Below are 72,089 nucleotides of genomic sequence, written 5' to 3'. Positions count from 1 at the left end.
AGCATGCTGTGTTCATGGCTTCAGCCCAGAGATTATAGGGAAGTTCTTTGGCATGAAGCATGACCCTAGCAGCCTCTTGCAAAGTCCTGTTTTTCCTCTCAACTATGCCATTCTGTTGTGGTGTAATGGCTGCAGAGAACTCATGAGTGATGCCTTCAGATGTGCAGAATTCAGTGAACCTGCTGTTTTCAAACTCTCTGCCATGGTCACTCCTGATTCTCTTGATGACACAGTCTTTTTCTCTTTGAAGTCTTAGACTCAACTCCTTGAATACTTCAAAGGTGTCTGATTTTTCTCTGATAAAGTTGACCCAGGTAAATCTGGAGAAATCATCCACAACAACATAGCCATACCTTTTTCCTCCAAGGCTTTCAACTTGCATAGGCCCCATCAAGTCCATGTGAAGTAGTTCCAGCACCCTGGAAGTGGTCTGATGTTGAAGCTTCTGGTGGGACATCTTGACTTGCTTTCCAATCTGACATTCACCACAGATTCTGCCTTCTTCTATTTTCAGATTGGGAATGCCTCTAACAGCACCTTTGTCAATGATTTTCTTCATGCCTCTTAAGTGCAGATGTCCAAATCTTTGATGCCATATTCTGACTTCATCTTCTTTGGAGGATAGACATGTGGAGGAGTAACTGGTTTCTTGAGGTGTCCATAGGTAGCAGTTGTCCTTTGATCTGCTGCCCTTCATTAGAACTTCACTCTTCTCATTTGTCACCAAGCATTCTGACTTTGTGAAGTTTACATTGAATCCTTCATCACACAGCTGACTGATGCTGATCAAGTTTGCAGTCAGTCCCTTCACCAGCAGTACTTTGTCCAGACTAGGAAGTCCATCATGGACTAGCTTTCCCATTCCAGTGATCTTTCCTTTAGAGCCATCTCCAAATGTCACATAGCTAGTGGAGCAAGGTTCAATGTTCACCAGGAATTCTTTGACTCCTGTCATGTGTCTGGAACAGCCGCTGTCTAGGTACCAATCTTCCTTAGCTGATGCTCTAAGTGAAGTATGAACAACAAGACTAACAGTCTTGTGTTTTGGAACCCACATCATCTTCCTTCTGCTGCTGCTACTTTGAGTTCCATGATGTGAATGATCATGTAAATGATAGCAAAAGGGCTTTATGTGACCATACTTGCCACAGTAGTGACACCTCCAATTCTTTCTTTTGCTCCTTTTCTGCTGCGTTCCATGATGTCGAGACCGATGTTGTGACATCGTGGCTCCAGTGCTGTTTTTGGCAGGAACAAATTCTGTCATGATTGTTCTGCCAGCAGACTTAGGATTAAATCCAAGTCCTCTCTGGTTTCCAACATTCTTTCCAAGCTGTAGCACCTCATCAAGCGTATCTGAGCCTTTATTCAGCATCTTTATTGATTTTGTCATGTTTTCCAGTTTAGAGTTCAGAAAACCAACTTCTCCTTTAAGCTCAGAGATCTCCTCTTCATGTGCCTCCTTTTCAGCCTCCAGATTTGCAATGACCTTCTTCAGTTGTGCTTCCTGCTGAAGAATCTTCTCACTTTTGATGCATAGTTCTCTATAGGATATAGCAAGCTCATCAAAAGTGATTTCACTATCTGTATCACTTGAATCTTCAGCAGAGTCAAATCTCCCAGTGAGTGCATTCACATCTCTGTCAGAATCACTTTCTTGTTCACTCTCTGTATCATCAGACCGACTTACAGAAAGTCCTTTCCTCTGCTTCTTGAGATGAGTGGGACATTCAGCTTTGATGTGTCCAAAGCCTTCACACCCACGGCATTGAATTCCTTTGCTGTGACTGGGCTTTTCATCTGACCTTTTCTGGTATTCACTACCTTTCCTGATGTCGAAAGGGATGTTCCGGACATGTGGTTTCTGCCTCCTGTCCATTCTGTTCATCACTTTGTTGAACTGTTTTCCAAGGAGCACAACTGCGTTAGTCAGACCTTCATCAGTATCCAGGTCATACTCATCTTCTTCTCCTTCATCATTGGACACGAAAGCCAGATTCTTGCTCTTCTTTTCAGCCCTATCCGAGAGTCCTAGCTCAAAGGTTTGAAGAGAACCAATGAGTTCATCTACTCTCATGTTGCAAATGTCTTGGGCCTCCTCTATTGCAGTGACTTTCATGTCAAATCTCTTAGGCAAGGATCTGAGGATCTTTCTCACCAGCTTTTCATCTGTCATCCTCTCTCCCAAGGCAGTGCAAGCATTGGCAATTTCAAGAATGTTCATGTGGAAGTCATGAATACACTCTTCCTCCTTCATCTTCAGATTTTCGAATTTTGTGGCCAATAGTTGCAATCTGGACATCTTCACTTTGGAGGTTCCTTCATGAGTGGTTTTCAGGATCTCCCATGCATCTTTGGCCACTGTGCATGTGTTGATCAGTCTGAAGATATTCTTGTCAACTCCATTGAATAGAGCATTCAAAGCTTTGGAGTTTCCAAGTGCCAATTCGTCTTCTTCTTTAGTCCAGTCTTCTTCTGGCTTCAATTCATTAGAGGGCTTTCCTTCTGTGTCCAGCATCTTGGGATGTTCCCAGCCTTTGATGACAGCTTTCCAGGTTCTGCTATCCAGTGATTTGAGGAAGGCCACCATTCTTGCTTTCCAGTATTCATAGTTGGTTCCATCAAGAATTGGTGGTCTGTTCACTGGTCCTCCTTCTTTCTCCATGTTCATCAGAATTTATCTCCCTAGATCTCACTCAGTGGTTTCGAGTGCCTGCTCTGATACCAAATGAAATTCTGATACTGGGGACAGATGTCGTACAGGATGTCACGACATCACGCTTCAGAACATGCAGATTGTCTTTGACTGTATGAACAGATTAAGCAAGTAAATAACACAAGAGAATTGTTAACCCAGTTCGGTGCAACCTCACCTACATCTGGGGGCTACCAAGCCAGGGAGGAAATCCACTAAAATAGTGTTAGTTCAAGGTCTAACAGCCACTGTTTACAACCTTCTCACCTAACCACTACCCGTGCAATCTCTACCTAAGAGCCACTCTTAGATATGAGAACCCCGCTCACTCACTCTCAATCACACTCCCGTGTTTACAAATAAATCAAAGACACACCAGAGATTAGTCTCTGAACAAAAGGGATCAACCCTACACACTAGAGATCAACTCTACACACTCAGGTCCAACACTTGATGTTAGTATAACATCAAGGTGGCTCACAAAACACTCAAGTCCCAAAACTCACAAAATAACTCTTCAATCCCGGACTTGGTACAGAACTCGTGCAGCCTTCGTGTTTATATAGCAGTGTGCGTGTCTGGGCTGCAACTCCTTGTGCTGGATGAGATCTATCATTCTTCCTGAAAATCTGCACTTAATGATCTAAAAGATACAGTTTGATCTTTTAGTTTTTATCTTTAATCTTTAATCCCTGAACGAACTCTTCTACTTTGAAATTCGAACTTTAATTATCTTTTAATTCGTTCCTAAAGATAGATCATCTTATCTCTTGCTAACTGCACAATAATCTGTTAAAGATATAACAGATTTATATGTCCAGTATTTTCGGGCCAGATGTCCTGGACATCGTATCCGACATCGTGGATCCTGCAGCTTCAATGCTTTTTAGCAACTCCAGTATTTTCGGGCAGGATGTCCTGGACATTGTATCCGACATCGTGAATCCTGCAGCTTCAATTCTTCATTTGACATTTCATCTTGCCTTGTGCATTGTGCAGCCCGATCTTATTCTTTGACATAACGTTGGACATCATGTGCAGCAACTCCAGCTTTCCTTCATTGTCTAAGTGCTTATGTTTTAACAAAACTTTAGCCAATCTTTTAAAAACTCAGTAGAGCTAAGCACTAACAACAATGATTTGGTAATCGATTACCAGTGATAAGTTTTGAATTAAAATCAAAAGATGTAACTCTTCCAATGGTTTTCAAGTTTTTCTAAAGGTTGTAACTCTTCTAATGGTTTTCTTGACCAGACATGAAGAGTCTATAAAAGCAAGACCTTAACTTGCATTTCAAGAACAATTATTACAATCCTATACATCCTTTGAATCTCTTTGAGCATCTTCCTGAATTTCTTCTTCTTCTTCCTTTGCCAAAAGCTTTCTAAAGTTTTCTGGTTTTCTAAACCTTGAAAACAAAAGTCTGCTATTCATCTTTTTCATTCCCTTCTCTCTTTGCCAAAAAGAATTCGCTAAGGACTAACCGCCTGAATTCTTTTTGTGTCTCTCTTCTCCCTTTTCCAAAAGAACGAATGACTAACCGCCTGAATTCTTTTGTGTCTCCCTTCTCCCTTGTCAAAGAATTCAAAACGACACAGTCTGAGAATTCTTTTGATTCTTCTCTTTGCCTAAAACAAAAGATTTCAAAAGACTAACCGCCTGAGAATTCTTTCGTTTCCCCCTTCACAAAGTTTTGAAGGACTAACCGCCTGAGAACTTTGTCTTAACACATTGGAGGGTACATCCTTTGTGGTACAAGTAGAGGGTACATCTACTTGGGTTGTTGTGACTGAGAACAAGAGAGGGTACATCTCTTGTGGATCAGTTCTAGTGGAGGGTACATCCACTAAGTTGTTCAAAGAGAATAAGGGAGGGTACATCCCTTGTGGATCTTTGCTTGTAAAGGATTTTACAAGATTGAAAAGAAATCTCAAGGACCGCAGATCACTTGGGGACTGGATGTAGGCACGGATTGTTGCCGAACCAGTATAAAACTCTTGTGTTTATTTTCTTCTTCCCTACACTTTTAATTCCCGCTGTGCACTTTTAATTATCGCTTTTACTCTTGGTTAAGTTTCAATTATTGTTCTTTACTTTCTTAACAACATAGTAAAAGCCTAAGAAGGATTAGTTTTTTAATTAGTAAAGGTTCATTAATAATTAATTCAACCCCCCCTTCTTAATTATTCTAAGGCCACTTGATCCAACACTACTCATTATGACACCTGAAACTTAATTTTCTATATTTGGTAACCATGGAGGTTCACTTATTTAGTATTATTTATTACTTGAGCATGTATGGTTTATTTATGTCACGAATGTTTCTATTTTACTCATCAACTTATAGTTTTAACACAATAAGCAATTACTATGATTTATTATGCACGCTTAACAAGAAAAATAAGTTTTAAGAAATTGGAATAGAAAGTTTGTATTTTCGTAAAAAAGTTCCTCTATCTTTTCTAATCTTTTAAGTTAATAATAAGGAGAACTTGATATTATCTTTTCATTAAGGAAATCAATGGATTATTTTGGAAGTCTATATTTAAAGGTGTTACATTAGTCTGAACACCATGACATGTTTTTGCTATATCAAGAATTTTGGTTGCCTTTTGAGTTTATTCCACTTTTAAATGAATATAGACTTAAGATCCTTCAAAATGGACATCGGAAACATCCAAAAAGACTTAGAAACAAGGCAGATACATCTTCCATAAGTTCACTCATACTTTTTGGAAAATGTTGACAAATAATATGAACCTATTTGCAATTTTATAACTATATATGAAGAGTCAATTTTTTTTTGGTTTAAACCACCTAAAAGTATTCTTCTCGAGCTTTAAAAGTATGCATCACATATTAAATTCCAATGAGTTTTTTATTTTGTATGATTTTTAAGAGTTGTAACTCTTACATTGAATTTTGATAGAAAAGTGATTTTTGACATGTTTAGTACAAAAACCATAACAAATAATCTACACATTGGATTTTGATCAAAATCGATGTTGTAGGGTACATAATAACATCGGTTTTGTCAAAACTGAGGTTGATTTTGCATTTTTTGTATATTACTTATTATACGATATCAATTTTCTTAAAAATCGATGTTGCGTAGTATATGTTAACTTGGTTTTGCATAACCGATATTAACATTGATACTTTTAATATTGGTGGTTTCAGCATCAGTTTATGGTCGATGTTAAAAGTTTAAAAGAACCAATGTTAAAAGCTTATTTTCTAGTAGTGTTTACCCTATTTAATAATCGTACATGACTTGAAGTAGATTAATTGATATCAAATACTTTAGATCAAATGTAAGAAAACAAACTATTAAGAATCTAGAACAGTTTTTTATGTTTAAAACATTTACTTACTTGCCTAAAAAACATTTACTTAAACGTTTTTAAGACATTTATTGAATATAAAATTGTCAAACGAAATATGTATGTAATAATGGTTGAGAACATAATTAAAATTAAGAATAAATGGCATATTTATCAAAATATGTTTAAATTATATTATGGCTTAAATATATATTTAAGCCTTTGTAATTGTCATTTTGATTTTAGTTCTTAAAAAAATTGCTACTACTTTTAGATCCCTGACATTCTTTTAGTATTTTTTTAATCCTTATTCTAACTCTAGTTTTTTTAATTAGCTCTTTTTTATTACTTATTAACTCTAGTAAATTTAGTTCTATAATAGCTAACAAAATATAGAATATTAGATAAGATAATAAAGAATAATTCAAAGTAAGATAATTAGATTATTTTAAGTACGTAATTCAATAATGTATTTACATTTTATATAAATGAGATCATTATATATAATTTATTTTTATTTTTAATATATTATGAATAGTGGTATTTATATAAATTTTATAAATGATGATTACTTATTAACAAAATATTATTTAAAGAAGGTAATTACATATAATTTTTTATTTTACATTAGACAATAAACTATATGTATTCATCATTTTATATGTAAAACAGGATTAGTAATAAATATATTTAATATATTATGAACAAAAATATTTTTTATATTAATTTTGAATCATGTAAGTATAGAAAAAGAAAATAGTAATGATTATTATTTGTATATTACATATAATTTTTAATTTATTATGACCAACGATTTTAAAATATAAAACACATTTAATAATTTTAAAATATAAAATATTGCTAGTTTCTTGTCCAAATGGCTCATTCCCCTCCTCTTGGGCTCTGTCCTTTGTACACTATGGGCATAGCCCTTCCCATGACAAAAAGCAAAGTGAGGCCTTGTGAGCTAATTATGCTGAGTGTGGTCAATTGTTAACAAATCTAGAGATGCACCTTCTGTTATTAAAATTGGAGAAATGCTTTAACTCTAGCAAGTTTTGGTGCATTAGGCAAATATTTTTTAAATTTAAATAAAGATAAATTTAAAATATAATGGATATTTTTATTTTTATGATTAATAGTCACTACTAGAAAATACACTTTCAACATCGGTTATTTAGAACATTCTACATCGGTTCTAAAACCGATGTTGAAAGTGACGATGTTGAATGTATGAATGTTAACATCGGTTTTGGAGAACCGATATTAACATACATATGACAGCATCGGCTCTCCAAATACCCGATGTTAAACACAATGAACAACAGCAAAAAAAGTGTAGGCATGATGAACGTTGACATCGGTTTTCCAGTAAAACCGATGTAAATATGTTAGTTTAACATCGATTTTCTAGAAAAACCGATGTTAATAGATGCCCTTAACATCGGTTTTGCTAGAAAACCGATGTCAACGTTGATGATGCATACACTTATTTGGTGTAGTTCTTTGTGTATAACATCGGTTAATTATAAATAACCGATGTTAATATTCAAATATTCACATCAGTTATTGATAATTAACCGATGTTAATGTACACTAGTTAACATCGGTTTTCTACAGATAACCGATGTTAAATTACAAACACTGACATCGGTTATACACAAAAAAACCGATGTTAATATACAAACGTTAACATCAGTTTTCTATTATAACCGATGTTGGTTATGATATTAACATCGGTTTTTGTTAATAACCGATGTTGTTTTCAAATATTTTTTTATATATACTTTCTGTTTTTACAGTAAACCCAAAATTGTACCTGTCAAATGCAATTTCAGAAGGCCCAATTCACAGCAAATAAACATTTTATTCTGCTTTCAAGCAGTTTTAATTATAATAAACATCAAATAATTGATTTATATATTATAAAGAACTATAAACAAATGAATTGAAATGTTCATGTTACATAGAAAATGTAAAAAATGTCAAAAATGTTAAAAAATGTCCCTAAATCCTAGGCCTGATCTCTAATTCGGAGATAAAACTGTGCCCACTGGATCCGCAATGCTTTTAATCTCTTAGGCTCCAATGGTCTAGGGTCGTTAAAATACTGCATGATTAAATAAATCATATTAAGTTAATAATGTAATACAAATTATAAATAAATCGATTTTCTTTGAAATAAACTTACCGCTTCCCAATTATTTGTAAAAGTTCCTAAAATGATGGTGGACATCCAGTGCATGACATAGTAGCCGCACTCAGTAGTTCCTTTTTGTCTATTACACTAAATACATAATGAAATTTGGATATTAATTAAACAACTAGTGTACAGACACATAAAGAAATATATATAAGTAGAAGTTTTATGTAAATGACGTACCTTGACGACAATCCACCTGGCAGGAGCCTTTGATTTAGGCTGTGGAGCATCATCAAGACCCTTGATAGCACTGTTCCATATGAGTAACAGTTAAAAACTGGTGTTGTACGTTGAGGTATTACAATGCAAATATATTGAAAACAAAACTAACCTATTAATAATCCCCTTAAGGTAGTTGTCTGGCCTGTTATGCAATGAACAAAACCAGACAACTAAGTGTTCCTTGGGCAGGATGACCACCATCTGCCAGTGTCCGCTGCAGTGGAACCTAAAATGGGTTAGTACATTAGTAAACATTAATTAAATTTTGTTATTTTGTGACTTACCCATTTAGGTAGGCTCCAAGATACACATCGCGTTGTGAACTCTGCGTCCAACTCTTTATGTAACTTTCAGATTCAAACTGCGATTGCCCAGACCTCTGAATGGACTGAGGCTCGAGGAATCCATAGATATCAGAATTCCCCGCTCGCAAACATGTTTCAGTGAGATGCCTGTTTATGTTAAGTCAAAGTTAAATATTTATGAATTGAAAGCCATAACTTAGGTAAATAAAAGCCTTTTATATAAAGACTTACAGAATCCACAACTGTAACACTGATATGCTGAGACATTGACCACCGTGTGCGATTTCGGAGAGGTCTTCGTGCTTTATGTGTTAGTGCTTAGCTTTACTGAGTTTTAAAAGATTGGCTAAAATTTTGTTAAAACATAAGCACTTAGACAATGAAGGAAAGCTGGAGTTGCTGCACATGATGTCCAACGTTATGACAAGGAATCAGATTGGGCTGCACAATGCACAAGGCAAGATAAAATGTCAAATGAAGAATTGAAGCTGCAGGATCCACGATGTCGGATACGATGTCCAGGACATCCTGCCCGAAAATACTGGACACATAAATCTGTTATATCTTTAACAGATTATTGTGCAGTTAGCAACAGATTTGGCGATCTATCTTTAGGAACGAATTAAAAGATAATTAAAGTTCGAATTACAAACTTGAATAGTTCGTTCAGGGATTAAAGATTAAAGATAAAAACTAAAAGATCAAACTTTATCTTTTAGATCTTTAAGTGCAGATTTTCAGGAGAATGATAGATCTTATCCAGCGCAAGTTGTTGCAGCCCAGATACGCACACTGCTATATAAACATGAAGGCTGCACGAGTTTTCAACCAAGTCCGAGATTGAAGAGTTATTTTGTGAGTTTTGGGACTTGAGTGTTTTGTGAGCCACCTTGATGTTACCCTAACATCAAGTGTTGGACCTGTGTGTGTAGAGTTGATCTCTAATGTTCAGAGAGCAATCTCTGGTGTGTCTTTGATTTAATTGTAAACACGGGAGAGTGATTGAGAGGGAGTGAGAGGGGTTCTCATATCTAAGAGTGGCTCTTAGGTAGAGGTTGCACGGGTAGTGGTTAGGTGAGAAGGTTGTAAACAGTGGCTGTTAGATCTTCGAACTAACACTATTTTAGTGGATTTCCTCCCTGGCTTGGTAGCCCCCAGATGTAGGTGACGTTGCACCAAACTGGGTTAACAATTCTCTTGTGTTATTTACTTGTTTAATCTGTTCATACAGTCAAATATAATCTGCATGTTCTGAAGCGTGATGTCGTGACATCCGGTACGACATCTGTCATTGGTATCAGAATTTCAATTGGTATCAGAGCGGGCACTCGAAATCACTGAGTGAGATCTAGGGAGATAAATTCTGATGAACATGGAGAAAGAAGGAGGACCAGTGAACAGACCACCAATTCTGGATGGAACCAACTATGAATACTGGAAAGCAAGGATGGTGGCCTTCCTCAAATCACTGGATAGCAGAACCTGGAAAGCTGTCATCAAAGGCTGGGAACATCCCAAGATGCTGGACACAGAAGGAAAGCCCACTGATGGATTGAAGCCAGAAGAAGACTGGACAAAAGAAGAAGACGAATTGGCACTTGGAAACTCCAAAGCCTTGAATGCTCTATTCAATGGAGTTGACAAGAATATCTTCAGACTGATCAACACATGCACTGTGGCCAAGGATGCATGGGAGATCCTGAAAACCACTCATGAAGGAACCTCCAAAGTGAAGATGTCCAGATTGCAACTATTGGCTACAAAATTCGAAAATCTGAAGATGAAGGAGGAAGAGTGCATTCATGACTTCCACATGAACATTCTTGAAATTGCCAATGCTTGCACTGCCTTGGGAGAAAGGATGACAGATGAAAAGCTGGTGAGAAAGATCCTCAGATCTTTGCCTAAGAGATTTGACATGAAAGTCACTGCAATAGATGAGGCCCAAGACATTTGCAACATGAGAGTAGATGAACTCATTGGTTCCCTTCAAACCTTTGAGCTAGGACTCTCGAATAGGACTGAAAAGAAGAGCAAGAACCTGGCGTTCGTGTCCAATGATGAAGGAGAAGAAGATGAGTATGACCTGGATACTGATGAAGGTCTGACTAATGCAGTTGTGCTCCTTGGAAAACAGTTCAACAAAGTGCTGAACAGAATGGACAGGAGGCAGAAACCACATGTCCGGAACATCCCTTTCGACATCAGGAAAGGTAGTGAATACCAGAGAAGGTCAGATGAAAAGCCCAGTCACAGCAAAGGAATTCAATGCCATGGGTGTGAAGGCTATGGACACATCAAAACTGAATGTCCCACTCATCTCAAGAAGCAGAGGAAAGGACTTTCTGTATGTCGGTCTGATGATACAGAGAGTGAACAAGAAAGTGATTCTGACAGAGATGTGAATGCACTCACTGGGAGATTTGAATCTGCTGAAGATTCAAGTGATACCGATAGTGAAATCACTTTTGATGAGCTTGCTATATCCTATAGAGAACTATGCATCAAAAGTGAGAAGATTCTTCAGCAAGAAGCACAACTAAAGAAGGTCATTGCAAATCTGGAGGCTGAGAAGGAGGCACATGAAGAGGAAATCTCTGAACTTAAAGGAGAAATTGGTTTTCCGAACTCTAAACTGGAAAACATGACAAAATCAATAAAGATGCTGAATAAAGGCTCAGATTTGCTTGATGAGGTGCTACAGCTTGGGAAGAATGTTGGAAACCAGAGAGGACTTGGATTTAATCATAAATCTGCTGGCAGAACGACCATGACAGAATTTGTTCCTGCCAAAAACAGCACTGGAGCCACGATGTCACAACATCGGTCTCGACATCATGGAACGCAGCAGAAAAAGAGCAAAAGAAAGAAGTGGAGGTGTCACTGCTGTGGCAAGTATGGTCACATAAAGCCCTTTTGCTATCATTTACATGGCCATCCACATCATGGAACTCAAGGTAGCAGCAGCGGAAGGAAGATGATGTGGGTTCCAAAACACAAGACTGTTAGTCTTGTTGTTCATACTTCACTTAGAGCATCAGCTAAGGAAGATTGGTACCTAGATAGCGGCTGTTCCAGACACGTGACAGGAGTTAAAGAATTCCTGGTGAACAATGAACCTTGCTCCACTAGCTATGTGACATTTAGAGATGGCTCTAAAGGAAAGATCACTGGAATGGGAAAGCTAGTCCATGATGGACTTCCTAGTCTGAACAAAGTACTGCTGGTGAAGGGACTGACTGCGAACTTGATTAGCATCAGTCAGTTGTGTGATGAAGGATTCAATGTAAACTTCACAAAGTCAGAATGCTTGGTGACAAATGAGAAGAGTGAAGTCCTAATGAAGGGCAGCAGATCAAAGGACAACTGTTACCTATGGACACCTCAAGAAACCAGTTACTCCTCCACATGTCTATTCTCCAAACAAGATGAAGTCAAAATATGGCATCAAAGATTTGGACATCTGCACTTAAGAGGCATGAAGAAAATCATTGACAAAGGTGCTGTTAGAGGCATTCCCAATCTGAAAATAGAAGAAGGCAGAATCTGTGGTGAATGTCAGATTGGAAAGCAAGTCAAGATGTCCCACCAGAAGCTTCAACATCAGACCACTTCCAGGGTGCTGGAACTACTTCACATGGACTTGATGGGGCCTATGCAAGTTGAAAGCCTTGGAGGAAAGAGGTATGCCTATGTTGTTGTGGATGATTTCTCCAGATTTACCTGGGTCAACTTTATCAGAGAGAAATCAGACACCTTTGAAGTATTCAAAGAGTTGAGTCTAAGACTTCAAAGAGAAAAAGACTGTGTCATCAAGAGAATTAGGAGTGACCATGGCAGAGAGTTTGAAAACAGCAAGTTTACTGAATTCTGCACATCTGAAGGCATCACTCATGAGTTCTCTGCAGCCATTACACCACAACAAAATGGCATAGTTGAAAGGAAAAACAGGACTTTGCAGGAAGCTGCTAGGGTCATGCTTCATGCCAAAGAACTTCCCTATAATCTCTGGGCTGAAGCCATGAACACAGCATGCTATATCCACAACAGAGTCACACTTAGAAGAGGGACTCCGACCACACTGTATGAAATCTGGAAAGGGAGGAAGCCAACTGTCAAGCACTTCCACATCTTTGGAAGTCCATGTTACATTTTGGCAGATAGAGAGCAAAGGAGAAAGATGGATCCCAAGAGTGATGCAGGAATATTCTTGGGATACTCCACAAACAGCAGAGCATATAGAGTACTCAATTCCAGAACCAGAACTGTGATGGAATCCATCAATGTGGTTGTTGATGATCTAACTCCAGTAAGAAAGAAGGATGTCGAAGAAGATGTCAGAACATCGGGAGACAATGTAGCAGATACAGCTAAAAGTGCAGAAAATGCAGAAAACTCTGATTCTGCTACAGATGAACCAAACATCAATCAACCTGACAAGAGTCCCTCCATTAGAATCCAGAAGATGCACCCCAAGGAGCTGATTATAGGAGATCCAAACAGAGGAGTCACTACAAGATCAAGGGAGATTGAGATTGTCTCCAATTCATGTTTTGTCTCCAAAATTGAGCCCAAGAATGTGAAAGAGGCACTGACTGATGAGTTCTGGATCAATGCTATGCAAGAAGAATTGGAGCAATTCAAAAGGAATGAAGTTTGGGAGCTAGTTCCTAGACCCGAGGGAACTAATGTGATTGGCACCAAGTGGATCTTCAAGAACAAAACCAATGAAGAAGGTGTTATAACCAGAAACAAGGCCAGACTTATTGCTCAAGGCTACACTCAGATTGAAGGTGTAGACTTTGATGAAACTTTCGCCCCTGTTGCTAGACTTGAGTCCATCAGATTGTTACTTGGTGTAGCTTGCATCCTCAAATTCAAGCTGTACCAGATGGATGTGAAGAGCGCGTTTCTGAATGGATACCTGAATGAAGAAGCCTATGTGGAGCAGCCAAAGGGATTTGTAGATCCAACTCATCCAGATCATGTATACAGGCTCAAGAAGGCTCTCTATGGATTGAAGCAAGCTCCAAGAGCTTGGTATGAAAGGCTAACAGAGTTCCTTACTCAGCAAGGGTATAGGAAGGGAGGAATTGACAAGACTCTCTTTGTCAAACAAGATGTTGAAAACTTGATGATAGCACAGATATATGTTGATGACATTGTGTTTGGAGGGATGTCGAATGAGATGCTTCGACATTTTGTCCAACAGATGCAATCTGAATTTGAGATGAGTCTTGTTGGAGAGCTGACTTATTTTCTGGGACTCCAAGTGAAGCAGATGGAAGACTCCATATTCCTCTCACAAAGCAAGTATGCAAAGAACATTGTCAAGAAGTTTGGGATGGGAAATGCCAGCCATAAAAGAACACCTGCACCTACTCACTTGAAGCTGTCAAAAGATGAAGCTGGCACCAGTGTTGATCAAAGTCTGTACAGAAGCATGATTGGGAGCTTACTATATTTAACAGCAAGCAGACCTGACATCACCTTTGCAGTAGGTGTGTGTGCAAGATATCAAGCCAATCCCAAGATAAGTCACTTGAATCAAGTAAAGAGAATTCTGAAATATGTAAATGGCACCAGTGACTATGGGATTATGTATTGTCATTGTTCAGATTCAATGCTGGTTGGGTATTGTGATGCTGATTGGGCTGGAAGTGCAGATGACAGAAAAAGCACTTCTGGTGGATGCTTCTATTTGGGAACCAATCTTATTTCATGGTTCAGCAAGAAGCAGAACTGTGTGTCCCTATCTACTGCAGAAGCAGAGTATATTGCAGCAGGAAGCAGCTGTTCACAACTAGTTTGGATGAAGCAGATGCTCAAGGAGTACAATGTCGAACAAGATGTCATGACATTGTACTGTGACAACTTGAGTGCTATTAATATTTCTAAAAATCCTGTTCAACACAGCAGAACCAAGCACATTGACATTAGACATCACTATATTAGAGATCTTGTTGATGATAAAGTTATCACACTGGAGCATGTTGACACTGAGGAACAAATAGCAGATATTTTCACAAAGGCATTGGATGCAAATCAGTTTGAAAAACTGAGGGGCAAGCTGGGCATTTGTCTGCTAGAGGATTTATAGCAATTACTTTTATCTGAACGTGCTCAAACGTTAATAGCGCGTTCTCTACTGGGCCAAAACAAATTCGACCGTTGCTTCACACGTCCCTCTACATTCCTCATTCAAACTCATATTTTAGTGGTAATCTCGTTTTCAGCTTTCCCCAACAGCTCTCAGAGATTTACGAAACCACTCCAAAGGCTCTGCTTCTCCATGGCTACCTCACCAAAAGATACTTCATCTCCTGGTTCACCCTCTGTACCATCATCTCCATCATCCACCAAAGCACCATCAAACCAGGAACAACCTGAATTTCATATCCAACCCATACAAATGATTCCTGGTCAAGCCCCTGTTCCTGAGAAATTGGTCCCCAAAAGACAACAGGGAGTGAAGATTTCTGAAAACCCTAGCCTTGCAACAAGTCCTAGGGAAGTAGACACGGAGATGGATAAGAAGATCCGCAGTATTGTGAGTAGCATTCTGAAAAATGCTTCTGTCCCTGATGCTGATAAAGATGTTCCAACATCTTCCACCCCAAATGCTGAAGTCCTCTCTTCATCCAGCAAAGAGAGATCAACAGAGGAAGAGGATCAAGCCACAGAGGAGACCCCTGCACCACGGGCACCAGAACCTGCTCCAGGTGACCTCATTGACCTAGAAGAAGTAGAATCTGATGAGGAACCCATTGCCAACAAGTTGGCACCCGGCATTGCAGAAAGATTACAAAGCAGAAAGGGAAAAACCCCCATTACTAGGTCTGGACGAATCAAAACTATGGCACAGAAGAAGAGCACACCAATCACTCTTACCACATCCAGATGGAGCAAAGTTGCAATCCCTTCCAAGAAGAGGAAAGAAATTTCCTCATCTGATTCTGATGATGATGTCGAACTAGATGTTCCCGACATCAAGAGAGTGAAGAAATCAGGGAAAAAGGTGCCTGGAAATGTCCCTGATGCCCCATTGGACAACATTTCATTCCACTCCATTGGCAATGTTGAAAGGTGGAAATTTGTATATCAACGCAGACTAGCTTTAGAAAGAGAGCTGGGAAGAGATGCCTTGGATTGCAAGGAGATCATGGACCTCATCAAGGCTGCTGGACTGCTGAAAACAGTCACCAAGTTGGGAGACTGTTATGAAAGCCTAGTCAGGGAATTCATTGTCAACATTCCCTCTGACATAACAAACAGAAAGAGTGATGAGTATCAGAAAGTGTTTGTCAGAGGAAAATGTATTAGATTCTCCCCTGCTGTAATCAACAAATACCTGGGCAGACCAACTGAAGGAGTGGTGGATATTGCTATTTCTGAGCATCAAATTGCCAAGGAAATCACTGCCAAGCAAGTCCAGCATTGGCCAAAGAAAGGGAAGCTTTCTGCAGGGAAGCTAAGTGTGAAGTATGCAATCCTGCATAGGATTGGCACTGCAAACTGGGTACCCACCAATCATACTTCCACTGTTGCCACAGGTTTGGGTAAATTTCTGTATGCTGTTGGAACCAAGTCCAAATTTAATTTTGGAAACTATATTTTTGATCAAACTGTTAAGCATTCAGAATCCTTTGCTGTCAAATTACCCATTGCCTTCCCAACTGTATTGTGTGGCATTATGTTGAGTCAACATCCCAATATTTTAAACAACATTGACTCTGTGATGAAGAGAGAATCGGCTCTGTCCCTGCATTACAAACTGTTTGAGGGGACACATGTCCCAGACATTGTCTCGACATCAGGGAAAGCTGCTGCTTCAGGTGCTGTGTCCAAGGATGCTTTGATTGCTGAACTCAAGGACACATGCAAGGTGCTGGAAGCAACCATCAAAGCCACCACAGAGAAGAAAATGGAGCTGGAACGCCTGATCAACAGACTCTCAGACAGTGGCATTGATGATGGTGAAGCAGCTAAGGAAGAAGAAGAAGCAGCTGAGGAAGAAGAAGAAGCCGCTGAGGAAGAAGAAGATGCAGCAGAGGATACAGAATCCGATGATGATGATTCTGATGCCACCCCATGACCATCAGACCTTTATTTTTGCTTTTTACTCTTACTAGCTATAGGGGCATGTCCCTTTGAACAATTGATTGCTATTGGTCTGTAATATTTGCATGCATTCTACTTTTGCCAAATTCTGTCTAAAAAGGGGGAGTAATGGTATTATGCATGATTTATGATTGTGAGTAGTAGGATATTATGTATGCATGAGTTATGATTTTGAGGGGGAGTAGTATTTATATGATCTTGAGGGGGAGACTGCTGCTGCTGATGATGATTGATGTAAGCTACTGAAACTAGTAGCTGATAGAAGATGCAGTAAGAGCATGGAGACAGGCGGAGCAGAAAGCTGATGTCACGCGAGATGTCTTGACATCCTGGAAACGACTTGCAACTTGCAGAATTTTGCTGTCGCCACTACAGATACCGCTGTGCTTGATTACTCTGATAAAGAAAGTTGCTGATCCCACTTGCATAACTGCTCGTACCTGCTCAGGAAGTGTCTAAGTATGTTTTAGACAAAATTTGCCAAAGGGGGAGATTGTTAGTGCTTAGCTTTACTGAGTTTTAAAAGATTGGCTAAAATTTTGTTAAAACATAAGCACTTAGACAATGAAGGAAAGCTGGAGTTGCTGCACATGATGTCCAACGTTATGACAAGGAATCAGATTGGGCTGCACAATGCACAAGGCAAGATAAAATGTCAAATGAAGAATTGAAGCTGCAGGATCCACGATGTCGGATACGATGTCCAGGACATCCTGCCCGAAAATACTGGACACATAAATCTGTTATATCTTTAACAGATTAATGTGCAGTTAGCAACAGATTTGGCGATCTATCTTTAGGAACGAATTAAAAGATAATTAAAGTTCGAATTACAAACTTGAATAGTTCGTTCAGGGATTAAAGATTAAAGATAAAAACTAAAAGATCAAACTTTATCTTTTAGATCTTTAAGTGCAGATTTTCAGGAGAATGATAGATCTTATCCAGCGCAAGTTGTTGCAGCCCAGATACGCACACTGCTATATAAACATGAAGGCTGCACGAGTTTTCAACCAAGTCCGAGATTGAAGAGTTATTTTGTGAGTTTTGGGACTTGAGTGTTTTGTGAGCCACCTTGATGTTACCCTAACATCAAGTGTTGGACCTGTGTGTGTAGAGTTGATCTCTAATGTTCAGAGAGCAATCTCTGGTGTGTCTTTGATTTAATTGTAAACACGGGAGAGTGATTGAGAGGGAGTGAGAGGGGTTCTCATATCTAAGAGTGGCTCTTAGGTAGAGGTTGCACGGGTAGTGGTTAGGTGAGAAGGTTGTAAACAGTGGCTGTTAGATCTTCGAACTAACACTATTTTAGTGGATTTCCTCCCTGGCTTGGTAGCCCCCAGATGTAGGTGACGTTGCACCGAACTGGGTTAACAATTCTCTTGTGTTATTTACTTGTTTAATCTGTTCATACAGTCAAATATAATCTGCATGTTCTGAAGTGTGATGTCGTGACATCCGGTACGACATCTGTCATTGGTATCAGAATTTCATTATGTACAGGGGGAAATCTGGATTAACGACCCCGAACACGGTGGCATCCCATCTAACCTGATAAGGCCTCAAGAAAAGCTCTGGGATGGTCAATGTCATCAGATAAAGCGGATCATCGACCTCCGGATCGGGCTTCGGAGGTGGTTTTGGCGGAGACACAACTACCTGTTCATGAAACAAAGTTAAATAGCCTAATTTGAAAAGAAGAAACATATAGTAAGGACAATAAGTACCTGCTGTGATAAAGACTTGACCAGATGTGTCGGCCAAGCAAGGAAGGTGTGAAGTGCCTGCCCCACTAAGGAAACCTCATCAGTGGGTACAGGAATTGGAGCATCTGCATCTCTAACCTCCTCCACACTCACCTTTACTTGGCCAAGCAACAAATGAGTGTTATGAACAACAGTGGATCCCTCATAAACTCTCCTGATGGCAACCAGGCGGGCAGGATCTGCTTCTATGTACAAGCCGCACCTGTCAGAGTCACCGATCTCAGGATCGTTTCCTGAGGGATCAACACAACTCCCCTTTGTGCTCACTCGAGGACCGGAGGGACCAGGACCAACCAGAGGCTCAGAAGGCACTGCAAGTCCCTGAGATTGCATCTGCGACTGAAGGTGGCTGAAGGATGCCATGACCTGCCTCGTCACTTTCTCTGTGATGGACTCCTCTAGCTGGTCCCTGATCTGCTGAGTCAGCTGGTGTAATTCGTCAGGAGGCAGGGAGGACGCGCTGCGGGACGTCCGTGAAGCCGATCCAAAGTATTGCTTGATGGTGACACCGGCTCCAATACCACGGACACGTCCAGGGTGCTCTGGACGTCCAATAGCAGCGGCCAGAACATCCTGATGTCCATGGGGGACGAACGATCCCTGTGTGGCCTGCTCCTCAAACGAATCCTGCACAGAAAACACACAGTGGTACATGGCATTCTCAAAATATTCAAACATAATTGTAATGGTTAGTTGAACATGACTTACAATCTTCTCAGCAATTTCCTTTGCAGCCTCAGTCGTCATCTCCCATGCCTTCTTCGTGCGGGCCATCTTCCACTTCACGTGGCGTCTGACCGGGGATAGAGGGTCGATGACGCCATCAACGCTTCCTGACTGTGCAGTTTCCTACATCTTCTTCTTGGTCTTCTCAGCCTGGAGCTTCTGCTCCAAATAATCATAACCCCCACGAGACAAAACGTGGGGGGCAGTATTCTGCTTCTGGATGGCCTGTGCCTTCATGCGCACATCCTGAAAAAATTAAACAATAATGTTTGAAATGGGTAGAATGAAGTATAACAACATCATGTTTAATATGAAAAAACACTTAAATGGCAAAGGAACATACCTCCCAAGAAGGGTCTCTGCGAGTCTGGCAAAACTGGGCCCACTTTTCCTTGCTGATGTCGTATTTGTCACCGATAGTGTCCTCGACACCGTCCTGATCAGCTGCAAGGGCCCATTTCCTCGTGAGGTCTGATTTAAATTGCCTCCATCTCTCCCCCACGGTCTGTAGTAACTTCCTTTTCGTCCTACTGTCAGAAGCCTCTGGGATATCAAATTTCGCCTGACAACATGAAACAAAGTTTATTTGTTACAATAATGAAATTTTTTGGCTATTAATTACACACAATCAAATAAGAAAAGAGAAATACCTGAATATCCTCCCAAATCAGGTCCTTCTGAGCAGTAGGGACCTCCTTCCAGTTCTCGTAGGTGATGTCCACCTTATCACGTGCCACAATCCCCAAATATGTTCTTAATTTCTTCTTGTGGGGACTGTCGGCCTTCCTTGTAGCAGGATCAACATGCGCCACTGGTCTCTCAACACCAGGTGGTCTAGTGGACAACGATCGTAGGCGTGAGGCTTTGCGTGTCCGCTTCACGGCAGACGTCGAAGCCGATGCGTCCGAAGTAGGAGGAGGAGGAGGAGGAGGAGTAGTGGAGGCAGGTGGAGAACCCATGATCTTTTATACAATAACATAAAAAATTGGATTAATGAAAAGAGGATTAGTGATAAGTTTTTTGTTGGAAGGCAAAAGTATAAGATTATTAAACAAAACCCCACCACATAAGGAGACAAGACAAATTAACCAAAGGACTCTGAAAGATAGGTAGTTGTGCTTTTTAATTGTGATTTCATCCATGTTTTCTTTGATATTGATTTTCTTAGGACTTCATCCATGTTTTGACAGCATTTGATTTTCTTTTTTGCAGAAAAGAAAGAGGGGAACGAGCAACAATTTGAAGGTTGTACATTCAGGAACTAAAGAATTCAAAATAGCTAGTAATAAGAGGGATTTGTTTTTGGGATTTTCTGAGCACCAAGAGCGGCTACGCAAGAAGCTTGCACTTGAGGAGGGAAGGATATTTGCAGCTAATGAACAACTTTCTTAACTATTTTTCCTTCAGATTTTACTGATTTTTTTTCTTATATGTAAATATAAATAATATAAGGTTATGCCATAGGGACATGGTCATTTTTACCCCTAACAATCTTAGAAGTAAATATAGACCATGTTTTTACGCCATACCCTTATACCATTTATATTTACATATTAGCAAAAAGAAACAGTAAAATCTTAAGGACAAATAGTTAAGAAACTTGTTCATTAGCTGCAAATATCCTTCCCTCCTCAAGTGCAAACTTCTTGCGTAGCCGCTCTTGGTGCTCAGAAAATCCCAAAAACAAATCCCTCTTATTACTAGCTATTTTGAATTCTTTAGTTCCTGAATATACAACCTTCAAATTGTTGCTTGTTCCCCTCTTTGAGAATGAGGAGGATCTTCATAGGACTTCATCCAGCTGATGTTTGTCGGCAGTTTCATCATCCACCACCCTTTTCTTCTGTGCCTTCTCACGTTCATTGTTGTTAAACCCATATTTATGCCTTCTTCCCTTCATGTCTTGTTTGATCACAACTTTAGCTGAATCTCCCATCTTCAGCATAGTTGAATCTCCTGTCTTATTGTCCAATGCCAAATTTTGATGGCCTGTATCTCTTTTGTTCGTATGTTCTACTGCTCCAGCTTCACAATGCATAGAGCAATCATAATTTTCGAGTCATCACCAAAGGCTTCTGTATCAGCGTTGACACTCTCCACCCTCTTTGGTTTATGCTTCTGTGTTTTCTTCCATGCTTCCTCCTTATAATTCTCAGATTTATTGGAGGTCCCACTAGAAGGATCAGCACCAATCCGTGCCTGTTCCTCCTCTACCAGCTCAATATCTTTCCTTTCACCTTTGCTTTTGTGTAAAATGAATACCTGTTTATGTCGTATCCTTGCCAGGTTATAACATTTCTTTTAGGCCCATCTACTAGTTTTCTTAATGTTTCTGAAGCATTCTCATCTGCAAAGATTGTATCTTTAAACCAATCACTGAAAGTTTTGTTATGCTTTTTCAACGCCCAATTCTTTGACATTTTCGGATTATTCTGTTTGACTAAAGCTTCGTGCTTAACTATGTATGGCAAAACTTCATTACTGTTGTTCAAGACATACAAGTGAGCTTGTAACAAATCTTCTACACTTGGAGTGATCACCTGCAGTCCTCTTGAACCCTTACCACCCACTTTGTCATCATGCCGACACTCAGGAAGCCCAACAGCTTTAGCCTTTTCTAAGTATTCTGAACAAAATTCAATGGCTTCTTCTGCAATGTACCTCTTAACAATAGATGCTTCCGGACGATATAGATTCTTTGTATACCCTTTTAAGATCTTCATGTATCGCTCAACTGGGTACATCCACCGTAGATAAACAGGACCACAACATTTGATTTCTCTGACCAGATGCACAATCAAGTGAATCATGATGTCAAAGAAAGCAGGGGGAAAATACATCTCCAACTGGCAGAGTATAATTGCAGCCTCATTTTCCAACTCATCAAACATTACTGGATCAATCACTTTACTACATATAGCATGGAAGAAAAAGCACAGGCGAGTTATCGTGAACCTGACTTTGTTTGGCAAGATGTCTCGTATAGCCACGGCTAACAATTGTTGCATGAGCACGTGACAATCGTGAGACTTTAACCCTACAAGCTTAAGCTCCTTCAACTGCACAAGACTCTTAATATTTGAAGAGTATCCTTGTGGAACCTTCACCCGACGAAGACACTGACAAAAACTTATCTTCTCCTTCTTGGACAAAGTATGGCAGGCTGGGGGCAAGTAAATTTTCTTCCCATCAGACCTTGGATGCAACTGTGCTTTTATACCCATATCAGCTAGATCTTGACGGGTATTCAAGCCATCCTTCGTCTTGCCTTGAATGTTAAGGAGCATCCCAATCACACTGTCACAAACATTTTTCTCCACATGCATAACATCAATACAATGTCTAAGATCACACCAGTACGGAAGATCAAAGAAAATGGACCTCTTCTTCCATATGCAACTCTGACTTTTATCCTTCTTTTGGGTCTTCCCAAATACAGTGTTCAGGTGTTGAACCCGCTGATATACCTGCTCACCAGTGAACGGTATCGGCGCAATATCATGCTCTTGACTTCCATTAAAAGCTTTTCTCAGTCGTCTGTAAGGATGATTGGGTGTTAGAAAGCAGCGATGCCTACTGTAGACTGTTTTTCTCCCATGTTTCAGTTGTGTGTAACTTGTATTTTCTTCACATATGGGGCATGCATGATGACCCTTAACACTGTAACCGCTGAGATTCCCATATGCTGGGAAGTCATTAATGGTACAAAAAAGCATTGCACGCATTTCAAACGTCTCCTTGCGAAACGCATCAAACACTACAACCCCCTCGTCCCACAACTTTCTCAGATCTTCAACCAACGGACTTAGATAAACATCAATGTCATTTTCGGGCTGTCTTGGGCCCGATATCATCATAGACAACATCATGTATTTTCGCTTCATGCACAACCAAGGAGGCAAATTGTATATTACTAGCAGAACTGGCCATGAACTGTGTTGAGTGCTTAAGGTGCCATATGGATTCATTCCATCACTGGCTAGTCCAAGTCTAAGATTTCTTGGCTCATTCCCGAAATCCGGATACAAACCATCAATCTTCTTCCACTGGGAGCAATCAGCCGGATGACGGACCATTCCATCAGAAATCTTTCCATTTGCATGCCATGTAAGGTCTTTTGCGTCGTCCTCGTTAGCAAACAGACACTTAAACCTTGGAATGATTGGAAGATACCACAAAACCTTCGCTGGGGGGCCCTTGTTGGAGTTTTCATCATAATTGCTTTCCTCTTCATCCTTCACTTTGTACCGTGAAGTCCCACAGACAGGGCATTTGGACATTTCTTGGAATTCATGCCTGTAGAGTATGCAATCATTGGGGCAAGCATGAATCTTTTGATACTCCATACCCATGGGACACAATATCTTTTTCGCCTTATAGTAACTTTTAGGCAGCGTGTTGTCCACTGGAAGCAGATTGTGCACTACCTCAAGCAGTGAGGTGAAACTTTTGTCACTCCACCCATACCTGGCCTTCACATTAACCAGACTTAACACCGCAGACAACAGGGTTAAGGAATTCTTGCACCCTGTATACAAAGGCTTCTTTGAATCACTCTGCAATCCTTCATACATAGGGGTGTGTGCTTGTTGAAAACACTCTTGTCCAAGGTCACGAATCATGTCTTCCAAGCGATCTCCCATTTCTACATCAAACGGTTCAGATTGGGACCCAGTATGCATGTCAGTCACTTCACTATGCCATATCCACGTCGTGTAATTCTTCTTCATCCCATCACACAATAGATGGTCCCGTATGTCGTCAAGTAGTTGTCGTCTTCCATTCAAACAGTTGATGCAAGGACAATAATATTTTCCTTCTTCATTCGGTCGACCTCTTTTTGAAGCAAATTGCAAGAACTGTTCGACGCCATCCTCATATTCTGGGCTCATGCGACTTGCATTCATCCAACTTCAATCCATCTAAGCAATTCCATGCATGAAAATCTCACTTTTTTATTTATAGGTGTGGCCCTATCCCATTTAGGAAAACTGTCTTTTATGTTAGCTTCAATCGTCAAGGTTACCATTATTTACAAAAATTTGACTAAATTTTGGCAGCATTTCGCATTGGTCTCCAAGTACACGACATGACATCGGTCAAATGAATTTCCCGATAATCAAGTATGCACTCGGAGAACAACTTGAAATGCATTGAACCGAAATTTAATCAAATTAATGAAAATAATAATAACCTTCACGAATGAATCTAACATAAAAATACCAGTCTTCCCAAACTGTCCAAATGGACAATTCAAGACTAAATACAATGACTAATGCAAACTGTCCGCAAGAGTCATTGCATTCAGTCTCAAACGGGAATCTAAGGTTCACTCAGCATGAACAACAGTTGTTTATATAGCAAATTACACTGGTCACATACAAGAACATACAAAAGGTAAAATTCAATTACAGGCAAATATAGACATCAACAGTTGTTTATGTATCTAATTTAAAATGCTGGGTTTGAAGGGTGCTTATGCTTTATTATTGTCGTTGGGTATATGTCTGTGTGTGTGTGTGTGTGTGTGGCTGTTTGTGGTTGTGTGTGTGTGTGTGTGTGTGTGTGTGTGTGTGTGTGTGTGTGTGTGTTTGTGTGTGTGTGTGTGTGTGTCTGTTTGTGGTTGGACCTGTGTGTGTGTGTGTGTGCGTTTGTGGTTTTGTGTGTGTGTGTGTGTGGCTGTGTGTGTGTGTGTGTGTGTATGTGTGTGGTTATGTATGTGTATGTGTCTGTGGCTATGTGTGTGTGTGTGTGTGGTTATGTATGTGTATGTGTCTGTGGGTCTGTGTGTGTGTGTGTGGCTGTGTGTGTGTGTGTCTGGGTGTGTGTGGCTGTGTGTGTGTGGGTCTGTGGCTGTGTGTGTGGGGGGGTTTGTGGGTGTGTGTGTGTGTATATGTGTGTGTGTGTGTGTGTGTGTGTGTGTGTGTGTGTGTGTGTGGTTATGTATGTGTATGTGTCTGTGGCTGTGTGTGTGTGTGTGTGGTTATGTATGTGTATGTGTCTGTGGGTGTGTGGCTGTGTGTGTGGCTGTGTGTGTGTGTGTGGGTCTATGGGTGTGTGTGTGTGTGTGGTTGTTTGTGGTTGTGTGTGTTTGTGTGTGTGTGTGTCTTATTTCTGTAATTAGGATTTCTTAATTATCTGCTAATTAGGATTTCTTAATTATCATTTCTTGTTTTTATTAGATTAGGATTTCTTAATTTTTCTGCTATTTTTTGTCTTATTTCTTTATTTTTATTATTATTTAGCCCCAATGCCTGGATAGGACTAGTAAGCAAGGCAAAGCAAAGAATGTGACTAACTAAGGGAGGCAGAATAGAATTGGAAAGGGGGGGGGGGGAGACAAACAACAAAACCCTCAGAGAGATGGTTGAATATTATAAGGTGTTGATAGCTGAACAATATAGAGTAGGATCAGAAACATATTATGGATAATGTTTGGATAATGTTTCAGCTATTAAGGCTATTCTCAGAAGCTTTGAGTTGGTTTCTGGCCTTAGAATTAATTTTGCAAAGAGCCAATTTGGTGCAATTGGCCAATCTGAGGAGTGGTGTACTCTTGCAGCAGATATCTTGAATTGTGGTCCTCTGTTCCCATTTATATACCTAGGGATGCCTATAGGTGTTAACCCTAGAAGGAAGGTGGTGTGGGAGCCTCTAATCAGAAAATTAGAGGCCAAACTGAACAAATGGAACCAGAGAAGTCTATCTATGGCTGGCAGAATTACTTTAATTAATGTTGTCTTGACAACTTTGCCTTTGTTCTATATGTCCTTTTTTAGGGCCCCTACAACAATCATTAAGAGGCTCACTGCTATTCAAAGACAATTTCTTTGGGGTGGAAACTTAGAAGGAAAAAAGATAGCTTGGGTTGCTTGGAATCAAGTGTGTGCTCCTAAAGAAAAGGGAGGGTTGGGTGTCAAAGATATCAAGGCTTTTAATAGAGCTCTCCTTATCAAGTGGAAGTGGTTGATGTTTCAGCAGCAAGATCATCTATGGAGCAGAATTCTTACTTCAAAATACAGGGGTTGGAGAGGCTTGGAAGAGGGACCTCCTAAGCAGATTTTTTCCTCTTGGTGGTCTGATTTAAGATCTGTTACTCAGCACAACAGCATGGCTGCTGTCAATAAGCATTTTCGCTGGAATTTGGGCAGTGGTGATCAAATCCTTTTTTGGGAAGACTCTTGGGTGGGAGAAGGAATTGCTCTTAAAGATAAATACCCAGATTTATATCAGGTAACATCCCAAAAATTAAAGACAGTGGCAAGCATGGGGATCTTTGGAGAACATGGTTAGGAGTAGCAATTTTCTTGGAGAAGATGTCTTTTTGACAGCGAACTGGGGGGTGTTTCAGCTTTTATTGACCAAACTGCAGTAATAAACACTAATGCAGCTTTGAGGGATTCTTGGGTGTGGGGAGCTGAGCCAAGTGGGATTTTTTCTACAAACTCAGCTTATAATTGTATCAAAGCTGACCAGTTACCTTCCCAGCCTATTACTGGCTTTCGTCAGCTATGGGAAATCAAAATCCCCCCTACAGCCCTAGCTTTTGCTTGGAGACTTCTCTGGGATAGGCTTCCATCTAAGGAAAACCTTATTAGGAGGCAGATTGTCCTTCAAAATGACCTCTGCCCCTTCTGCCAAAGTCAAGTTGAATCTGCATCCCACCTTTTTTTCTCTTGTCATAAAATAATGCCTTTGTGGTGGGAATTTTATTCCTGGGTCAAGGAAGTTAGAGCTCTGCACAGCAATCCTATGGAGAACTTTCTTCAGCACTGCTCCTTGGCTGCCTCGAGGAACTCCAATAGAAGGAGGAAGGTCTGGTGGATAGTAGCTACAAGATCCATTTGGAACCTCAGAAATGACATGATTTTTAATAATCAGCCTTTCGTCATTTCCAAATTGGTGGATAACTCGATCTTTCTCACTTGGTCATGGCTGCGGGGGTGGGAAAAGGACTTCAATGTTCCTTTCCACCAATGGTCTTCAAATATGTATTTGTCTTTTTCCTAGTCTGCGATTTGTAGGGTTGGGCACTGTTCATTTTGTTGGCCTTTCATTTGTTGTTTATGTTCTTGTCTTTTAGGAGATATTGTATCATATCTTCCTTGTAGTACCTCTGGTACTATTATTATCATATATATAATATTATCTTTGGTCGTTCAAAAAAACAAATAGGACATGAGATGCCGTTAGAATTAGTCGTATTGGATTTAGCAAGAAGATTGTAAATATATTGGCTCTAAGGCACAAGTAGAGAACCATCAAAAAGATGCTTTACTTCAATGACTAAAAAGTAATGAAGATGGTCAAGCTGTTTTAGGGCCAAGACTGATTTCAATTGTTGAATTAAAATAGGAGAGTTCCCTGTAAAAATAATATCATCAAAGTAGACCAAAATATTGTGCAGTAACAATGATTGCTATAATTATTAATAGTGTTTCTAATATTGTCACTTGCAGTTTATTCAGCATATTTGTGGTGCTTCTGCAGGGTTCCAGGGAAAAAGATGGCAGTGGTGGTGGTTTGCTCTTACTTACTCGATTTGGAAGCATAGGAACAACATTATTTTCTCCAATACGACATTATTTTCCCTACGCTGTATCAAATCTCTAACCAATAACAGCAACCTATCATCCTCTTGGGAAGTCATAAGGAGGAACGATGGGAATTGAACTTTAAATTGAGGGGAAACTTATTTGATAATGAAGCTACAATGGCTGCTGAATTCCTAGAGGAAACAGTAGGGCTAGCAGTACAGCAACAAGGAGCAGACTGATGGGTTTGGAAGCAAAACTCGAGTGGAATCTATTCGACCAGAACTGCATATAAGTTTCTGCTGGGGGAAATAAGGGGGGAATCAGAGGATGGGACTTTCTCGCTTCTGTGGAGACTTAAAATACCACCTAAGGCAAAGGTATTTACATGGAGGCTCATCAAAGACCGTTTACCAACGAACATGAATTTAAGAGGAAGACAAGTGGAGATAGCTGATCCATTGTGCCCATTCTACAACAATTTGGATGAAGATGCTGCGCACCTTTTCTTCAACTGCAGCAAGGTACTTCCCTTGTGGTGGGAGACAGTCTCATGGGTCAAATCAGTGGGTGCTTTCCTAAAAGAACCGAAAGACCACTTCATGCATCATAGCAGATCGAATGCTACACGAACAAGGCTTTTTGTATCACTAGAGGGTAGATTTTTATTGAGGCTTTAGCAGATGTATTAGCCATAATATGGTTCCTAATTAAACTGTATTAGTTTTTTCTAAGGAACCATATGTATGGGATCCTATCTATGTACAAAGTACCTCTGGTACTTCATCACTATTTACATAATGAAATATTTATATATTTTTGCCGATAAAAAAAACCATGCAGATGATAGCAACACACTAACAGCAGTACCAGATATCACACAGATAACAGCATCAGACAATAATTCCAACCAAGAGAAATCATGATACATATAAAGATAGTCTACCAAACAATTTATCTACCAAACAAATACAGCAGTATATGTGTATAAAAATGCTACGACAAATGTCAAAACAGTAGTCTATCATAATACATATAAAGATAGTAGACCGTACAAACATACCTGGAGTTGCTATAATCAAAGAGCTTCCACAGCAATGCCAATTAGCAGTGGTAAATGATAAGCCTAAAAAAAGCATACAGAAATTATCCACAGTGTATTTAAACCCTTTTAAAGCCTATTATCTACATTTCAATTAAAATACAACATCCATAATCAACTTAAACCAACAGAAAAAGAAAATTTCACTGCAACAATAAACAAATTCTGGCCAATAAGGCAATTTTGCCTATCATAGTCAAAATTTTGCCCAATAATGCCATTTGGTTTAACCAATGCTTCGACTTCTTTTCAGTGTTTGATGAACCATATTTTCCAACATGCTTTAAGGAAATATGTGTTAGTGTTTTTTGATGATATATTGGTATATAGTTCCACATGGCATGAACACTTATGCCATCTAGAGGTTGTATTCAAAGTATTGAAAGAAAATGTTTTGTTTGCTAAGTTGTCTAAATGCTCTTTTGGTGTATTGGAGATAGAGTACTTGGGACATATAGTTTCAGGTGAAGGAGTTGCTATGGATGCTACTAAGGTGCAGGCAGTTCTAGAGTGGCCTACACCACTCAATATCAAGCAGCTAAGAGGTTTCTTAGGCCTCACTGGTTACTATCTAAGGTTTATCAAAGGATATGCAAAGCTTGCTGCACCATTACCAGATTTACTTAAAAAAGAAGCATTCAAGTGGACACCAGAGGCAGAGACAACATTTGTTCAATTGCAGAAAGTCATGACTTCAGCTCCAGTGTTAGCTCTTCCTAATTTCCAGCTGCCCTTCATTCTGGAAACTAATGCTTCCGACACTGGTATTGGAGCAGTATTACATCAAAATGGCCATCCAATAGCATTTTTTTCCAAGAAACTTGCACCTAGAGTGCAAAAGAAATCTGACTAATTTAGAGAGATGTTAGCAATTGTTGAAGCTATAGCTAAGTTCAGACACTACTTGCTGGGACACAAATTTATTATCAAAACTGATAAAAAAAAGCTTGAGATCATTGATGGAACAACCCCTACAGACACCTGAACAACAGCAGTGGTTACACAGGTTTTTGGGATATGATTGTGTGATTGAATACAAGGCCAGAAAGGAGAATCTAGCTGCTGATTCTTTGTCATGAATGATGATGTTGTCTTGGTCTGAACCTCAAGCTAGGATACTGCAGAAGATTGAACAAGCCACTATAAAGAATGTTGCATTGTAGGAACTGATACAGTTGTGTAAACAACAACCAGAATCACAGACAAATTACACAATCAAGGGTAATTTGTTGTATTGGAAGAATCGGGTAGTAATTCCTGAGGAAAAAGAATTGATTCAAATGTTGCTGAAAGAATTTCATAACTCTCCCATAGGGGGCATGCTGGGATAAAAAGAAGTACAACTAGAATTGCAAGCCAATTCTACTGGACATCCAGCATTCAGAACTACAGTGGAGTAAGGGAGAGGGGAACATTGATGTTAACAGGATATCTAGCATTCGGAAGAAATTAAATGAGGTGGAGGACTTAGCTTCTAATCGTATTTTGACTGATCAAGAGCTCAAAATCAGAAACTCCCTTCAGCAGGAGTTATGGAATGTATCAAATGCAATGGAATCCCTTTTGAGACAAAAATCTAGGATATCTTGGCTGAAGGAGGGGGACTGCAATTCTGGGTATTTCCACAGAATTATAAATTTTAGGAGAGCTTTCAATGCTATTCCAGGTATCTCTATTGATGGGGTGTGGGTCCAGCAACCCAATACAGTCAAGAATGCAGCTGTTAATTATTTCCAGACCAGGTTTTCTGAACAGGATTATTCTAGGCCTTTTTTGGATAGGGTTCCTTTTAAAGCTATTTCTCAAAGGCAAAGAGAGCAGATGACTGCCCCCTTCTCTGACCTTGAGCTCAAAGAAGCTGTGTGGAATTGTGGAGGTGACAAATGCCCTGGGCCAGATGGCCTTAACTTCAAGTTTATCAAAAAAAATTGGGATATCATGAGACCAGAGTTTAGAAGGTTTGTAGATGAGTTCTATGCCCATGGCAGCTTTCCTAGAGGAAGTAATGCTTCCTTTGTGGCATTGATTCCTAAACTGAACCATCCTCAGTCATTCAATGATTATAGGCCTATATCCTTGATAGGCTGTATGTATAAAGTTATTGCCAAGTTGCTGTCTAATAGATTGAGGTCTGTTATGGATGGGCTAATTGATGAAAGGCAGTCAGCCTTCATTAAAGGTAGACATATCCTCCATGGTATTGTGATTCTCAATAAGGTGGTTGAGGAAGCAAGGAGAAGCAAGAAACCAGTGATGATCTTCATGGTGGATTTTGAAAAGGCCTACGATTCAGTGTCTTGGTCTTTCCTGGACTATATGCTGTTTAGATTGGGGTTCTGCCCAAAATGGAGGTCTTGGATATCAGCATGCCTCCATTCAGCTTCTATTTGTGTTTTGATTAATGGTAGCCCCTCTAAGGAATTTACACCTACAAGGGGTTTGAGACAAGGGGATCCCCTAGCTCCCTTGCTTTTCAATATTGTAGAAGAAGGCATTACTGGTATGATGAGACAAGCAGTCCACAAAAACCTCTTTAGAAGCTTCTTGGTTGGTAAGAATAGGGAGCCTATCAACATCTTACAGTATGCTGATGATACTGTTTTTGTTGGAGAGGCTGTGTGGGACAACATTCATGCTATTAAGGCCATCTTAAGAGGATTTGAATTAGCTTCTGGTTTAAAGATTAATTTTGCCAAAAGCCAAATTGGGGTTATTGGTGATGGTGTTAATTGGGCCAGGCAAGCAACTAATAACCTGAACTGTCGGCAGCTGGAATGTCCTTTCCTTTACTTAGGCATACCTATTGGGGCTAATCCCTCTAGCCAGCTGGTGTGGGAGCCTACCATCACTAAATTCAAGTCAAAATTAGCCAAATGGGCTCAGAAAAATATATCCATGGCTGGGAAGGTTACTCTAATAAATTATGTCCTCAATGCCCTCCCAATTTACCTCCTCTCATTCTTTAAGATACCTCAAAAGGTTGTCAAAAAGCTGATATCCCTTCAAAGGAATTTTCTGTGGGGTGGAGATTTTGATCAAAAAAAAATTCCTTGGGTGAAATGGACTGATCTTTGTTTGCCTAAGGCTGATAGGGGGCTGGGGATAAAAGATATCTCCAAATTCAACTCAGCTTTGATGGGAAGATGGTTATGGGCTTTTGCATCTGATCAGCAACAGCTATGGGCTAGGGTTATAACCTCTAAATATGGTGGTTGGTCAGATCTTCAAAATGCTAGAGACAAAAGGGGTTATTCCCATTGGTGGAGAGACATTAGAAACTTGTACCATCAGCTAGACTGCAGTATTTTTAAAGATAACTTGTCTTGGAAGGTTGGGTGTGGGGAAAATATCAAGTTCTGGACTGATAATTGGCTAGGGGAACAATACTCCCTGCAGCAGAAGTACTATCAGCTATTCCTCATAAGTAGACAGCAAAGGGATCTCATCTCTCAAGAAGAAGAAAATTTTCTATGTACACTTGTTGACTCCAAGAAAAACCTCATGCCCAACAGGAAGGATCTCATACAAAGTGAACAAAGAGGGACTTAAGAAAAAAAATACTTTTTTTGAACTTGGTAGATCTTTTTTGTTGTGTTTCATGAATCATTGTACTCATGCCAGCATATGAGCATAATGACACAGTGCCTCATGATGTAGAAACGAGCCCTTTGCTCTTTGACCAGCCTAGCACACTTCCTCTGAGTGGAAGAAGAAGAAGAATTCTTCATGATAGAGGAAGAAGAAGTTTGTTGACATACATTCAAAAAGGTCACAAAGCTGGAATCAGATTTAAATAAACTGGAGGAGAACTCAATGCATAGACAGTTAACAGAGCAAGAAAAATTGGAGAGGAAGCAGTTACATGATTCTCTTTGGGTTGCTGCCCAAGCCCATCAATCCTTACTTAGGCAGAAATCCAGATGAAGATGGTTAAAAGAAGGCGATTGTAACACAGGTTTTTTCCACCTATTGATGAATGCTAACCGAAATAGAAATTCTATCAGGGGTGTATTCATTGATGGTTCATGGACTGACGACCCACACAAGGTGAAGGAAGAGGTGAAATCCTTTTTCTTCCATAGTTTCCAAGAACCAATTGGTCAGTGACCCAAGATTGATGGAATCAGGTTTCAAACTGTTAATCTACAACATAATAACGAGCTTCTGGCACCTTTCATGGACGAAGAAATTCAAAAGGCAATTTTTAAAGCTGCAACGAAGTTTTTTATGAAGGAAGGCAATTCACAAAAGGATTGCATGGATTTAATGGAAATCGGTATGCTTACCAAAAGAAAAGGCTGGCTTGGGCATCAAGGATATTGAAACATTCAACCTCGCACTACTTAGAAAATGGAAGTGGCAATTAATGCAAGAAAATGGTGAACTGTGGACCAGAGTTCTGAAATCGAAATATGGTGGATGGAGGAACCTTGAAGAAACAGGAAACTCAGCAAAGCAATCTGTTTAGTGGAGGGATCTAAAACACGCTTTTAATCAATCACAATAGGGAATGGTTATTCAAAATAACATGAGGTGGAAGGTGGGAGATGGAGAGAAAATTAGATTCTGGAAACACAAGTGGATTAATCAACAGGAATCACTAGCAGAAAGGTACCCCAGGCTATTTATCATATCCTCACAGCAGAATCACAACATTAGGTTTTAGGTTTTAAGATGACATATAGAGTTTTAGGTTTATCAAAGAATTTCCCATAACAAATCCAGCACTATATCCCCACAATGCAAATAGTACAAGAGCAAGCAATCAATATACTTTAGCATCTCACACCCATACTCCATTTCAAGCATTATATTTTTTTCATATTTAGACATAACTTGACAACAGAGACATACCTTCGATGGCTTCCCTGGGAGGCTTAAAGCCAACCACAGTGGACTTCCAAAATCGCTTCCCCCCCTTTCCTTTCGTAGTTTTCTTCGACCTGCGAAAGTGAGAAAATGTTAAAACGAGGAACGCCTAATGTTAAAACGTAAGTACGTACCTCAATCGATATGTGGCAGACACGAACTCCATAAAGACCAACTCCACAATGTGGTTGCAGTCACGGAAGCGCAGCCCAGTTTGTGACAAAGACGAACTTAGGGCAGAAGGAGAAATAAGAAGAACGCCCTTGGAGTCTTAAGGCGAACCACAATGCACTTCCAAAATCGATTCCCACCCTTTCCGGAACTCTTTCCTTTCCTAGATTTCTTCGACCTGTGAAAGCGAGCAAATGTTAAAACGAGGAACGCCTAATGTTAAAACAAAAGGACGTACCTCAATCGATAAGTGGCAGAGACGAACTTCACACACATGAACTCCACAATGTGGTTGCAGTCACAGAAGTGCAGGCCAGTTTGCGACAAAGACGAACTTAGGGCAGAAGGAGAAAGAAGAAGAACGATAGGGTTCAAGCGCGCGGGTTCTGCAGAATCAGATTTTTAATATATAATGACAACAACATCGGTTTTTTAAAAATAATCGATGTTAAAAACAACTAGGTAACATCGGTTTTAAGAAAACCGATGTTAAAATCAACTCCATAACATCGGTTTTTACCAAACCGATGTTAACAACGACACACCAACATCGGTTTTTCCAAAACCGATGTTAACTACTCCATAGTAACATCGATTATTTAAATAACCGATGTTAATATATAGTACTTAACATCGGTTTTTCCGAAACCGATGTTAACTATGTCTAATTATTTACAAAAATGCCACCGCGCTTTTGTTAACATCGGTTTTGTGAATAACCGATGTTAACCGTGCGATGTTAAATCTAAAAATTGTAGTAGTGAGTGAATATTTTATTATACCAAATAGAAAAAAATTAAATAATTTTCTTAAAAGTTGAGAAAGAGACAAATCATCTTTGTTAATTAATTTGATTTCAAAACTAAAATTTTCAAAAAGAAATCTAAATGTTGGTTTATTAAAATTAAAATAATCTTAAATTTCAATCTATTTTAAAATAAGATATCTTTAAATTGATATCATGTATCAAGATTTTAGGTTGAAATTTATAGCGCTTTAATAATATTATTTCTTTCGTTGATAAAAGAAAAGAAAATTGAAGGATGCAATTGACACGAACTTGTTCTTCTTTAGTTGTTACGAAGGAAGCTGCAACATGCATAGACAAATTAAAGTTCAACACCCACTCTATCATCGGATTATTTTATGTTGTCCACATTTATGATATGTTTAGATGGAAAGAAAAAAAACTAAAAAAATTATAATTATTGATAACAAATGTATTTTCTTTTGCTTAGTTGAAGAAAAGATGAAAAGAAAAAAGAAGTACGGAAGTTAATCTCAAGAAACATAAATTTGTTTTTTTTTTCATTTCATTAAAGTTTTAAAACTTTTCTCCCTCATTATTTTATTTTCATGGTACTAAACATGAGGGAGAAAAGTCTTAAAAGTTTTAGATCAAAATCAATCTTAATCGTATTTTCTTTGGTTTATTTTTCCTGTCCGTAAGAAGATTTTGTGCACCCAACAAGTTATGTGAAGTGACGAAATTGTCCATCACTTAAAATTTTAAAACAAGTCACCTCCTCGCTACACCCATTTTGTGTCTGTTGTTTCAATCTTTCTTGTCCCTCCCTTTGCGACGTGCCGCCAATTCCCGTCTCCTGCTATCATCGTTGTCGTGCCGTGAATCCTCTTGTCTGAATTTATTTTTTTTGTGTTAATACAAAAAAATAAAAATCTGTAATATCCTTATGGATTGACCAATTTGTAGCATCCTTATGGATTGTCAAATCCGTATGGATTATACGGATTGACAATCCATATAACTGTTTTTTTATTATATAATAAATTATTATTTGATTTAATTTTTTATTTAAAAATAAAATTTTAATTTTTTTGTTATTTTATTATTTTATAAATATCTATTTTTTTTATTTTAAAAATTTATTTGTTTATTTAAGTTGTTTTTAATAATTAATTAATTTAATAAATAATTTATTTACCAATTTTGTTAATTTAAAAATCAATGTATAAATTTTATTGTTACTTAATTATTTTAAAAAAACTAATTTAATTAATTTTTATATTTAAAATATTTATTCATAAGATTGTTAAATATAAAAAATTCCAATTTTTTATAACTATATAGTGTAGAATTTAGTTAAACAAGGTAATATTGTATAAGATAAATATTTTTTATTGATATACTCGTATAAATATTATTACACTAATAATATTAAATATTTATATAAATAGTGTTTGGTAGTATAAAAATAAATGAATTTCTTGATTTATTTATAAATATTTAAAAGTATTAAAATATTTATTTGTAAAATAAGGAAGTAGTCATTTATTAGAAATAAAAAAGAAAATTGTACTTAGATTTTGATCATATATTTTAGTTTACTAGAATTAGTGATGTGAAGTATAAAAATTTAAAAAAAAAAGAATTTCTATATTGATTTATGAATATATAAAAGTATTAAAATAGTTATATAAAAAATAATAAAAATTTGTACCAGATATATGAAAGTCAACTATTATTTGAACAATGACATTAATTGTTGTTACTGTTTAAATTTGTAGATTATGGTTAGAACCAGAGGATTGTGTCGGACTTTAGGCAAAGTTTTAGGAAGAGCCTTAGGGAGGCAAGTTAGTGGTGATGCGGAAGAAGTCCTTCAGCATCGAAGGCCAACAATATCTACACATAGACAACTAGAAGCTACAATTGTTGCTAAGGATGTTGACCATGTCAATCATGCTGCTGAAGAGGTTCATGAGGAACCTTAGGAGCCAGTTACAGATGATGTAGGTGATGATACAAAGGGTTTTCCAGGCAAGCCCCAAGATACATCAGTGCTGACGGATCATGTTTATCATGTGGTAGCTAGAGTTTGAGGAGGAGAGGTAGTTATTTGTTCAATTATATAACATTTGAATAACTATTTATCATTTAACCTAAACTAATTAATTTTATTTTTTTTTTCAGAAATGTACTGAGTTGAAGTTGGCCTCTCATGGGAGGAAGGTAGAGAAATTTGGAAGGCCTACACCTGAGATTGAAGGCATAGTGGCTGCTACAGGGTTAAGTTCTCTAATTACAAGTTCGTTAGACACTGGTGAGAAGGGAATCTTATCTGCTTTTGCTGAGAGGTGGCACAAGGAAACTAGTAGTTTTCATCTATCAGTAGGAGAGGTGACTATAACCCTCGATGATGTGGCGTTGTTGTTACATCTGCCCATTACAGGTGCCTTCCATACCTTCAATGCTCTTGATGTAGACCAAGTTGTGGAGTTTTTATTTGAGTTGCTTGAAGTGAGTACAGAAGAAGCAAAAGATGAGACATTTCAATGCAGAGGGGCATATGTTCGCCTAGCTTGGCTATGAGACATTTATCGTAGCAAATGTGACACAAGACAGTGGACCATAGAAGCTTGAGCATATTTATTGCATCTAGTAGGTTGCACACTCTTTGCTAACAAGAGTGCTACACACATCAGTGTGGTATTCTTGGACGTATTTCACGACCTCAGTCAATCTGGAAGCTATTCATGGGGAGCGGCTGCACTGGTCCATATGTATGACAATTTGAATGATGCGTCAAACCATACGACAAAAAATTTTGTAGGATATATCACTCTATTACAGGTAATTATAAGTTATTTTAGCTCTAGTTATTAATTTTATAATTTATATTTACTATTAATTACAAAATTTATTTGTTTTTTTAAATATGTGCAATGTTGGATCTATGAGCATTTTCCTATAATTGCTTCCATTGTTGTTGATGAGGATTACCATGAGAGGAAACCATGTGATTGTCAATGGAAGTTTCGGAAGACATTACCAATGTTGACGTATCATAAGCGCCTGGATAGATTGACGTTAGATGTTGTGTGTTGGATTCCTTATGGTGACCACCATTCATTTAGACAATTTGAGCTCATCTCATTAATTTCTGGACATATCAGATGGGGTTCATGTATTGTCAGATACCAACAAGAGAGGGTAGTGCGACAGTTTGATTATCTGCAGACCATTCCTCCACACCCTGCTACTCCATCCTTATCAGTAGAAGAGATTGACGATAGATGGCTTCAGTTTTTAGAATACCTTGCACCGATTGCACAGATTTGTAGTGCTCCTAGACAATGTGCAGCAAACTACATGGAGTGGTTCTATAGGATATCTCACCCATTCATGAGTTTGAAACAACCAAGGGAGCCTCCTAGACATCCACCTGTGGTGCATGATGATACATTTATTGTACCAAATCCTCCTCAGCAGCCCGTCCACACAGCAGTTATGCTAGAACTACCTGCACCTGCAACTGCTGATGTAGACATGCCTCGACATACAGTGGTATAATATTATTTCAATTCACTATTAGTCATTTTTTGTGTCAAGATTCCAATAATTATTTTTTACTTTGTTGTCAATGTTGTAGGATGCTTGGCAAAGGATAGCAAAAATTTTGGAACACATGATCAACATGAGGATGGTCACTGCTGGAACTGAATCATACACTCTGACCGAGCACTGCCTAATATTAGTCAGGAGTGTCACTGAGCAGCAACATGTTTATGTTCGGTCCAGACGAAGGAGGGATGTTAGAGATAGGGGGAGCAACATGAGAAATATGGTGAACAACCAAAAGGCTAAAGCTTGAAGCTCAAGGAAAAGCTTGAAGAAGCTTTGGCCTTTACATGCCCAACTCCTTTGAATGGCATTTGTATTGGTTGTTGCATCTTAGTACATTTGATATTTGTATTGCATCATGCATCATCATGGTTTGCGTGAAGAAAAGTTTCAAAGTTAGAAAATTTTCTTCAGAGGCAAAAACTCTTTGTTTTAATCGATTACAGAGTTGTCGTAATCGATTACAACAAGTTGTCTGAAGCTTGAAGAGTTGAGTCTCATATTGGTTTAATCAATTACAGTAGTCTCATAATCAATTTCACTATTGTTTGAGACAATGACTGATTTATTCAAAATTCTCTGCTTTAATCGATTACCAAGTGGGTTAATCGATTACTTCTCTCTCGTTTAGTTGTTCAAAGGTGAACAAGAACTTTTTAATCGATTACCTAGAGCATCTAATCGATTACATTATTCTTGAGTTATTTCCAGATGTTGGGATGAACACTTTAATCGATTACTTAGATAATCTAATTGATTACTCTATTGAATTAATCGATTACTTAGTAGATTTAATCAACTACAGACGGTTATAACTGTTTGCTCTATAAATAACCAGCTTGTGTTCATATTTATACATCAAGAGATCAATAGAGAACATGTGGCGTCCCTAAATTAATGACTGGTTTAATAGTAATAATTTAGATAACAAAAACCATGGTAAATTTTTTTTTCTTCTTTTTCTTTTTCATTTCTTTCTCTTTTCACCATAACTAGGTTTAGAAGGAAAATCCTCACTATAGAGTCCTGAATGGCCAGTTCACAACTCTATTCGGAGTCATTTCTTTCTTACCGCTCATAATCTCTAAACTATTTTGCTTTTTCAAAAGGAAGAATGTACCAGCCATTACTTTAGGTCGTCACGTGAAAATAAAAGAATAAAATACGGTCGATAAACTCTTTTACAAATAAAGTTGCTAATGCTTTCTTTTCAAATAACAAGATTGATCATAAAGGCATTCATCATTTAAAGCTGTCCAAAATATGGGAGTTTTACAAAATATATAGTGTCATCCAGAGCAAAGGTGTCCATAGTGGTGGCTTCAGCCACAAGTATACAATAATCAAATTCCTATACATCAGGTCTACCCATACAAAAACAAAAGAGTAAACCTAACAGTCAGTCCTAGATACACCCACCCTCAAAAATATACAAAACTAATCCAAGGAGCTATCCACTCCACCGTGCGCTGAAGCGTCCGTGCAGGTTCATCTGGATGCACCAAAGAAGTAGCCGTGAATCGAATGGTGCCCCGAAATCGGCACCTCGTGTTGCCTTCGAGGGTCTCCCAAGCTCCCTCTAGGCACTCCATCTCTACTCGTTCACGGATTAGCTGCGCCGCCATCACGATCTACAAGAAAGGAAAGAAAGGGGTAGACTCTTTCACAAGAATCTAACTATGCCGCCGCACAATGCATCTCATAACCACTACATGACATTAAAAGGAGTATCTTAAGGCTTTTCATCTCTGGTAATCGATTACACAGCCTTGGTAATCGATTACCAGAGGCTAAACTTGAATTACACAGCCTCAGGACATGAAATATGCAAAAATGCACTGTGTAATCGATTACACATACCTGGTAATCGATTACCAGTGACCCATCCCTCTGTGTAATCGATTACACAGGCTGGTAATCGATTACCAGAGGCTCCCTTAGTTTCCTGACTTCGTTTTTCAAGCCTGGTAATCGATTACACCCCTTGGTAATCGATTACCAGAGACCATCTTAGCCTCCTGTCTTCATTTTTAAGCCTTGTAATCGATTACCCACCCTTGGTAATCGATTACCAGAGGCCATAACCCACATATCAATCAAAGTTCACAGCTGGCCAGCCACCACAAGCCTCCTTGCTTTGTGGTCTTTGTTCCTTTTATCTGTTGACTTCCAGGAGCTCACCTGCTTAGGTACATCACAGGTTCTCACTGACCGACTATGCCCGGGTTGGGTCGGGATTGGTCAAGCTTGGTTTTGGGCAATAGCACCCCACCTGACGTCCCCAAGGTCTCCTGACCCCCGCGACATATCTCCAGGTACCACTCTGTGGTCAACAATAAAAGCAGGAAGTTTCACCCTTCAACACTTCCTCATCTCAAACTTGTAGGATTATGGGGTACCCATCACATGTGGTACTAGGTGGCGGTCGGGCGATGGTGCACAACAAGTTTTCCACATCCACAATGATGCAATCCTACCCCCCAAGGGCATTGGATAGAAGACTCCAAGAAGATTGAGCCAAAAATGCAAGAGAAGGCCCTAGGGTTCTCATGAGCCTTAGGGTAGATTTCGGGCCCATGGGCTAAGTATGAGCCCACTTATCTTGGTACATATCAGATTAAGGTTTCATTAATTTTGGGCCTTGTATTTAGGGCTCCATAATGTAGGTAGGGTACCCTAGAAATATAGGATTTTGCAGCCCTTGTATTTTAGGGCACCTAGACTAGTTTCTGTATTAGGGGTAGTTTTGTAATTTCACATGCACTAAGTGGATATTTGATGTGTGTGGTTGGAAATAAATTTAATTGAATTGGTAGAAGCCCAATCCAATTAAATTTTAGAGGGGGAGGTGAGCATTTGCTTACTACACCTCATTGCCACATCATATAGTCACACTTTGTGCATGTCCTTCATGCTTTTCATGCCTCATGACACCTAAGCACACTTAGTGGAGAATCTTGGAATTGATCTTGGATTAGTGGGCTGAACCATAACTAAAATTCACTAATCATAATTAGTGAAATTTTGGCTCCAAAGTTTGGCTCCACAAATTCAATTTCAAATTCAAGTGAAATTTGAATTTCCCTCCAATTTTGTGTGACACTTAGGCTATAAATAGAGGTCATGTGTGTGCATTTTTTTGAACTTTGATCATTTGAATATTAACTTCAGATTTCAGAGCTCCTTTTGAGCACAAAATTTCATGCTCTTCTCTCCCTCTCCCTTCATTCATCTCCTTCTTCCTCCAAGCTCTTATCCATGGCCTCCTATGGTGGTGAGCTTCTTCTAGACTCATCTTCTCCTTGAAGTGGCGTCTCCTCTCTCTCTTCCTTCTCCATTCCGCTGCCATTTATCTTCCAAGAAGCAAAGGAATCCATTGATGAAGAAGATCCTAGGCCTACAAGCTCCAATGGAGCTTGCATCACACAATGCGCGCATAAACCCACCATCCCCTGTTGCCCACCTCCATCTGAGCTCACGTACTCCCACGTAGCCCATATCCTCGTTTCTCTCAACACCGGGTCCCCATCAATCCTCCCAAGCTTCCATAACATCCAAGCAAAACAACATTCAAACAGCACAAGCTATCACAGCCAAGCAAAACAGAGCAAAGGCAGAAAACTCTGCCAAAACACCAACCAAATCACAGCTTTTCTGACTTAAAGACCCCAGTAACAATTCCTTCGATCCAATTCGTTAACCGTTGGATCGACTCCAAAATTTTACTGGAAGTCTATAGTGCATGAGCCTACATTGTGACCGTTGGGATCTACTAGCAAACATCCAGAACTCATTCTGCTCTAGACTTTCCACAGCCAACCACACACAAGCACTTTTCTGCACAAAGCCAAAATCCTGTTGCACCTATTTTGACAACAAATTTCTGCATAAGTGCAGATTTCGAAAATCACACTTCCTCTCATCCAATCTTGCCCAAATCAATTCATACAAGTCTCAAATCATGTATCAATCATGTCTAACCCAAAATCAAGCTTTACAGCACAGCAACACAGAATCTAGGTGTCCAACACCCCTCAATTCAATGGGTTTTCTAGGTTTGAAAAGTGAAATTGAGAATGAGGTAAATTTGAAGCAAACTCTCACCTCACACCAGTCCATAACATCTATTTAGACTTGTTCAAACTGGATTTACACCTAAAATCTCACCGAATCAAAATTTGACTCTTCAACACCCAATTTTGCCCTAGAAATGGCTCTTTATTCACTTTGATCATTTGTTTTTCTCTCTAGCACAGTCCAAGCTTTTTCCCAAGTCCTAAATGACATTTCAAGCTAGTATTAACTCACTTCAACCTCCATTTACCACAGAATTCAGACTTAACCTTCCAACCCTCAAAGCCTCACTCTTTTTCCACTCACAACACCACATTCTCACTTTCCAACCCTAGATTAACTCTACCTTTCGTCTCTAACAGTTTTCCATGAGCAATTTCAGCATATAACATCACAAACATCATCACAAAAACCCTAAAACAGAATGGGTATGTTTAACTCATCCAAACATGGCAATTTCAACAAGCTTTCAGCAAATGTCTTCACAAATAACTATCATGAAGCAGAAAACTAGCAAGACTACCCATCATATCTCCCAAAACCCCATACCCACGAAATTTAAGAGAGAAAGAAGTCCACCCAAACCTGAAATTTCGAAGTCCCACTCGTAGCCACGCACTTCACGACTCCAAAAATGCTCTCCTTTCGCGATTTGGAGTAGAAATGGGCACCAAAGGTTGAAGCATTGTTTGGAGCTTCAATGGAGAATGAGGGAGAAAGAAAGGCAACATGAGGGAGAGGGAGAGAGAAGGCTTCTGCAATTTTTCTGCTGAGTGAAGAGAGAGAGAGTTGCTTTTTGGTTTTTAAAGGCTTTTTCCTCTTTTCTTATTATTTTATTCAAGCTATGCCACATGTCTCCATTTGAGTGGAGCAAGAAGGGCCCACTTTCTCTTTTTGACTGTGACCCATACTCAGTCACAAAAGTGAGGAAAATCTGACCTTTGAAATGCTAAAATCCTGCCTCGGTTTGCGTGCCGTTTCTTTGGTTCCAGTTTCTCGCGTTTCTCTGCGTCCGTCGGGGCCAGTTTTTGAAAGCAAGCAATATATATATCAAAACGCTCAGAATAAAACCCCGAGCGTGGTTCAGAGGTTGGTTTCATTAAATTTTAAGTCGCACGCAAAACGATGATTTTTAAACTAATTAATTAGGAATTAACCCATAACCTCCCAGTTATGGATTTCTCTTCCTTAATTAGTCTAACCCGCATATCTTGCCCCCACTATTTCTACTTCTACCAAGAACATATAGGCATATACACTGAATAATACTTATATATATATATATATATATATATATATATATATATATATATATATATATATATATATATATATATATAATCATTCAAAATACATTGTTTCCGAAAACTCCGGGTAGAAATTTCTAGGATGTTACAGAACACTCAATACATCTCGAAAGAAACATCTTAGCCTCAGAATGAGCAAGATTTTGTGCTTTCATTAGTGAATAAGAGAAGAGAAGAAAAGAGCTTTTTAGTAACTCACAACTTCTTAATTGTTTGGTTATGAACATCTTTTCTTGGTAGTGAGTTGTGCTTTTTGAGTTGAAGAAGATCACCTCCTCATCTAGCAAGGTTTTTGTGGAAATATTGGTCAGGTTGTATCTCTCTTACTTGGTTCTTTTTGTGTATGGTTTTTACAAGGTCTTTTTGGTTATGCATAAATCGCTAAAAGCATGCTAGAACAGGGTTTTCTAGTTTGCCCTAAGAGTAGGGTTCTCTTAGGCTTATATTCACAATGGACCCTAGTATTGGGTACCTTAGTCTCTTTTTCCGGGATGGGAATTGTAGATTGGTTGTGATTGATTGTAAGGATTTTTTATGCATAGTGAAAATCTAATTCAGACTGTGGATTAGATAACTGGATTAGCTTTTCTAGAAATAGAGAGTGAACCAGTATAAAAAGATTGTGTCTTTCTTCTCTTGTTCTAATCTTTTTCTCTCATTCAAGTATTAATCAAGTTTTTCATAAAGATTCAAGTTTTTATATTTGTGAAAGAAAGGATGTTAATGAAGGGTCAGGTTTAAGGAAGGATTGATTATGTTCGATTCATATATTGGTTTGTGATATGATCCATACAATTTTTTTTGTAACTGTTTTTAAAAGGTATATTTTGAAAACCAATTCACCCCCTCCCCTCTTGGTTTATTGAGTTCCATCATCTTTTTTCAATTGGTATCAGAGCTAAGTCTTGAAAGTTACTCAAGATCATAATTTTTCTAATAAGATGGGCTCAATACAAATCACTTTCAAAGAGGGTGCATCTTTGAATCGACCTCCTTTGTTTGAGGGTGAACATTTTTCTTTTTGGGAAAAGAGAATGGAAATCTTTATTCAATCAATTGATCCTAGTGCATGGAATGCAATCATTAAAGGTCCTTTCATTCCTACTAAATAATTGAATGGTGAATTAATACCTAAAGAATGGGATGAAATGAGAGATGATGAGAAAAGAAAAATGCAAGATGATCAAAAAGCTAAAAACATTTTAACTTTTGGTTTATCTTCTGATGAATTCTTTCATACTGCAAGGTGCAAAAGTGCAAAAGAAATTTGGAATATGCTTGAAGTCACTCATGAAGGCACAATGGATATGAGAAGAACAAGAAATCATACTCTTATATCCGAATATGAAGCATTTCGAATGAAGAATGGGGAAACTATTGCAGAACTTCAAACAAGATTCACTCACATTGTGAACCATCTCCTTGGTCTAGAAAAAACATTTGAAGATAAAGAGTTGAACGTCAAGATCTTAAATTGTCTCACAAGAACTTGGGAACTAAAGATTACAACAATCATGGAATCCAAGAATCTAGCTACAATGACGATGGAAGCTCTCTTCGGTAAATTGTTTGCCTATGAACATGAAATGACTCAACAATCTTAAGCAAAAGAAATAGAAAAGGAAAGGAATTTCACTTAAAGTTAACTCCTCAAAGGAAGAACATGAAGATAGTTCCAGCAGTAAGGAAGACGCAGAGAATTTCAATTTAATGGTAAGAAAATTTGAAAAATTACTTAGGAAATCCAAGGACAAAAAATTCTCCAAATCTTCCAAGAAGATTGAAAACAACAACAACAACAACAACAACAACAATAACAACTACTCATGCTTTGAATGTGGTAAGCAAAGCCATATAAAATTTGAGTGTCCTATCTACCTTAGAAAACATGGTGAAAAGAAAGGAAAGAAGGACAAAAAACAAAAGAAAGCCTACATAGCATGGGAAAATAGTGCATCAATAGCCTCCGACTCTTCAAGTGATGAAGAAATTGCAAACGTGTGCTTAATGGAAAAAGTCCATGAATGATCCGTCAACAAGTGAAGAAGTTGAGGTAAATCCTAATTTTGAAGAACTTTTAGAATCATTTAATGAAATGCATGAGGAAGCTCAAAGGCTTGTTGTGTTAAACAAAAAGATAAAAAAGCGAATTGAAATTGCATATCAATAAATTGGCTTCAACACAAGGTGAGCTGAATGTATTGAAGCAAGAAAATGAAAAACTTGTTTCAAGATGTAAAGCCACTACTTGTGATGGCACCTCTACTTCCTTTAACATGGATGATTACAATTTTTTGCAAACTAAAGTTTGAAAATTTCAAAAAGGATCACTATGTTGAATGTATGAAATTGCAAACTAAGCTTTCCTACTTTAAAGATCTATTTGGAAAATTAAACAAAGAAAAGAGTGATCTTAATCACATGCATAGTATGCAAAACTATACTACAAATAAGACTGGCTTGGGGTATAACAAGCAAACCTCCTTTTCAAATAAAACTCAATTTGTATCCTCAAAAGGGGTGAACTCAAACAAGGTCTCAAAAAAGAGGAACATGGTGTATTCTAAGAGAAATGCAAAAACATGTCATTATTGCATGAAAAAGGATCATACATCATATAACTGTTATGTTAGAAGATTTGACATTCCAAGAGAAAAATGCATGTGGATTCCAAAATATTTATTTGTGAAGATTAACCCCATTAGACCCAACTTAAATTGGGTACCACCTCTCTCTAATTGATTTTGTCTTGTAGGTGTGTCTAAAAGCAAGGGATTCACTATGGTATTTGGATAGTGGTTGCTCTAGGCACATAACAGGTGATAAGTACAAACTCTCTGACTTTGTGTCAAAAGATGAAGAATACATCACATTTGGAGACAATAACAAAGGGAAAATAATGGGAGAAGGAAATATCAGAAATCAACACAAAACTCAAAAAAAGAATGTGTTATATATGGATGGACTAAAGCACAACCTTCCAAGCATTAGTCAACTTTGTGATAAAGGCTTCAAAATTGAATTCAACAAGAACTGTTGTCTTATAAGTGAAGTCATATCTAGTAAAGTTTTCCATATTGGTAAGAGAATAGGTAATATCTATATGTTGAATGTTGAACATGCATCATTTCACGAGTTGAGCTGTTTGGTAAGTAAAATAGATGATTCTTGGTTGTGGCATCGTAGGGCTGCACACATTAACATGCATCATTTAAATCATCTAGTTAGGAAAGACTTAGTAATTGGTCTTCCAAAATTCAAGTTTGAGAAAAATAAAATGTGTGAAGCTTATCAAAAAGGAAAGCAAGTTAAAAACTCCTTTCAAAGTAAAAATGTTGTTTCTACTTCAAAATCCCTTGATGTACTTCACATTGATTTATTTGGTCCTTCTAGAACTATGAGTTTAGGTGGAAATTACTATGGCTTAGTAATTGTGGATGACTACTCAAGGTTCACTTGGACTTTGTTTTTGAAAATTACTCAAGGTTCACTTGGACTTTGTTTTTGAAAACCAAAAATGAAGGTTTTGATGCTTTTCAGAAACTTGTGATTCAAAATGAAAAAGGTCTCAACATTGTTTCAATTAGAAGTGATCATGGAGGTGAATTTCAAAATGATTATTTTGAAAACTTTTATGAAGAAAATGGAATTCACCATAATTTTTCTGCCTCAAGAACACCTCAGCAAAATGGTGTTGTGGAAAGGAAAAATAGATCCCTTGAAGAAGGTGCAAGAACCCTTCTAAATGAAACAAGGTTACCTAAGTACTTTTTGGCTGGTGTTGTACATACTATTTATTACACCTTGAACAAAGTACTTATTAGACTTATTTTGAAGAAAACTCTTTCTAAACTGTACAAAGGAAGAAAACTAAACATTTATCACCTAAGAGTTTTTGGTTGTAAGTGTTTCGTTTTAAACAACGATAAAAACTCTCTTGGTAAATTTGATGTAAAGACCAAAGAGGTTATCTTTCTTGGTTATTCATTGCATAGTAAGGCATATAGAGTATTCAATAAAAGAACTTTAACTGTTGAAGAATCTGTACATGTGGTTTGTGATGAAACTAACTTTATTGTTCAAGAAAGTTTGGACATCAAGGATGAAGAACTTGAGCAAAGCAAAGAGATCTCTATGACAATGCCGAAAGAATTTCCTAGAGAATGGAGAACTCAAAAAGATCTATCTCTGGATAACATAATTGGAGAAATCTCAAAGGGTGTCTCTACATGTTCTAGACTTAGAATTCTTTGTAACAACATGGCTTTTGTTTCTCAGGTTGAACCAATAAACATTGATGAAGCTTTGTGTGATGAACATTGGCTAATGGCAATGCATGAAGAGCTAAATCAATTTAAGAGAAAGAAGTGGGGGACTTAGTTCATAAACCAACCTCTTATAACTCAATCGGAACCAAATGGGTGTTTCAAAATAAACTTGATGAATCTGGCATCATAGTAAGGAATAAGGCAAGATTGGTTGCAAAAGGATACAACCAAGAAGAAGGAATTGACCATGATGAAACTTATGCTTTGGTTGCAAGGTTAGAAGCTATAAGATTGCTGCTTGCATTTGCATGTATTATGGATTTTAGACTTTTTCAAATGGATGTAAAAAGCACTTTCCTCAATGGATGCATTGAAGAAAAAGTGTATGTAGATCAACCACCTGGATTTGTGGATTATGGACATCCTAACAATGTCTACAAACTTAAAAAGGCTCTATATGGTTTGAAGCAAGCACCAAGGTCATGGTATGATAGATTGAACATTTTTTTAATTGAACAATCTTTCACTAGAGGTTAGGTTGACAAAACTTTGTTTATTAAGAAAGTAAACAATGAATTGTTAATTGTTCAAATATATGTTGATGATATACTATTTGGTTCTACTAACGAAACCTTGTGCAAGGAATTTTCATGTTGCATGCAGATAGAATTTGAGATGTCTATGATTGGAGAATTGAATTTCTTTCTAGGACTCCAAGTCAAGTAGATGAAACATGGAACCTTCCTCAGTCAAACCAAATACTACATAGAACTGATAAAGAAATTCAGTATGGAAAAATGAAAAGAAGCATCTACTCATATGGCTACTTCAACCTACCTTGACTTAGATGAGAAAGGTAAATCAGTGGATAAATCAAGATATAGAGGTATGGTCGGATCACTTCTCTACCTAACTACAATTTGAGCGAATATCATGCTAAGTGTTTGCTTATGTGCAAGATACCAATCCAATCCTAAGGAATCTCACTTAACTATTGTTAAAAGGATCATTAAGTATCTTAAGGACACAACCAATGTAGGTTTGTGGTATCCCAAAGGTCCTTAAACTTAACAGGTTTCGTATTCTGATTTTCCAGGATGCAAATTAGACAAAAAAAGTACAAGTGGGACATGCCACCTATTTGGGAGCTCTTTAGTGTCTTGGAATTACAAGAAGCAAGCATGTGTCACACTGTTAACTACAGAGGCTGAATATATAGCTGCAGAAAGTTGTTGTGCTCAAAGTCTCTGGATGATGCAACAACTAGAAGACTTTGGAGTAAACCTTGATCACATTCCTCTAAGATGTGACAACACAAGTGCTATCAACCTAACAAAAAACCTTGTCATGCATTCTAGGACTAAGCACAAAGAAATAAGGCATTATTTTCTTAGAGATCATGTGTTAAAAGGTGACTGCTACATTGAGTTCATTGATAGTGAGCATCAACTAGCATATATTTTCACTAAATCGCTTGCTAAAGATAGGTTCTTTTTTAGTAGTAATGAACAAGGCATATTGGATGCGTCTAGCATAGGATAACATTTTGTTTGCATAGTGTGTGATTCATATTGCTACTCATATCATTTGTTTTTGTTTAGTTGTGTCTTAGGTTATTGATTCATGTGCATACTCATTAGTTTGTTTGAAGATCACATGTTTTTCTCAGTTATTTCATGTTTTCTCTCTGTTTTAATCGATTATTGTATGTTATCTATTTGGTAAGTTTTACAAAACTTTATGTTTTAATCGATTACGTCCCGTTTTAATCGATTACCATTGCTTGGTATGTGGTTTCTGTTTTAAAAACTTGTTGTTTTAATCGATTACCCTGTGTTTTAATCAATTACCATTTTTCATGTTTGTGATGTTTTGTTGAAAACTTTTTATTTTAATTGATTACCCTGCATTTTAATCGATTACCATTTTTGTGTTTGTGGTGTTTCTGTTTTAATTGGTTACATGTTTGTTTAATTTATTACATGCATGTATGTTTGTATTCAGTGTCGATTTCATTTTGTTTTAATCGATTACTTAGCCTTTTAATTGATTACAATGGCCTTAGGGGGAGTTTTTCTAGAATATTTAATCGATTACTTATAGCAACTTTTGGTTTTAAGTGAAAATGAGGGCCATTTTAAACGATTACTATGTAATTTTAATCGATTACTTGTGTTTCTGTTGCATGTAATCCGCTACATTTCTTTGTCTTCACCTTATCAAAACCTCCATTACTCCAGGAGTTACTCCTTCACCTACCATAGCCAACCAGAACGTCGCTTTCCCTCTATAAAAGCCAACCCAATCTCCACTTCAGTCACACCTTCAACTATCACATAGTTACCATTTCCAAACCTTAGCCCTTCTTCTACCTTCGAACCTCCTTCACCCTCTAAAAATGGCCAGTAACCCCGCCATAGCTCAAAAGAAAGCCAAATCCTCGTAAAGGAAGCAAGGAGAGTGCTCTCAAGCAGCTCTCAACAAGTTAGATACGTGGTTCACTGATGAAAGTAAAAAGGCTAACTTCAAGATGATCTATGCTGTGAAGAATGTGAGAATACCCAAGTTTTTGGACTTGGAGTGGTTCTCTCAGCAGGGATTTAACTTTTCCAACTTGCTCAAGGCATAGGGTCTGTCAAGATTCGTGCAGATGAAGGGAACCTTTTACCTATAATTGGTAAAAGTTTTCTATACATGTGCTAGTAATGACATGGAAGGGAATTTGTACTTTACTATCAATGGTGTAGAGATGATCATTGATGCTGGAGTTTGGAAAAAAGTAGTAGGGATAGATATGGGTGGAATCCGCAAATTTGAAGAATTTGCATATGGCTACAATAAGATGCAAACTTATAGAGGTATGCTCCTTGACCCAACAAGGATTCTTAGAAACCGCCTAGGAGTTGGTGGTCTGATAGTTGAAGATAGAATGCTAGTGTATCTCATTACCTACATTCTACCACTAAGGTCCAGCAATAATGCTCAAGTTACTGACGACGACTTACAAATCGTATATGGGATGAAATCAAGTATTCAAATGAATTGGATACTTCTGATTAAAGATATTATGTTGAAGAGCCATCAACTAGTGGATTATGAATTTCCATATGTTGTCTTAGCATCTGGATTCATTGATTACTTCAATATCGATGTTTCTAATGAGATAGTAGACTTCACCAAAGCCTCTAATGAGATAACCAAAAGGCATCTCAAGAAGCTTGGGATGAGATATGTTTATCATGAATTGATTATGGTCAGAGAGCCACCTACAGCAGAAAACATCAATCAGATGGAAGAAGAAGCTCAACAAGAGCCTGCTCAACAATGAAACCCTTTTGAGTCTCTTATGATTCAAAAGATGGATGTTATTGTTCATCTCCACCAAAAGAACCAAGCCAAAGTTTATAGCTCCTTAGAAAACATTACAACTAGGCTTGAGAACATAGAAACTAGGCTATCCCTTAGTAACCTTTTGAACCCATATGAGGATGAGGTGTAGTTGTGTTTGTGTACTTGTTTTTGCTGTTTGATATTCTATTTGCTATGTCATAATTTTGTCTGTCAATGTCTTAAGATGGTAGTTAAGTTTGTTTGTCTTTTGATTAATGGTTATGTAATGCTTTATGCTTAATTAAATATGGTTTTATTTTGTTTTTTTACTTGTGAGTTCTATTTTCTGTATAATCACACTTTTTGGCCTTGTTAATGCCAAAAGGGGGAGAATATACACTATTGCATATTGCATATTGATTGCATTGCATAGCATTGAGCACTGCATTATTATATATGTTGATGAATTGAGATATATGATAATGATGATGAATTAATCTCTTCTAAAGTGTTAAGAAATTTTCAGGATAAGACTAAGGATTAAAGTCTCCAATCCAATCTCAAGACTCTCCAAATGCACTCAATGTCATAGTTAAAGTTTGTCCTCATCCAAGCCAAAAAAGGGGAAATTGTTAGAGATAGGGGGAGCAACATGGTGAATACTCAAAGGCTAAAGCTTGAAGCTCAAGGAAAAGCTTGAAGAAGTTTTGGCTTTTACATGCCCAATTCCCTTAAGTGGCATTTGTATTAGTTGTTAACTTGGTTGTTGCATCTTAGTACATTTAATATTTGTATTGCATCATGCATTATCATGGTTTATGTGAAGAAAAGTTTCTATGTTAGAAAATTTTCTTCAGAGGCAAAAACTCTCTGTTTTAATTGATTACAAAGTTGTCATAATCAATTACAACAAGTTGTTTGAAGCTTGTAGGGTTGAGTCTCATATCGGTTTAATCGATTACAGTAGTCTCATAATCAATTACACTATTATTCGAGACAATGATTGATTTATTCAGGAATCTTTGCTTTAATCGATTACCAAGTGGATTAATCAATTACTTCTCTCTCATTTAGTTGTTCAAAGGTGAACAAGAACACTTTAATCGATTACCTAGAGCATCTAATCGATTACATTATTCTTGAGTTATTTCCAAATGTTGGGATGAACACTTTAATCGATTAATTAGATAAACTAATCGATTACTTTGTTGAACTAATCAATTACTTTGTAGATTTAATCAATTACAGGCAGTTATAAATGTTTTCTCTATAAATAACCAACTTGTGTTCACATCGATCAATAGAGAATACTCAATACATCTCGAAAGTAACATCTTAGCCTTAGAATGAGCAAGATTTCATGTTGTCATTAATGAATAAGAAAAGAGAAGAAAAAAGCTTTTGTGGAAAGATTGGTCAGGTTGTATCTCTCTTACTCGGTTCTTTTTGTGTATGATTTTTACACGATCTTTTTGGTTATGCATGAATCGCTTAAAGCATGTTAGAACAGTGTCGCAACCTACCCTTCGGCGGGAGGGCGACGCGAGACTCGCGGGATGCGTGTTCCACGAAAGGAATACGCGCGGAGTCGCCACCAATGTTTATTTGAGGAAAACGTCGGAAAAACCGGAAAAGACGCGATCTATGAACTTTTAAGTGAAAGGTTCGGGAGTTGTATTTACGCACGGGGAAGGTATTAGCACCCCACACGTCCGTCCCAAGGGACGGCAGCCTTTAATCGAATGTGCAAACATGACTTTGATTTTTTATGTTCCCTTTTTATGTCTTTATATCCTTTATACCCTTTTTATATTTTTTCTCTTTTTGTGGTCGACAAGGGTGTTTCCCTTTGCTCCTACGTATTCCTCAATTGCGATGAGGAAATCAGACCTACGTAGTTCTTTTTTATCAAGTGATTCTTTTTTACTTAAAAGGTGATCATTTTAAGGCGTTGGACCTTGAAAATGATCAATTTTACTTAGTAAGAAATTGAAATGACAAACTTCAAAAACCTATTTTTATGGACGAGCTTGACTAGGCGAGTTGATTTTAACCTTAATTTCACTTTAGTTATTAGTCAATTCGATTAAGAATGAGAAATCCCAAAGAGAAAACGTCCGATTGATTTTCCGCTTTATTTTGCTAAAAGGTATTTTTTATTATTATATTATTATTTTACCTCTTTTTGATTTCCAACGTGGTTATGGCACGACCGAACGGTCGGAATTCATTTTAACCGAAGTTAACGGATAATACAATTCAAACGATCGGTGGAAATTTATTTTATTTTTGGTTTAACGAGAAATGACTTAAATAAAATGGCTTAAGCACGTCAAAAGGAGGTATAAAAAGTAAATAAAACGAGAATAAAAATACACGAAACACAATGTGGACCACCATGGGTACATAGAATGAATCGAAAAGCTTGGTTCGAGGTACTTACCCGTTGAAGATCGAAGAACGATGAAGAACGAATGAAGAACGTCGAAGAACGGTCGAAAACCTTCGCGAAATTCCTTACGGAAACGTTATGGAAACGTTTCGGAAGCGCCTCGGCTTAGATTTTCTTCACGGAAACAGTTTTTCCAAGCAAATTCGAAAGAGAGAGAAGTGCCTAAGGGGCTGAACCATTTTCTTCTTCACTTCCTCCCCTATTTATAGAAAATTGGGGGAGAAGCTTGCCACCCAGCTCGCCCAGGCGAGCAGGGTTGCTTCCTCCAGAAGCAACAGCCTTCTGGAGGGCCCAAGTGGGCCTGGTTGCTATTTGCACCCCCATTTTTACTAAGTACACCCCCCTGCCTTTTTTTTGGTGATTCTTTTTTCGTAAAGTTACGGAAACTTACGAATTTCGTAACGATACTTGTTTTCTTTCTGTAAATCTTGCGGAAGGCTTGTGGATTACATAATCATCCCCTTTTTGACTTACAGAATGTTACGGAACCTCACTAATTGTGCAACGATGCTTCCATTTGATTTCCGGTGTGTCACGGAACCTTACGGATTGTGCATCAATATTTCTTTTCTTTTTCGGCATGTCCCGGAATTTCACAAATTGCCTAATGATGGGTGCCAAGCACCTTACAAGGACCAAACAAAAGTCGCATGTCATCAAGCAAAGGTCCCCGGACGAAATTAGGGTATGACAGTTGCCCCTCTTTACTTGTCTTTTATTGGAGATAAAAGGAAAGTAAAGATAAGACACTAATTTCGTTCCTCTCGGTTGACGAGACTCGCGGGTGACCATAAAATTTCCGCATGCAAATGACTCGTTGTTCCCGGGGGAACAAAAGGTGCAGAAGACGGTGTCAGTCTCTGCCTGCTATCAAGCGTTCTGTCTTACAGATAGCAAAAGAATGTTTATACGGATAACCACTCGGGTATTTCCGCCCGTCAGTGTGACTCATAAGTCAGTATGACAGATCTTGTGAGTGCGGAAGATGATGTAAATCTCCGCGTGTCAACGGGCTTGTCGACCGCGATTGATGAAGGGTGCAGAATGACCATAATTTGTCTCTGCGTGCCATCGGACACAACTGTGTCTGAATGGCAAAGGGGTGCGGAATGACCATATTTTGTCTCCGCATGTCATCGGGCCCGCCGCCTCTGGATGACAAAAGGGTGCAGAATGACCAAATTTTGTCTCTGCGTGCCATCGGACACGACTGTGTCTGAATGGCAAAGGGGTGCGGAATGACCATATTTTGTCTCCGCATGTCATCGGGCCTGCCGCCTCTAGATGACAAAAGGGTGCAGAATGACCAAATCTTGTCTCTGCGTGCCATCGGACACGACTGTGTCTGAATGGCAAAGGGGTGCGGAATGACCAAATTTTGTCTCCGCATGTCATCGGGCCCACCGCCTCTAGATGACAAAAGGGTGCAGAATGACCAAATTTTGTCTCTGCGTGCCATCGGACACGACTGTGTCTGAATGGAAAAGGGGTGCGGAATGACCAAATTTTGTCTCTGCATGTCATCGGGCCCGCCGCCTCTGGATGACAAAAGGGTGCAAAATGACCAAATTTTGTCTCTGCGTGCCATCGGACACAACTGTGTCTGAATGGCAAAGGGGTGCGGAATGACCAAATTTTGTCTCCGCATGTCATCGGGCCCGCCGCCTCTGGATGACAAAAGGGTGCATGTCACATGACCTCAGGGTCAGTATGACAAAGATTATGGGGCGGCCGACAAAAGCAAGGCTCTTGCTCCTACGTATCCTCCAATGAGGAACTCAGACCTACGTAGTTTTAGATAACTTGTGAGACTTGAAAAAGTCTCCACCAGAAGATGCCGACATCTCCGGAAAGGGTGCAGATGACCACATTGGCCTCTGCTCATCAATCACACTTGGGGTCACTGAATGACAAGGTGCGGATAACCGTAAGGTGTCTCCGCGGGCTACCAGCTCTTGGGTCATGGTAACAGAAAGCGGTGTGGTCGACAAAAGCAAGGCTTTTGCTCCTACGTATCCTCCAATGAGGAACTCAGACCTACGTAGTTCTTGATAACTTGTGAGACTTGAAAAAGTCTCGGTGTTTTCTTCACTAAAAATGCAAACATGCTTTAGTAAAGAGACAAATATTCCAACTGATTAGAGCAGCATATGCTTTTTTTTTTTGAGTGAAAAACAATGCGTTTACCGGAGAAGGAGAGTCTGCTGATGAAACCCCCCCCATAACCATAAATGAGATTTTGGATGTTAGCATTTCGTTTCTCAATGACCATTTTAGAGGAAACGCTGGGTTCGACAAAAATAGAAGAAATCCACTCAAAGTGTATCAATCTCGCACAGGTAAGTGTTTCATCCTAATTTCGAACCATAGATATGTCATGACTTGACTTTGCAAATTATTTCCTATCAAATCAAAAATTACATGCATGATCATGGATCAATAGGACTTCCCTCGGGGATGGGTTCTTTTGGTGGGTTTTTCGGCTTTTGTGTGTTTTTGGCTTTTGATTTTTCTGTTTTGGTTTTGTGCGAGGCGAACAAGTCATCGACGCACAGGATTTTGGTTGGTAATCAAAGGGAGAAGACCACTTTCAGGTCGTGGTTTCCTTTCCCCTTTTTTTTTGTTCATTTGGTGACAATTCTGTATTGTTCAGATATTGTCTGGTCAAAAAGACCTCTCTGCACATTTCTTCTAGTTTCTATGATCAGGAACTTTCTTTCCTTCCTCTTTTACTTTCTCCCATTCTTTGGTTGGGAATTTTCTTTCTTTTCTTTTTTTCTTTCTCCCACTCTTTGATTGGGAATTTCCTTTCCTCTCTTCTTTTTTTTTTCTTTCTCTTTGATTGGAAATTTCCTTTCCTTCTTTTTTGCTTCCGAAGGGAAGGATTGACATTCTCACCTTGGGTCAAGGTTTATGGTGAGTTAGGATTTTGGCTCAAGGCTTTTAGAATGGCTAGACATGATACATGTCAGGGTTTGGTTTGGTTCAAGGATAAAAGGGATGCCCCATATTATTTCCATGACACAAATGCAAAAATGATGATTTGGAAACTTTATGCAAAACTGGTCATGCATGCACCTATGTGGACACTCAAGTGTCAAATTTTTATGGTCATGTGATGCTAGGGCTCAGGATTCATTTCCTCCATTTTAGTCAACCCAATGTTTCCAAAATATGTTCTTTTATCAATTTGTGCATTCATCCGAGTCCATTTTGGGCGTCCGGGGAAATTTCACAGCGTTCACCCTTCGGGTGTATACACATATTTTCCAAAAACTAGTTATGATCAGTGAATTTTTCAAAGAAAAGTTGGAAGTCATCTCTTTTCAAAAGCATGTCAGTTTTTCAGCTAGACAACTTATTTTTCTTTTTTCTCTCTTTTTTTTTCATTTGTTCATTTCTTTTTCTCGTTTGTTTTTGTTTTTTTTTTCCCTTTTTTTTCATGAGGTATTTTGCTACCTAAACATGTGTATATTTTTGTGAGGTATTTTTGCTATATACATGCATATCCAAGGTATCTTGTTACCTAAACATACATATATATGTTTTGTAAGGTATTTTTGTTGTATACATGCATATCCAAGGTATCTTTCTACCTAAACATACATATATATATTTTGTGATGTATTTTTTGTTTACATACATGCATATCTAAGGTATCTTTCTACCTAAACATACATATATATATTTTGTGAAGTATTTTTTTGTTTACATACATGCATATCTAAGGTATCTTTCTACCTAAACATACATATATATATTTTGTGAGGTATGACTACCTTCCGAGCTTGCGCTTGTTTTATTTAAATTCCCAGGATCATGAGCAACTAGGTGCGTCCTACTATAAAAAGTGATCAAATAACAAGCATAGATTCAAAAGGTACTAGGTTGCCTCCTAGTAGCGCTTCTTTAACGTCTTGAGCTGGACGCCTTATGACTTGTCGGTCACTGACCTAGTACTTTGCTTACCTTTGGCTTTGGACTTGGTCGCCTATTGGTCGGCCATGTGGTGTAGGCAATACTCAAACCTTTTTGTGGATGAGCAGAGGTGAACTCTAGAGGTGGTGGCGGTGCGTCTATTGCCCGCTACCGGCCATCCCAATGCTACTGTGGTGTCTCGCCCTGCGCCCGTCTGGGGGCGCAGCACTTCTTGATGAAAGCTCGATTGGTAGGGAGCCTGATGACCCTGCTGGGGGCAACAGGCACTCCCTTGAACTGATAGAGACCCGTATTTAGAGCTGGCAACTCCAAGACCTTGTTGGCCTTCTTCGGGTCCACTAGGTGTCTTGCGGGCACGATCCCTGCAAACAATAGATGACATCAGAAATCAGTTGGGGGAGGTGCATACTTACCTATGTCATGATGGCATGAGCTTGCTGGGGGGACGGGCGCCCTATAGGGCTGACAGAGGCCCGTAACCAGAGCTGGAAACCCCAGGGCCCTGTTGGACTTCTTCAGATCCACTGGGTGTCTTTGTGGGTGCGATCCCTGCAAACAATAGATGGTATCAGAAATCAGTTGAACCATATGCATACTTACCCATGTCAGGACGACACAGACCAACTGATACTTTTGCAGGGGGAGATGGGCATTGCGGTCGCTGGGCAAAATGTTGCTAAGTAGCAATGTCATCTATATCTGTGTAAGAGTGGTCATGTTGGTGCGCATGATCCGCACTCGTCTCTTTGCAGCGGCACGGGTGAAATCTTGCCCCGGTATGCATAGTAGTTGTGTGATAGCCTCCCTCTCTGGTTGTGCTCGCACAGTTGGCCCTCCTCCAATATCAGGGGGTGGCCCAGGAACCGTTAAAAGGAAACTACTGGCCCCTTAACCGGGAGTGCAAGTCTCGGTTAAGCATTTAAGGGCAGAGGACCTTAAATTCTCTTAAGGTGTGGATGTGGAGCACACTGAAAATGAGGACACGTAGCCCTCTAAAGGTGAGGACGTGCAGCCCTCTCAAGGCGAGGATGTGTAGTCCTCTAGAGGTGAGGGCGTGCAGCCCTCTGATGGCGAGGACGTGTAGTCCTCTCAAGGTGAAGGCGTGCAGCCCTCTGTTGGCGAGGACATGTAGTCCACTCAAGGTGAGGGCGTGTAGCCCTCTGATGGCGAGGACGTGTAGTCCTCTCAAGGTGAGGGCGTGCAGCCCTCTGTTGGCAAGGACATGTAGTCCTCTCAAGGTGAGGGCGTGTAGCCCTACGAAGGTGAGGACATGCAGTCCTCTGATGGCGAGGGCGTGTAGCCCTCTGAAGGTGAGGACGTGTGGTCCTCTAAAGGTGAGGGTGTGTAGCCCTGCGAAGGTGAGGACATGTAGTCCTCTGAAGGTGAGGGTAACTAGTACCCAAGGCGAGGGCGGGTAGCCCTCTCAAGGCGAGGACGTGTAGTCCTCTGGAGGTGAGGGCGTGCAGCCCTCTGATGGTGAGGACATGTAGTCCTCTCAAGGTGAGGGCGTGCAGCCCTCTGTTGGCGAGGACGTGTAGTCCTCTAAAGGTGAGGGCGTGTAGCCCTACGAAGGTGAGGACATGCAGTCCTCTGATGGCGAGGGCGTGTAGCCCTCTGAAGGTGAGGACGTGTGGTCCTCTAAAGGTGAGGGCGTGTAGCCCTGCGAAGGTGAGGACATGTAGTCCTCTGAAGGTGAGGGTAACTAGTACCCAAGGCGAGGGTGGGTAGCCCTCTCAAGGCGAGGACGTGTAGTCCTCTGGAGGTGAGGGCGTGCAGCCCTCTGATGGTGAGGACATGTAGTCCTCTCAAGGCGAGGACGTGTAGTCCTCTCAAGGTGATAGGTACAAGTACCCAAGGGTCCACCCTTATGAGAAAGCAAGAGATCGACTCATCGAGAGGGTCGGTCATCCCAAATCCACAAGATTTGGACATTAGATGTAGGAAATCTATGCAGTTAACACGATTTTTAGGGATGCAGATGCATGCAACCTTTGTTGTGAAATTTGGTAAATGCGGACTTCATATGAAACAATGCAATGTAATGGAAAGTTTGTACAATGTTCATGTCATTCTTTCCTTGTTTTGTGATTTTGATTTTGATTTAATTTTTTTTAATTTTTTTTTTGGAAAACACAGATTAACTGTCCTTTTGAAAGAGGTGATAATTCATGCGACCTTATCCTATCTTTTGCAAATCTCTCCGGGAACTCCCTCAAAGTGTATGTTCTGTTTGATTTAGTCACTTGACCATTTTGGAGTGATGGCAATAGAGTTGTTTGACGTTTAATCAATCTATTGAAATCCTAGGGTTTGTCCCCCCTTTTTTTGTTAAAAACATCGATGGGTGAGAACTTTTGATCGGCCCCTATGTTCACTTGAGGCTCATGCACGGTGCCCCTCATTGCCCCAGTGCAAGGCTTTGAGGTACCAATCGTTGTCTTTCGTCATGACCTTGTAGGAGGAAACCTATTGGGTGAGAACTTCTAATCTGCCCCTAGGTTCACTTGAGGCTCATGCACGATGCCCCTCATTTCCCCAGTGTAAGGCTTTGAGGTACCAATCGTTGTCTTGTTTTCACGACCTCGTAGTGAGGAAGAATGAAAGAAGCAGTTGATTCTTGCAAAAAGAATTTTCCAAGGATGAGAAATAGTTGAAGGATCTTTCAGTTGATGGATTAAGTCAAATGACTCCTATGTAGAAGCAAGATGTTTTGATGTCTTGATGATGCTAAAGGATCAAGTGCTTCTAAGTTTTATTCAAGACAAGAATCCAAGAAAATCAAGATATATGATCAAGTTTGATCTCTTAGAATCTTTAGGAAGAAGTTTCCAAATTGAAACAAACAAAAGGTTTGACCAAAGAATTCTATCATTTCAAATTGAGATTTGCTCTCTGGTAATCGATTACCAGCAGTTGAAAATGTTTTAATTCAAATTTTTAAAACCTGTAATCAATTACATAAGTCTTGTAATTGATTACCATAGGGGATTTTCAGAAAATAATTTCCAAGAGACATATCTATTCAAATGTTTTATGAACAGCCATTCAAATGTTTTAAAGAGAGTTTTCATTGCCCAAACAGTTTTATCCTCTCGAAAGATCAAGAGTCTTTCTGAACTGAAATGTCTTATCCTCTCAAAAAGATTCCTTGGTCAACCACTTGCATATTCAATAAGGAATTTTTGATTGATCTTCATTTTACAATCTACCTGTTTTATGAGAGACCTCTTCTTCTCTTCTTCTTATTTCTGAAAAGGGATTAAGAGACCGTGGGTCTCTTGTTGTAGAGGATTCCTGAACACAAGGGAAGGGTTATCCATGTGTGCATTGTTAATCCGAAAAGAGAGAGTGAAAGTTTAATTGGGGAATAATCTTCGTATCTTAATTCAACCCCCTCTTTTCTTAAGGTAACTAAGGCCATTTATCCAACATCCTATTCTTGATAACTCACTTCTCTCTAAAAAGACAAACTTTCCAGAATGATATAATGAGGTCACATGAATGTCTTGAAAACACAGTCAATCAAATGCTTTTTTTTTTAACTCCCTTTTTTATTTTTATTTTGAAACTTATTTGTTTTGAGCTTTATTTTTTGTTTTACGGCAGCCCCGCCAACGTGCAAGACGAGTAACCTCTGATTGAATGGTCACAGGTCGTTTGAGCAAATAGACCAATGGCTTGCACCTAATTCCGGTGAAAGTTGAAAATCCTGGTGAGTCATTAGAGACATCTAACAACAGCTTTCAAAATTGCCCCATGTGTGGCATCTCTTGTCAATGTCAGGATTTACACACGATTCTCCTCAAATTTCAGCCAGCATCAATTAGACCTCGCACCTTACACTTCAGAGCCCTACAATGCTCAATGGGACACCCCGAGGCTTCTCCGTGACAAGCACACGTTGCGTTCGAGTCGTATTCTCGGAGAAATGAAGGTTGATGAACCTTGGTTGGGGTTGTGGCTACCATTGAATTATCAAGTAGATATGGGAGCAAGTCAGCATAGGACACAGGACAGGGGTGAATTCTATAGGTTTTCTCATTGCAAAATTCATTTCTTGGTTGGTGCTCTTGGTTTGTGCTAAAGGTGATGTTTGTCATTGGAAGTGCGATAGACAAGCTTTGTGGTTGATTTAGGGATGGCCTTTGTGGATAACTGGGTGGTGGGTAAGGAGGAGGTTTGTTATTGGCTGAGTAATGACATTGTTGGGTTGGTGGGAAACTTGGCCGTATAGGAATGGTAGTCACAGCATGGGTTTCTCCCTCTTTCTCACCCTCTTCATTTGCCCCAGTTTTCTCAGTCGTCCTAGTAGGATGATCAAATTTGCCTCTTTTCGGACCCACATTGATCCTTTCACTGGCGAAGACCAAATCTGCAAAGCTTTGAGGGTGCGTAGCCCACCATCTTTTCATAGTAGAGTACCGATAATGTGTCTACCATCACGATTATCGTCTCCCTTTTTGCACATGTTATGTAGTTGCATCCTATCCGGAACCATATCAGAATAGTACTGATACTGCCTAACGAAGGCAACCATTAGGTCCTTCCAAGTATGGACTCGGGAAGGTTCCAAGTTAGTGTACCAGGTAACAGCTACCCCAGTAAGACTTTCTTGGAAGAAATGTATTAGCAGTTCCTCATCTTTGCGTATGCCCTTATCTTCCGACAATACATCTTTGGATGGTTCTTGGGGCAAGTAGTCCCCTTGTACTTGTCAAAGTCCAGCACCTTGAACTTGGGAGGGGTGATGATATTAGGTACTAGGAACAACTCTTCTAGGTTAGCAAAGGCATAATCTTTACCTCCTTCAATGGCCCTGAGCCTTTCCTCTTTCCCATTTCTGCCATAGCATGAGGGTTTTTAACCGCTATGGAATGTGAGGGTTGTGGTTGTGGGTGACACTGAGGGCCCTCCAAAGTGTTTTGCAGGGGTATACCACCAACTGCTTGCCCTTCAGTGGCATATTCGAGGCAAGGCTCGAAGTCGGCTAGATTATGGTGGGGCATTCCATGTGTCTCCTCCATGGGTCGAGAGACATATGCATGATCAGATTGAGGTTGTTGGCTCTTAATGAGTATGGGTGTGGAGTTATTGACATCCTCATTGGGAATGTACGCCACATTGGGTGGTGTATAGTTTGGGAGGTAAGCCATATGGCGAGAAGGCGTGCTTGTTTTGAATTTGCACGTCATGGGGTGATCCGTACTTCCCAAATCTTTGCCTACCATATTTGAGGTTGGATGATTCATTTGCTTGAGGCCAGATGGGAGCATCGGGTTCACCTTAGCGACAGCGCTAGTAGCGGCAACTATAACCGCATTGGCTTCCCTTATCTTCTTCATGCTCATCATGGCCTCCATCATTGTGGCCATTTACTCTTTCATGGCCTCCATGTCGACCTTTATCTTCTCTTGCACCTCCTCTGCTTCACCCATCACTCTAGCTCTAGCACGAGTTCGGTAAGGGTGTCGTAAAGCGTGTCCTTTTTTTTATAACAATGATTAAGTTCATTTTATTTTATTTTATTTTATTTTTCAAGGAAAGAATGCAATGAGCAATGCAACCAATGAAAAGCATGGATGTATGCGAATGATGTACAGTTGAAGTATTGCGAATTTTTACGCAGGATATGGGGTTGAATCAATTTAGATTTTCAACATGGTCCATGACATCTTTGTCAAGGTGAAACTGGAAGTAACAAGGACATCAACAATCCTAAATATGTTTGGCAGTAGACGAAGCAGCGATGTGACTCGATTCATCTTTTGCCCCAATTTTGCAAGACGGTTACTTCTATATTTCAACTTGACTTGATGAACATTTTTGTAAAAGCATGAGCTTGGTTCAACCCTATAATCCAAGGAATGGCAATTCTGATCGCCAATACTTCAATAGCGTCTCATAGGGATGAATGACTCGGGCATACTTTAAGCTATGCATGGAAAATGTAATTATGAAATTGAGATGCCCGAAGAAACACCATTTCCTAGTTAACCATGCATTAGGTACCATGTTCAATTATTTTGTTTTGTTGTTGTGTGTTTCTTTTTTAGAAATGGGTTTATGATCCCAACATGGTTGGCTCATGGTGCCTAACACATGCAACTAAGAATGTAGTGTGAAGTTTCACGCTTCCCCTTTTGTGTTTTTTTTTTTTTGTAGAGGAAAACGCAAGGATGAGCAAACATGAAAACAAATGGTATGCAATTTTGTAGATCAAAAAGTTTGTTGAACGCATATGCATGATGATGCCATGACTCATGCAAAATGTGAGGCTGGAATATGATAACGGACAAATGCAGGAACAATATGTTTCTTATGATGCTATGAAGAGATGCTTATGCGATGCATGGTATGAATGCATTTTACGGACACGAGAGCCCGGAAAATTATCTCTTCTTACTTGCGCATTTGGGGGCGCAGTGCCCCATGTGTACAATTAAGAAGGTGATATGGACCTTCCAGCTTCCCATGACAAAGGACGAGACCAACATACAATGCATGCTAGAGATAAAATGTGGGAGTGACTTGATTCACACTGGTTTTTGGAGTAAAAACGTGGGATAAACTCATTTTATTCAAAAAGTTATAACTAGTCAAGATCTGAGCGACAATACAAACTTCCTAGCGGTTTCTAATCATATGGTCCTTTAAGTCTATCATACGCTGACAATAGCTGAGAAGTCCGTGGATCTCCTTGGGGGCGGAGTAGGTGTCCGCCCTCGCGTTGTGGTCACTGAAACCCCGTGCGATGAAAGGCATGATGCTTTCGTCTGATGGCACTCCTCTCATGGGGTAGCCAAGCTGTCTTATGGCGAGGATGGGATTATAATTAATACAACCCCATGTTCCCATCAAGGGAACATTTGGACATCCTTCGCATGAAGATAGAATCCTGATTCTTCCTTCCTTCTAGCGAGGGAACCAATTAACAGACGCCCCTCCATGCTAGCCAAGAGTTGGTCCCAATTCGCCTTTCCTTTTTCGACGCACGAGCGGTGACCTTGTAGCGGATAGACGGGCCTACCTTCTTGGAGAAAAAGGTGTGAAACCAACCACACATAGAGAGCTAGTGCACAACAAACAATTCTTGCGCTGCTCTTTTCACATCCCCGGTCGAACGTGTCATACATGGCCAAAATGGCGACGACCGGGCTTTCCTTGCCATGATGAAAGGCGAGGAAAGCGTCAATCACTGCTAGGTCCACTAACCCTTCCATATTCGGAAAGAGGACAACTCCAAAGATCAAAAGCGCCAAGATGTCAATAAAAGAAAGCCCATTCGCCTTGATTTGCCAAGGCCTTTGCCCTTTCCTCCAAACACTTCCTTGGTACTCTGACTACCCCATTCCTGTTTTGCTTTACACGGTCCAACTCTTGTGCTGAGATTTTCACTACCTTGGCAACTCTTGTCGTGGAGGGATAGAACCCAGAGAAAAGATGTGGCTTCCTTCCTCCCAGTGGGCATCCCAGGATTTCTTCAAACTCTTTCACAGTCGGCACTAGCTGGAAGTCCTCAAATGTGAAGCACCTTAGGGGCTGGTCATAATACTGGGAAAGGGATGCAATCGGTTCCATGGAGACTTCTACCCTAGCTAGGTCCCAAATCTTACCATAGGCTTTGCGGAAGGCTTGTCGTTGAAGTTGACCCATTAATTGCCCCAACTCTCGTAAACTAGTGACCTCTAAGCTCTTGATTTTGACTTGATAGAACCTCTTTTTAAGCAAAGGCTTTTGACTTGATCCCATGTTTTACTAAAGTGAAATAAAATCTAGTGCGAATCAAAACTCCGACATCTATCATGGGTGGAATGGATGAATGCATGAAGAAATGCATATGACACAGATGCAATTTACGAATACGGGAGCCCGAGAAATTGTCCCCTTCTTGGATACAACGTTTGGGCAGCATGGCACCCAACATATGTTTTTTAGAAGGCGACACGGACCCTCCGTCGGTTTGCTAAAGTGAGGGGATCAAAGACAAAACCCACGCATGATGCATATGCGAAAGGCACAACACGGGGATGTACATAGTACGACAATATTCACAAACAAATATAAGCAAAAGGGTACATGACACTTATGCATGGCGGTGTGAAAAATGGCACACAACGTGTTTGCTCCGTGCCCCTATTTAAAGGGACCTATATGGGAGGGAACTAAAAGGGCTTTTAGTGATAATTCCCAAGGTGGTCATATCTCTCTTGATGGTTTCTAGAGGTATCATCCTCTTCGAAGAACATACTGCAGCAGTAGGGACTACTAGCAACAATATGTTTTCAAAGAGAAAAACTCTAGATGAGGGTTCACTGTAATCAAGCAAGTCGGAGACCTAGCATGATCACAGATTCACCTCCACTCCTTATGTTCCCACGAACCCGGGTATAGGGCCCTTTTGCAACTCACAGTGTGTGCAAATAGTGTTGGTGTTTGTGTGCATCAAATGAATAAATATTTACCTCATGCATACATTTTAAAACGCACTAGAAGCAACAAAGAGTTTATATACACAAGAACATAATGTAGGGAAACCAACAAAGGAGTAAGTCATGGTAAAGCATTTGCACAAGATTAAATGGCCTAAATCTCTAAAAAATTTCCCCAGTGGAGTCGCCAACTGTCGCAACCTACCCTTCGGCGGGAGGGCGACGCGAGACTCGCGGGATGCGTGTTCCACGAAAGGAATACGCGCGGAGTCGCCACCAACGTTTATTTGAGGAAAATGTCGGAAAAACCGGAAAAGACGCGATCTACGAACTTTTAAGTGAAAGGTTCGGGAGTTGTATTTACGCACGGGGAAGGTATTAGCACCCCACACGTCCGTCCCAAGGGACGGCAGCCTTTAATCGAATGTGCAAACATGACTTTGATTTTTTATGTTCCCTTTTTATGTCTTTATATCCTTTATACCCTTTTTATATTTTTTCTCTTTTCGTGGTCGACAAGGGTGTTTCCCTTTGCTCCTACGTATTCCTCAATTGCGATGAGGAAATCAGACCTACGTAGTTCTTTTTTATCAAGTGATTCTTTTTTACTTAAAAGGTGATCATTTTAAGGCGTTGGACCTTGAAAATGATCAATTTTACTTAGTAAGAAATTGAAATGACAAACTTCAAAAACCTATTTTTATGGACAAGCTTGACTAGGCGAGTTGATTTTAGCCTTAATTTCACTTTAGTTATTAGTCAATTCGATTAAGAATGAGAAATCCCAAAGAGAAAACGTCCGATTGATTTTTTGCTTTATTTTGCTAAAAGATACTTTTTATTATTATATTATTATTTTACCTCTTTTTGATTTCCAACGTGGTTATGGCACGACCGAACGGTCGGAATTCATTTTAACCGAAGTTAACGGATAATACAATTCAAACGATCGGTGGAAATTTATTTTATTTTTGGTTTAGCGAGAAATGACTTAAATAAAATGGCTTAAGCACGTCAAAAGGAGGTATAAAAAGTAAATAAAACGAGAATAAAAATACACGAAACACAATGTGGACCACCATGGGTACATAGAATGAATCGAAAAGCTTGGTTCGAGGTACTTACCCGTTGAAGATCGAAGAACGATGAAGAACGAATGAAGAACGTCGAAGAACGGTCGAAAACCTTCGCGAAATTCCTTACGGAAACGTTTCGGAAGCACCTCGGCTTAGATTTTCTTCACGGAAACAGTTTTTCCAAGCAAATTCGAAAGAGAGAGAAGTGTCTATGGGGCTGAACCCTTTTCTTCTTCACTTCCTCCCCTATTTATAGAAAATTAGGGGAGAAGCTTGCCACCCAGCTCCCCCAGGCGAGCAGGGTTGCTTCCTCCAGAAGCAACAGCCTTCTGGAGGAATCTTCTAGAGGGCCCAAGTGGGCCTGGTTGCTATTTGCACCCCCTTTTTACTAAGTACACCCCCTGCCTTTTTTTTGGTGATTCTTTTTTCGTAAAGTTACGGAAACTTACGAATTTTGTAACGATACTTGTTTTCTTTCGGTAAATCTTGCGGAAGGCTTGTGGATTACATAATCATCCCCTTTTTGACTTACGGAATGTTACGGAACCTCACTAATTGTGCAACGATGTTTCCATTTGATTTCCGGTGTGTCACGGAACCTTACGGATTGTGCATCAATATTTCTTTTCTTTTTCGGCATGTCCCAGAATTTCACAAATTGCCTAATGATGGGTGCCAAGCACCTTACAAGGACCAAACAAAAGTCGCATGTCATCAAGCAAAGGTCCCCAGACGAAATTAGGGTATGACAAATAGGTTTTTCTAGTTTAGGCTAAGAGTAGAGTTCTCTTAGGCTTATATTCACAAAGGACCCTAGTGTTGGGTACCTTAGTCTCTTTTTCTGGGGTGAGAATTATAGATTTGTTGTGACTGCTTCTAAGGATTCTTGATGCATAATAAAAATCTAATTCAAGTTGTCGATTAGATAACTAGATTAGCTTCTCTAGAAATAGAGAGTGAACCAATATAAAAAGATTGTGTCTTTCTTCTCTTGTTCTGATCTTTTTCTCTCATTCAAGTATTAATCAAGTTTTTCATAAAGGTTCAAGTTTTATATTTGTGAAAGAAAGGATGTTAATGAAGGGTCATGTTTAAGGAAGGATTGATTAAGTATTGATTATGTTCGATTCATATATTTATTTGTATTACGATTCATACAAAAAAAAATTGCAACTCTGTTTTTAAAAGGTACATTTTGTTTTGAAAACAAATTCACCCCCCTCTTGGTTTATTGAGTTCCATAATGCTTTTCAAGGGATACACATGACACGTGAAGATCGTTGGGATTAATTAAGTAATATAGGATATATGTATGCAATATGACTGAGCAGTATTTAATATTTCTATTATTTGACAAACTACGTATGTTATCACTATGATTTTAATTTGTGTTTATGTAATTTTCAGCTATTAAGTTCTTTGGCTAAATAGATTACGTTAAACCCTAATCCCTACAATAAGTAAACCTTAAATCCTATACTCCCTAAACCATAAACCCTAAACCCTAAGCCATAACCACTAAAGCATAAAACATAAACCCTAAGCCATAACTACTAAAGACTAAAACCCTAAACAATCAACCCTTAACCCTAAAATAAGTAAACCTTAAACCCAGTAAACCATAAACCCCATAAATATTTCTTCCTTTTCTGTTTGGTAAAGTTGCCTTTTTTCTAATATGAATATTTGAATACTTGATGAATACATAAAAATAATAATTATATGAATGTCCATTGAAAGACACATTAATTACCATATTACATGCGATGTCCATGTTGTGACAACTATGTAAGTTACAAACATTGTCCAAACAATAACAAAAGGTTCAATCTTCTCCTAAGTCAACATAGTGTTTGGTCAACCTCATCAAATTGGTATACTGATGCATTCTACTAATATAAGGAGTAGGCCACTGTTTTGAATTATAATGACATTGTGTTGACCATAGCAAAACTATTGGCGGCAAAGGACAAGCATCTCTTAGAAATACCTTTTACATAGGCACATACACATTCAAATGTTCACAATGCATTTTATAATAAAAAAATAACAAACAGGATGATAATTGTTTTACCTGAACAAAATGATTGTATACACATGACCAATACATATAACGCCATATACAGAACTATATTTTGGTGGTTGACCAATACATTATACCTTGATGCAATCACATAACCCATGTTGGTTATATTCATCCACTTATCCATGTTAACCTGCATGTAACAATTTTAATTAGTATTATTTACAGAAAATGAATCCATGAAAATGTAACAAAAAACTTATATATCATGGATAATCCATCAAAAAGTAGTGACCACTTTAACTCCTCGTATTTGTTTATGCCACCAAGCAGATGCATATACTCATCAGACCATTATGCAAGTTCTTTCAGCAAATGGTTATGAACCAAAGACCATGAATCTTCACCTATACCTAATAAGCAAGTAATTGCACGATATCCATAATTACCATTATCTTTGACATCAACAATATTTTCAATGAAATTATGAATGCATGGATGAAATTGATCCAACATGGGCCTCTTCCTCTTTGGTTTTGGTTGTTCAAATGATAATGCAGCCTGTTTCACTAAAGAATTGCTATTTTGCACAGAATATAATGCATCCACATACTCCCAGTAAGACGGATCATGCTTAGTTGATCTTTGATGTTTGGTCATCTGTTTCTTTTGAGCACCTTTTGTTTTCACCTTTTCCAGAGGAGCACACATAGAATTTAGATCAGGATAGGCAATTTCCCGAAGTTTACTCTTTAGAGTCACTTTGCCACATACATCAAGCTCTTCAAACCGCTTGGATATGGCTTTCATCTTTTCGGTTATGCTGACTTCGAGCTCAGATAAACCTTAGTCTGAAAAACTTAGTCTCCGTCAAAACATATGGATTGTGTCAAGTGATATGCTACCAATAACATATCTAACAAGCTCACATGCACATGGAAGATCGTGAGTAGTTCTCATTATGCATCCACAACGAGAACTGTCAATGCCAGCATAATTTATACACTCAAACTCTGCAGCAATCTGGTTTAACACATACCTTGATACCATGCCAAGTAGTTTCTTGTATAAGGTAACTTTAAAAACATATTCAACCACATGTGTACTTGTCTCAAAAGATGCCTTAATCTTAGTGTGTTGTAGAGTGATCATATTGTTCATGGCTTCCCAAACACTATATAGGTCTCCAAGGATATTCTGCATTAGTCTCCTTAAGGCCCAATGTGCAGACTCAACCCTGCATTTGAAAAACACAAACAAGTAAACAAAAACAATTATTTTTATCCATTAGACCCTAAACCCTAACACCAATATATATTTACAATTTTCATACCTGTTAGTTGTTGTGTTTCCTAGATGCATCACCTTATTCGTCTAGGCTTTAACAAATCTTTCTTTATGGGAATTAACCATGTTTGCTTTACATAGTCAACAAACAATGACCATGGTGAGCAAACAATTTCAAACTTCATAAGGCAGTCATCAAACTCTTGTTTAGAAGGAAAATCCACCAGACTCCCTCATGCTTCCATGACATAATCCCATGGATTTTTTTGACCCACAATGGTTTTACATTTTGCCTTCACATTCTTATCAATGTGAAACCGACAAAACAAACTGGTTGACTTAGGAAAAATAGTTTTCATTGTATTCATCAATGCTAAATCTCTGTCGATAACAATAACTTAAGGGATTGCATCACGTCTTAGAAAAATACCTTGAAACTGGTCCAGAGCCCAAACAACATTGTTTAGACGTTCTCCCTCCAAATAGGCAAATGCAACTGAAAATGTCATCCTAGTTGGTGTCACACCAACAATGTCAAGTAAAGGCAACATGTATCTGTTTGTTTTTTAGGTACTATCTATGAGAAATATCAAATTATAGACATTGGTTAATTTCACTACATCAGGATGACTCCAAAATATACCACGTACAACATCTTTATCCTTTAATCCATGCCAATAAATATATTGATTCCATTCAAGAAGCTTCATTAGTTGTTGCATTTCAGTATTACTGTCTCTTATAGAAGAACAATATGCATATCTTGTATTGTATACTTGCTTCATTGTTGTAGAACTGTTGACATTGTGCTCCTTCAATGTTAGAAGAATATTTTTTGGTTTGACCATTTACTGTGTCATATCACCAATAATAATCTTCTCATCCTTAATCATTCGACCAACATATGGATGTCCAACTAGTGACTTAACCACTGCATGATTATGACTCCCACATATTAACTTCACCATCCATTCTTCACCTCCCAACATTGGTTTGGCTCACAGCTTAAAGGGACACCCACATTTTCTACTGCTAGTAACTATTCGTACTAAATTTTCCTATATGCCCTATATTTTCCACTCCTCTCACAACTAAGTCAAACATATGAGGTCCTTCCTCTATTTCCAATATATGTGTATGACCTCATAATCACTGCCACAAAACCAATATCATATGCAATAGAGCGAGCCCAATGCAAAACATCATCACAGGTAGCAAACACCCACAAAAGCGATAATACATGTTTAGTCTTCAAGGGACATTCATTTACTTACTTTAACAAAATACAAAATCATATCAATACTTGAGAAGTATTGAAGGTATCAAAACAATCAATATTTTCAAATACACCATTTTCCTTTTCATTTTCTTCATTCATATTAACTTCTTGAGACATTATGTTGTCATATATCCACTAATCTTTGTCCATCTTAACAAAACATTAAAATAAATCAATGACAAACTAACGACACCATACATAATTCTAATTATTTATAAATAA

The sequence above is a fragment of the Glycine soja genome, chromosome 14 (assembly GCF_004193775.1).
Source record: "Glycine soja cultivar W05 chromosome 14, ASM419377v2, whole genome shotgun sequence".
Taxonomy (NCBI): Eukaryota; Viridiplantae; Streptophyta; class Magnoliopsida; order Fabales; family Fabaceae; genus Glycine; species Glycine soja.
This window is presented reverse-complemented; position numbering follows the sequence as displayed.